Raw genomic sequence first — 72,089 nt, 5'->3', positions numbered from 1 at the left:
GTGGTGTTTTACCATTGGCTGCTTTGCTCTGAAGGCCAAAAACAGAGTTCTGCTCGGTTGAGGCATGGAGGGAAACTGGGGCTGGCAGCTTGATGCCGTGTGTTTTGTATGGCTGTAGTGGATGCCATGCGTTTGGGTGGTTGCAGTTTATGGAAGGGGCTGGTTGTCTACCGGTTGTTTCTTCATGACTCACAGTCGTTGGGCTACGAGAAAGATGATCTGTATGGTGGCTTGAGGTGGTGAAAGCAAGATGTGTGGCTTGCGAAGTTGGATAAGGATGGCTCTGTTTTTGTCCGTGGTGGAGTCTTGCGAGAGAAAATGGCACCGTGGCTAGTGATGGTGGTCTTGCTAGGCAAAAATTTTGAAGTGCAGGTGCTTTGCAGGAATGTGATGATGCTCACGTTAATTTTGTGGAATCAATGATGTGGAAGCATACAATTGGTGGCTGCTATTCCCTTAAAAACAGCCGGACCGCTCCAAAGCAGTTCTATACTAATAATCATTTCCTTAATTAGTAAATAAAAAAAAAACTTGAAAAAAAATTAAATACATAAGTGATTAAATTGAGTGGATAAAATAAGAGGACATACTAATATTATTCTTTTCAATATCCATTCTCGGTGAGATACTTTTATTTTTAAAGGCATCAAAACAAAATATAATAGCATCCTTGCATGTTAGGAAGTTTTCTAATTGAGAAATAATATTTATAAGATTCACATAAAAAATTAATTTTTTTTAATAGTGGATTTTACTATTTTTTAAAATAAGTGCACAGCGCTTGCATAATCCATAATTATATCTAGTATTATTCAAGATATGATATTTATAACTATAGAGTGTACATACATCACACACTTATTAAAAAAAAAAAGTAAGTGAATATATGATCCATATAAAAAAAATTAATTTCTTTATCTCAATTTTATTTTATTATATAGAATATTGTATTTTTCATCTTTATCGAATCATCCTTTGTTTCAAAGAAAGAATTAAAAGTTGATAGTCAATATTAATTCACCATATTAAAATAAAAAAAGGATGGATATAATTTATATAATTTTCCTATTCGAGAAGGATTTAAATGAATCCATAACGATACTGAGAAATTTAGAACTAAACCCTTAAAATATAGTGATAAAAAAAACTTTTAAGATATGTGACATGATGATGTAAAACATATAGTTAAAAGGTGGAATTTCAACCACACTAATTCATAAATTGATAATATCTTTTTTATATCCGTATGTGTTTGGACCAACTTGCTCGCACCTCGATTAATCTCACAAGATCCTGAAGTTAATAGTTAGATAAACTTCCAATAATTTTGAAATGACTCGAATTGATAATCATTGAGAAATAAATCAAATCTCTCACATTGGTGACCATTGATAATTTTGCAACCTCAGAAAAACACAAATATAAAACATGTCTACAAAACAAAAGGATATACAAGCATATGGGTTTCTCAAATGTTGAAATAGAATGTCATTCAGAGGTAGTTGTTAAGTGGGTGTTGAAGAATAGATGTACAGTGTGGTATTTGTGGGATTTTTTAGATCAGTTGAAAGACTTGATTGTGGGATGGATCTTTTCAATTCACCACTTATATAGAGAAAGCAATAAGGTAGCGGATTCGTTAGCTCAAAGAGGATCATTTGGTGAGAAAAAGTTTTATGAGGTAAGTTCTCAACTGCCGCTCCTAACAAAAGAGTTGTTCAGATTGGACAAAATAGGCACGGCATATATTCGAAGATCATTTTTTGTTATAGATTGATCTTTTTTTTTTATCATTTTTTGTTGTTTTTGTAATCATCCCAAAGGTTTGGCTTGTTGTATGGTTTTCGTCCATCATAAATGTAACAGCCCACTAGAAATTTAATTGTGAAATTTCTATTAACTTTAGGAACCTCGTGAAAACTCCATAAGTTTTCACGAATCCATTAATCGTATAGGTTTTTGTCTAACTATATAGTTAGTGTTATTATTTACTATGGTATCAGAAGTGTGTTTTTGATTATTGGAGATAGTTAGAAGTGTCAAAATGTATTATGGTTTGTGCCATTAGACTCGGAGGGTTATTTAAAATCTTATGGCGCAATAACATTTTTTCATATTTTCGGTCAAAACGTCTGTTCAAAACTGTAGATATTATTGGATAAAAAGAAATATCTTGAGGTAATTTTCATGAATATTATTGGATAAAAATATTTTGAGTTGATTTTTATAGATATTATTAGATAAAAATATCTTAAGTTGATTTTTTGTAGATACTATTGGATAGAATATTATGAGATAATCTTTTATAGATATTTTGGGTAGGAGAAAACTACACTCAACTCTCAACTCCAGCCTCATCTCTTCCATATCTCATCCATAAGTATCTCCAGCCACCTCTCCCCACGAAATTATCTTCATTTACACTTTCCATTGAAAGAATATCAAACACTCTCTCTCAGACAGCTTTTAGGAGGTCTTTTGCACGCCCATTTCGAAGCTGTTGTAAGTGTTTTATCATAAAGTCTCCTTCATATAAGTTGTTCCTTTTTTAGTCTAGTTTATATTGATATCTTATTTTCCCCATTTGAAGATCATTTGGTCAATCAAATATTGTGTAAACTATAGAAAGGTCATTCTGGGAGATAAACTGGAGAATATGTTATAGTTTGGAGTTTTTGACCAAGCTAATGGATAGATATTGGTCCGAAATTTTTATGGAGTATTGTTAACATGTATATGTGACTATTTGTTGAGGATTTTTGCATGATTAAAGGTTTTGATGAAAGATTTTCTTAAATTTAGAAACTTAGAAACTGGAAGAAGAAAAACAGTTTCTGTTTTGAGAAAGTTTAACTCTTTGGTGGTCTAAACCTATTCTAATGACTTTAATAATTTTATTGGAGGATCCTAAGTACCTTATATACATGTTATATTATTATTTTGAAGATATTTGATATTAGTTTCAAAGATATGAAATTTTATGCAAAAAGATATTCAAATAAGCCAAAGTGTGGATATTCTTGGCTAAATTTATGTTTTGGTTAATTTCTAACCATATGATCTTGAATTAGAAGCTTATAGATGTTTTAGGACATCTTTTTAAACCATGTGATGGTTTGGTTTGAAGATCATATATTTATAAGTCATAGATCAAGAGATTTATCAAAACTAGTTGAGGAAAAAGTTTCTGTTTTTGGACTAAGTGTAAAACTAAAAACTCCAAATATTATTTTGTGATTTTTGTGACTTTAGTTTGATGATTTAAAGCATGGTTGATGTTAGGATGATATTATGAATATGTTAGAAGTAAGATTTGATTTTTGAAATTCTTGGAGATGTTTTGATTTAAAGTCAAAACTTGTAATTCAAGTGCTTGGATCTTTTTACAAAAAAGTTTGGTGTTGATTATTAGCTTTTTCTAAATGGATGTTTTAAGTATGGTTTTGAATTTAGGATTGGAAGATATTTGTTGTAAAATTTTGGTTTAGGCATGAGTTTTGAAGTTGGAAGGAATTGCAATAAAAATCAAGGGAAATGGCCTATGGATGTTTCGGTCATAGTGTGTTTTTCATAATTGTGTTTTGTTTTAAATTTTTCTAAGTTGATATTTAAGTTTAGGACAAAATTTACATGAGAAATGTAAATTTTGGAAACTTTTGGAATTAGTATGGAAAATCCTTAAGTTATGGGTAAAACGGTCATTTTCCCACATGTAGAGAGTAAAATGAAAATTTTACTCTTTAAGTTAGCATTTTCCATATTTCAAATTATCAGTGATTTATTTCTAACTTTTAGAATCACTAATTACAATTCCTCGTAGTCGCACTTGAAGTTTTATAAGAAATGCGGAGATCGAGGTAAGTTAGCTTTTAACTTACTAGCAGTCTACTGTGTATGTGTGCTAAGTAAAGGAACTACAGTGTATGTATGTGTGTTATCATATATGTTATGCCATGCCAAGTTATCACGTAATTGTCTATTATACAGAATTTATTCTGTCATCAATTTTTATTTGTTACATAATATATTCTGTCATGTATTACTGTACCTTACAAGTACGTCATGCTAAGTATGCCATTTATTACATGTATGTCAAGTCATGTAATATTCACTGTTGCAAGTATGTCATGTTAAATATGTTGTCTATTATATGTTATGCCATGTTACGAGATATTTCTATCTCAAGTTGGTCATGTATTTCAAGTTATGTTCAAGTCACGTTATGCTACGTTAGAGCTTCAGTCCTTTCGTATTCCAGTCATATTTCATCTTGATTACTTATGTATGGGGTCACAGCAATTGTGATGCATACACTACATGACACACAGCAATTGTGACACGTAGAATACATGGGGCCACAACAATTGTGGAGTATGTATTTAACTGCATTGTGATGTGTAGAATACATGGGGCTACAACAACTGTGGAGTATGTATTTACACGTAGAATACATGGAGCCACAACAACTGTGGAGTATGTATTTTTCATGTTAAGTCAAGTTTGCGTAGAATACATGGGGCCACAACAACTGTGGAGTATGTATTTACACGTAGAATACATGGGGCCACAACAACTGTGCAGTATGTATTTATATGTAGAATACATGGGGCCACAACAACTGTGCAGTATGTATTTTTCATGTTAAGTCAAGTTTCAGATCAAGTTCATGTCAAGTCAAGTTCAGTTCATGTTTCAATTTAAGTTATGTCAATTATGCTATGTTGTACGCCAAGTTATGCTTTAATTACTTATGAATTTGATTATGCATTTATGTTTTTACTGTCATGCATGCATCATTAGCTTGTGTGGAAGTTTTTTGTTAACTTACTGAGATTTGTAATCAAATCTCACTTTGGTAGTCCCAACTACCATTCTCCCTGAATGGTAGATCTTGTTACAGGACCTGAAGGAGAATCAGGAGCTGATCAACTAGACACAGTTGACTAAGCGACGGTGCGACGTCAATGTTAATATGGTAGTTAACGTAAATTACTACTTGTACAATGGAGTTGCATCTTTAGTATTTTTTGGATCATAACCATTTTGGACTAGTGTTGTGATCTACTGAATGGGTCTTTATGTATGAAGTATGTTTTAAGCATTTGGGATATTTTCAATTTGGTGCATAATATTGCTAAAGAAAAAAATTATCCGCTGCGAATATTGCATAATGTTAGATGCATGTTAGGAACATTGCATCTTATATGTTGTGACACCCCATTTTTTACGTGTATTTTCACTGAAGGAATATTTTAATTTAATTAATATAATAGTTCTTTTATTTTAAATTATCGGATTTTAATTGGATTTTAATTGCTGTTGAATTTAAATTGCTGTTTAATTTATTTTAGCTTGTCTTTGGATTTAAAATTAAATAGTTTGTTTTTACTAGTTAATTATTATATTTTAGCTTTACGTTGTGTTTAAAATATTTTCTTAGTTTTATTGCTTTTAAACTTATTTTCGTTGGATCAGTTGTTAGACTCCAAAGGTGAGGATTGTACCTCATTTCTTTTCTTTTCTTTTTCTTTTTCCCTTTTTCCTTTTCTTTTCTTCTTTTCTTTCTTTTCTTCTTTCTTTTCTTCTTCTTCTTCTTCCCGTTTTCCTCCTCTCCCACGTACGCACATCTGCCCTTTTTTCTCATTCCCGTCGCCGCCACTTTGACCGGCCAGTTCTTCGCCGTCCGGCCACCGTTTAGTGCACCGTCACCACCATTCTCTTCCCTTTCCACCAGAGATCATCCCCACCAATTTTCAGAGCCATCGGACCAGCCGTTAGCCTTCGAGAGCCGCCGGAAGTCGCTGCACCTGCTCTGTTTTTACCCCTGTCGCCGGTTGCTTTCGCAGCCCAGAACCGCCACTCGCCGGTGGCGTGGCCTACACCACCCACCCAGGTTTCTTCCCGTCTCACCGGTGAACATCCCCACCAAATTTCACCTCCATCCAAGCCACCGTTAGCCGCCACGAGCTCCTCCAAGCCATACGGTTTTTCACCGTTTCCGGCGCCGTCGCACCACCTCTGGCCACCATCTTTTCACAGCTTCTTCCCCTACCTCTTGCCGACCTAAACCACCCATTTCCGGCCTCGATCCGTTGCCGGAGCAGCTCCCACGAGCTCAACTCTGTTCAGCCCCTTTTTGGCCTTCGACCGCCATTTCCACCACCACCCACGGCCAAAACTCGTTTCCTTTAGCTTCATAAATATCTCAAGACCATTCCCTATCAATTTCGTGCCTTGATTTGTCCCCGTTCGAAAATGGGTAATTTATTACCCACGGCAACAGTGTAAATTACACTGTTACGTTGCTCTTCCTCCGCCGTTTGCAACGCCGCGAGCTTTCTAAAAATACCGTATAGCGCCGTAAGTATTTTTCAAACCCTATTTTCAGATTTAAATATATATTGCTCTTTCAATAATTTATCTGCTGGTTGGTTGATTTCGGACTGAGTCCGAGGAGTTCGGGGGTCGGATGGATGGAGGACGGAGTTACTTGTTTTATTGATTTATGTTGGTTGGTTATTTTTGTGCATTGATATGGCATTACATGGTGCATGCACGTGTGTTTTTGTTTAAGTGTGAAAAGCCTGTTTATTGGCATAAGTGGACTTACGAGTGCGTGTGTATCACGACCCCAAGCCGGGATGGGTATTATCTTGGTGGAGCTCCTCTGGTCACTCGGGAGCGGAATAAACTGAGTGACATCCCCTGGGTTGTCGCTGGGCGACGACGGGAGCAGGGCTAGGGGATGCTTGGCTACGAATGCGCCAGGCGCGGAACTGGGCATTGCTCTACTCACCGACTCCGTGGCCCTTCGCTGGCGAGGGCTAGAGGATGCTTGGCTACGAACACGCGGGGCGTGGAACTGGGCATCGCTCGTTAGGTGTCACATGCGTGGTGGTACTCTGCGGTGTGGCACTGGAGCCAGGGTGTGCGGATGACCCCTAGGGGAGGTCATGGTGCATACGGATAAAATGGATAATGGTTTGAGATGGATAAAGGCCAAATGTGACTTTTGGAGTGATATTTGGAAAAGATATGTTTTTGGGCCAAATGGGATTTTTGGCGTGTGTGGAAAGTTATGTTTTATGGATTTTGCGCATAGGCATCACTTCATGCATGTTGTTTGAGTTCTATGTGTTTTTATCTGGTGATGTTTAGGTTTTACTTACCTGCGGTACCATTTTTGGTTCCGTAGCTTTTGGTGCAGGTTTTGAGGATGAGGAGGAGGAGGAGGCTGAGCCTGAGGATGCGGCTCCGCCGGGTTGCTGATGTTATGCTTTATATTTGATTTTAAAACTATGTTCGTGTTTTGTAATATTTTATTTAGGTATGTTTTAAACAACTTGTATTACGTTAAGAAAAGATTCTGGTACTTAGTTATGGCTTTCGTTATCCGCTGCGTGTTTCTTCGTGCACATATCTTGCTTTTGCACATACTTGGCACCCGTCGTTAGGGTGATGACCCGGGTTGTCACCATCCAGACGTCTCAATTTTCCCGTGTCCGTGCGTGGGGATTTGGGGGCGTCACATATGTCATGAACGGGGGCAGGTAACCTTGTGTTGCATGTCTCGACGCTTCAAATGTCCGTCCGATCCCAAACGGAATTTGGGAGCGTCACAATAAGTGAGTCCTTTTCAATATATAAGAAATGGGATCTCCTTTACGAGGCTTTCGGCTCTTCAAAAAAATAAAAATAAAAACACGTATAAGTGTTTTAAACTAATTAATGTAATTGTGTCATTTTATTGAAAAATAATTTTAATTTTACTTAACTACTGTTCATTTTAAGTAAAATAGTTATAAATTAATTATTTTTTCTCGTAAGTTTCCTTAAATACGTGTAAGTAGGTGGTAGTTGCGCATTAGTACCCAATAAAACCGATTTGGACTGGCTTTTTTCGTATCGAATCCATGAAGCGTCGATTTCAACCCGAGCAACTCAACTCACGTTTAAACTAGCTTGCAGCAGTCAAATTTTAAAAATCGAGATATAGGTTATCAGCTTTCACTAAATTATTATATGAATTTCAAAAAAACTCAAAATAAATAACTTTGTCAATATCTGATTAGAAAATAATGGAGAATTGACACTTAACGTACTAATGTCATGCCATTTTAATTAATCACAGACTAACACATGACATACTAATATTATATAGTAATTTTTTTATTAATTTTCTAATTGGAGATCGATGAAAGTACCAAATTTCAAATTTCTTGGTATCAATTTTACGAAAGTGAAAAACCTTTACCTCAATCTATAGAAGGAAAAAGCTCACAACCGGTCGAGTGAGTTCACCATTTTTATATGAGCCACTAAGGATCTCCCTCCCCCACCCCAGTCGCCTACAAGCCCCCCTCTTCACTCTCTCGCTCTAAAGCATGCTCTCTCTCTCTCTCTCTCTCTCTCTCTCTCTCTCTCTCTCAAAGTAAATACTCTCGTTCTTTCTCCTCTCCCATCTTTCCCTTTCACTGTCTAAACTAGATGTTCAGGAATTAGAATGCTGGAGGAATTGCATGCATTACTGAGCTTATACAGTACTTTCTCTTATATGTTATAAATGTGTCATAAATACATTCTGTAGATCCATGTGCTTTTCAATAAGTTATAAATTATAATCTACTCTCTTCTCTGAATTTGATGATCATTGTGGACTGCATTTTAGTTCAGTATGTTCAATACGTATATATTATGTGTATTATGTATGTGCGTGTATATATATATAGAGAAATGATATTTATAATTGTGAGTGTGTACAATCACTTTAAAAAAATAATATTTTATAGTATTCTAGCATGCATGGCTCACATATTTTATATTATATATGAGCCCCCTAACTAGAGTAATTGTTCAACAGGAAAAAAAAAGGTAGCATTATTGAAAAATTTAATCTGTAAATGCATTCGTTTTTCTTGTCTGTCTTGTTAAGAGATTGTAGAATAGTAATGGATGATCAAGAGGCATTGATTATTCGTCAAAAGATGAGAAAAGAAAATGATAGACTATATGACATTTTTTTGTACTAATCCTCAGCTTCCACGGTTCGACCTACTCTCCATATACGTGTTGATCTATGTCTACGATGACTGATGTTGTCAATCAGTCTCTTATTATCTCGTGATGTGATATTAAATAATTAAATATTTTAAATCTATTGTTGAAAGGATTCAAAAGCAACAAGTTGATGATACTTGTTGTGGCATGTTTATAGTAGAAATCATAGAGAATTTGGCAGTTTTTTATCAATGGTCAGTGAACCATATTGGGAGAGATTGTAACAAGTCTGCTCATGCCTTAAGCGAAGATGATTTGAGGGTCTTAAATGTAAAGAATATTGATATTCATGAGATTCCTCAATGTATTATTCATTTTTGTTGATGATTATGAATAAAGTTCTATTTTTCTCCTGACGTGCTTTAATTCTTTACAACTTGAAAGTTTTATTTTATTTTTTTCTTTTGGTGGAGTTTTTCAACCATTATTTTGAGATATTGGTTGTAATGGTTCGTGTAAGGTAACGAAACCGAAGAGAAGAAGAGCCTGGAATGGCAGAGAAGCACACTGTGTGGATGCTGGGTATAATCCTGTAAATTAGAATTGAAGTTTTCTGTATAGTGCCATGATCTATTTATACACATTTTCTCTAACAAACTAAATCATCTAAAAATAGAAAATACAGTTTATTGAGGAAAATTACACAAATAATAAAAATGCATCTAAAACAAAATAAGTTAACAAGCTATCCTTTTTCATATTTGGTATCTTCACTCGAGTAGGAAGTGGAAGCTTGGGCTTGTTTCTGGGCTGCATTATCTTGAACTTGGGCTGGACGTATACTATGTAATAGCCCCCTGCAAGATGGAGAATAGAGATTCACTATTCCCATCTTGGATAAATGAAAATTAAGGAGATGTGCAGGCAAAGCTTTTGTGAACATATCAACCAACTAAAGTTGAGATGGAATGTGAGAGGTGGTGATGCTGCCATCTTGGATCTTGTCACGAATGAGGTGACAATCTAACTCTATATGCTTCGTTCTTTGGTGAAAAACAGGATTTGCAGCAATGTGAAGGGCTGCCTGATTGTCACAATAGAGCAAGGCAGGTTGTGGATGAGATACCCGCAGGTCAGCAAGGAGATATTTGAGCCAAGTGATTTCAGAACAAGTTGTTGCCATAAAACATTACTTAGCTTCAGCTGAAGATCGAGATACCACTGATTGTTTCTTTGACTTCCAAGAAATGAGAGAATTACCAAGCAAAATGCAATAGCCCGTTCTAGATCGATGGGTGTTCGGACACGAAGCCCAATCAGAATCACAATATGCTTGAAGTTGTAGCTAGGATGTGGATGATAATAAAATGCCTTGACCAGGAGAATTTTTCAGATATCTTAACACTTTGTGAGCTGTTGAAAAATGAGAGGTGGTGGGATGATCCATGAACTGAGAAAGTAGCGGGACAGCGTAAGAAATATTTGGCCGTGTAATTGTGAGATACAACAACCGGCCAATGAGTCTTCTATATGTACTAGGGTCAGGCAGGGGCTGTCCAGATGATTTGTTCAACTTGAAATTCTGTTCAATGGGCAGTTTGAGTGGCTTACAGCCAAGAGTTCCCGAGTCTGAAAGTATATCCAAAGTATACTTTCTTTGGGATAAATGTATCCCTTTTGAGGATCTAGCAACTTCCAAACCCAAAAAATAACGCAAACATCCAAGATCCTTTATTTTAAATTGGGTATGCAAAAAGTTTTTGAGAGAGTCAATGGAAGTTGAGCAATTGCCAGCCACAATAATATCATCAACATATACTAATAGGACAGTAAAAGCAGTGCCATCAAGCTTAGTAAAGAGACTGTAATCTGCTTTTGATTGGTGGAAACCAAAAGCAATGAGGGAAGTAGAGAACTTAGAATACCATTGTCTTGAGACCTATTTGAGGCCATAAAGACTCTTGACCAGTTTGCATACCTGATGAGGAGCACCCTTGTTGTAGCCAGGAGGTTTCTTCATATAAATTTCTTCATCCAAGTCACCATGAAGAAAAGCATTGTGGACGTCAAATTGATGCAAGAACCAGCCTTTAACTGCTGCTACAGAAAGCAGCATACGCGTTTGGCCATTGGAGAAAAAGTTTCGATGTAGTCTACACCTTTCTTTTGGGTAAAACCCTTGGCAACCAGCCTTGCCTTCAGTCTTTCAATGGAGCCATCAGAATTAAACTTGACTTTGTAAACATATTTACAATCAATAGGTTGTTTACCAGGAGGTAAGTCAGTGATAACCCAAGTTTTGTTTTGTTCTAAGGCACTTAATTCAAGTTCCATGGCTCTTAATTCAAGTTCAATGGCTTTACACCAGCCAGGGTGCTTTAAAGCTTGCTTATATGTAGAAGGTTCAGAAATGGTAGATATGGAAGTGGAAAAAGCTTTGAAGAGGGACTAAATTTCTAGTAATTTAAAAAGTGAGTGAGAGAGTGAGAAGTGGAGGAATTACCTTGATGAGTCTCGGGCAGGAACTGGTTGGAGTTAGTGAGGGAGGCCTGTTGACAGTGAAAATCTTTCAAAAATTGTGGTGCTTTCCTTTGTCTAGAAGACCTTCGAAGAGGAGGCTGGGGAGAAGGGTTAGAATGTGGTACAGTGGTGGGAGAAGGGATTGGTGAAGCTGTGGAGTCAGAGGTGGAAGTTTGAGGAGGTAGGGGAGGAGAATATATGGGAGATGAAGGATTGTTATGAGTGGGAAAAGTTGGAAACTGCCATAGGTCAGGTAAAGCTTTAGTGTAAACCAGATTTGGATTTTCAGTTGAAGATTTTAGGGAATGAAAAGGAAAAATAGACTCATGAAACACAACATCCCTAGAAATGAAAATGGTTTTGGTTTCAAGGTCAAGAAGCTTGTAACCTTTGATACCAAAAGGATAGCCTAGAAGAATGCACATGCGACCCCTAGGATCAAATTTTGTTCTACTAGCAGCAATAGTTGATGCAAAACACAAAGATCCAAATATTTTTTAATGAGAGTAAGATGGTGGTGAGTGGAACAATATTTCATATGGGGTTTTGTTTTGTAATAGGGGCTGGGGGTTCTATTAATGAGGTAGGTGGCTGTAAGGATACAATCACTCCAATATGTGAGTGGAAGACCAGCTTGAAACTTTAGAGCCCGAGCCATATTTAATATATGTTGGTGTTTTCGTTCTACAATGCCATTTTGTTGGGGTATGGCAACACAAGATTTCTGGTGTATAATGCCTTTGGAGTTGAAGAAATCAATCATATGAAATTCATTTCCATTGTCACTCCTTATAATTTTAATGGCAAAGTTGAATTGATTTTGAACCAGATTAGTGAATGATTCAATACATTTTCTGGTTTCAGATTTATTTTTAAGAAGATAAAGTCATGTGGTTCGGGTGAAGTCATCAACAATGGTTAAGAAAAATCTGGATCCATCATATGCAGTGATAGAACAAGGACCCCAGAGATCACAATGTATCAATTCAAAAGGATGAGAAGTTTTGTGTTCACTAGTGGGAAAAGGAAGACGATGTAGTTTAGCTAAGGGACAGATGCAACAAGGACCAGAATTAATAGATTTGATGCTATTTTTTACAATAGGATCAATAATTAAACTAAGACATGGAAAAGAAGGATGGCCTAGGCGATAATGCCAAAGGTCATTGACAACATTGATACTAAAAACAGAAGCTGAAAATTTTGACATCCTAGAAGAAAACTGTGAAATTTTAACAGATAAACTGGAAGGGGAGACCGGTTGTAGTTGAAGATGATATAGGCCATCCCTCACGTTACCCTTCCCAATCGTTGTCCAAGAGGCAAGGTCATGAATGAAACAAACATCATCAAAGAAAACAAGGCAACAAGTGAGGGAAGCAGTAAGTTTCTTGGCAGAAATCAGGTTAAAATTAAAAGAGGGACACAAAGTACCTCAGTCAAACAAATAGAATTATTAAATTGAACAGTGCCCAAATGTGTGGTTGGAACATCAACTCCATTGGGTAGTTTGACAGAGTGTGAAATGTGTTTGGTGATGGAAGTGAGCAAGAAAGGGCAGCAGACCATGTGGTCTGTTGCACCTGTGTCGATTATCCATGGAAAGTGTGATATAGTTGGTGTAGTGTGTGTGTGAGTGGATAAACAAAGAGAAATACCAGAGAAATTAAAGGCGGATGGAATGGTGGAATTGGACTGAATCTGGTTAGCTAAATGCTGAGCAGCAATGGAAGCATCCATTGGCTGGAGAAGAGCCATTAGTTGTTGATATTGTGCCTTAGTTAAACTAACTTTTTCATCACTGTGTGTCTCAAGGTGGGTGGAAGGAGGAGTGGTGGATTGGATAGTGAGGGCAGTGGATGGTGGAGATTTGTTGAAAAACTTATGGCCGGGTGGATAACCATGTAGTTTGTAGCACTTTCCAACAGTGTGGCTACTCATATGGCAGTGACTACAAACAGGGGCTTCAACATTCCCAATTTTGAAACAAGATTCAAGAGTATGGCTAGTAATTTTGCAGTGAGTGCAATATGGCCAGTCTTTCTTGGTGTTGGGTCGGGAGGAGTTGAACATTTTTGGTGATGGAAAGGGTCGGTTAATGGCGAAGGCCGTGGTGTCTGGGGATGGGTTATGTTGGATGAGGGAATGCTAACGTTCTTGCTGCTGGATCAGAGAAAAAATTCTAGTAACAGAGGGTAGTGGGTCTAACAACATGATTTGATCGCAAACATTGGAGTAAATATCATGTAAACCCATTAAAAATTGAAAAACAGTCTCTTTGATATCTGTCAACAAGAGTCTTCATAGTACCACAAGTACAAACAGGAGTGGGATCGTAGATGGAAAGCTCATCCCATAGGGTTTTGAGTTTTCCATAGTAAACACTCACCGAATCATTTTCCTGGAGAATGCTGGCAAGGGATTTCTTGAGCTGGAAGATGCGGGATGCGTTTTGTTGGGAAAAACGATCTTGCAAGTCAGACCAGATTTCATGGGCATCATCCACAAAGGCGACACTCGACTTGATAGAGGCACTGATGGAATTCTATAACCACAACACCACCATGTTGTTACAGCGTTCCCATAGGTCGATAAGAGGGTCATTGGGATTTTTGGGTTTAGGGATTTCGTTTGTGATGAACCCTAATTTGTTCTTGGCACGCAAGGCACGACGCATAGCCCTTGACCAAGTAGGGTAATTATCAACAGTAAGGAGGTCGGTGATAAGAATCACGGCTGGATTATCACTGTGATCAAGTCGAAATGGGTTATTCGGGTCGTTGAGGTTCAAATACTGGTTGGGACGAAGAGTGTTTGGGGAATGGGGTGGATGAACAGAGGAAGCAATGAAGCGGGTTGGGGAAGAATCAGATGAATTGTCGGCATGGTCATCCATGGAGATGCTTCCCTGGCTCACAATACCATGTAAGGTAACGAAACCGAAGAGAAGAAGAACCTGGATGGCAGAGAAGCACACCGTGTGGATGCAGGGTATAATCTTGTATATTAGAATTGAAGTTTTCTGTACAGTGCCATGATCTATTTATACACATTTTCTCTAACAAACTAAATCATCTAAAAATAGAAAATACAGTTTATTGAGGAAAATTACACAAATAATAAAAATGCATCTAAGACAAGATATCTTTTTTCATATATGGTATCTTCACTCGAGTAGGAAGTGGAAGCTTGGGCTTGTTTCTGGGCTGCATTTTTTTGAACTTGGGCTGGACGTATACTACGTAATAGTACGGCCACTTACTTTTGTACTTATTAATGATAAAGTTTATCTGATTGGAAGAATATTATGTTAATTTAAGTATGTTTCTTGAATACGTGCTCAAGGACTAGATGGATGAAACTTGAGGAAACGATTTGCTCACTTTTGATTTGGAGCTATATTTGCCTGACGTTGTATGTTGGAAACTCTTAGCGTTTGATATATATGACCGATGTCTTTATCATGGAAATTAATTTATATGGTTATTTTCTATTTTTGGGGAAATAATGCCATACTCTTTGACCAATTTTTTTTTTCTTCTTGTGTTGGGTCATATTTGAAAACAAAGGATTTTTTTTTTTTTTTAATTTCTTCCTATCAATTAAAACAACATTCCTTAATTTTCACAATAAAATTCAGAATTCAAAATTCAAAAAATTTTCTCAAAAAAATTTTCTTCCAAAACATATTATGAATGGGTCTCACAATTTTTTCAAAATTCAACCACAACAACTCAATCTACATAAGCTTTCCAATAGGGAATTATTTTAGACAGATAAATTTCAGATAAATAAATTTATAAACGAACGTATATAACTTGATATGATACGTTAAAGTAAAAAATTATTTTTATTATAAAATATATATAATATATCACGTAAAATCACATGTGATTTTATTTTTGTAAAAAGATTTTGTGGTTATAGCATTATTCTTCCCAATATACAATTTTATTGATCACACCATTTTTTGTAAGAATCACCAAATGGGTAATAATAAAATAACATACGGTATTTAAAGGGAGAGAAATCACCTCCAAGGGCACAGTAGATTCGAGCCTTAAACTCGAAGAGAGCAAATGTTGAGCTTCTACCATTTTTTTGGTTTTTTTTGGAGGGGGGGGGGGGGAGGAGAAAATAAAAATGTATAATCTACTAAATTTGAGTGTAAAATATAATTTGCTAAGTCTCTTACGTGTTAAATTCTTATAAATGGCTAGTATAAAAATGGTGAACTCATCCGACCGGCTGACAGTTTTTTTCATAAATAAACAAAGTTAAAAAAATTAAAAACATGGGGATAAAGAAAGAAAGAGAGAAAATTTGGTCACTATTTGAAATGAAGGTATTAATTTATGATAAATGTTTTAGTTACAAAATATATATATCATAAAAATAAACTCACAAATTAATATAATTTAATGTGGTATGTTAAATTATAAAATTAATTTTATTATAAAATAAATCTAACATATCGTATGAATCTCAGCATACGATTTTAATTTTACGAGATATTTATGTGACAGTTCATCTCTTCTTGTTGAAATGCATATATGGTGTTTTTGGCCAAGAAAATCCCTCAATTCTCTAACACAAACATGATCTCATAATTATGAAGTCACTAAATTAATCAAACACAAACAAAACAGGGCAAAAAGTTGGTGCCACAGAATCCTTTATCATTCTTTCATTGTCTGTGTTATTCCCAATGCTGCAGCTAGCTAGCTATGGAACATTACTACTTGGAGGTAGGGTTCTGGGCAGTCATTTTCTCCCTAACTGATTTTATATAGACCAACAATTTGGTGTAGTCAGGAAGGTTGTCTTTGATTACAGAAACTTGTTTGAAATTCTCAGCCCATGCATGCAAGCGAGGTAAGGTGCTGGGTTCTAGCAGCTTCACCCCTCTCATTTCTTCCATGCCTTTGAAAAAGTAACTAAGCCATCCATACGCTATGTCTACCATTCCTATTTTGTCTCCACCGAAAAACTTGTTGTCCCCAAGAGCTTGCTCTTCCAAGATTTTCAGAAACTCCAACACTTCGTTCATTCCTGCATCCCCCAGATCTTTTTCTTCTGAAACTGGGAAAAATGCTGAGAAAATATTGTAACCCTATATGATCAGAGAAGTAAGTTATAATTAGTTAATTAGCATTTTAATAACTAGCCAATTTAAATTAATATTAAAACTACCTAATTAATAACAAGCTAGCCAATTTAAATTAATATTAAAATTACCAAAACAAATCCTAACATCTTACTCAAAGTACAAGCAAATCAAACTTGATGGCCCGACGGATGGAATTCATGAACAAGCAAGTTCATATATATATAAACAGTAATAATTAGAAAGATCGATGATGATGATGATAGAGTAATTGTGCAAGTCAAAACTACCTTATCTTCCCCGAATTTAATCCAGAACCGAGCTAAAGCCCTCTCGTGGGCATCCTTCGGCAGCAAAGGGTAAGTATGAGGCCAAGTGTCTTCGATGTATTGAAGGATGACGGCGGACTCGGCTATAGGTCTGCCGCCATGAACAAGCACAGGAATCTTCTTGTGAACAGGGTTGTACTGCAGCAGCATATGGCTCTTGTTACCGATGTCTTCTTCTATGTACTCATACTTCAGACCCTTCAGCTTCAGAGCCCATATCACTCTGTGGCAGTAGAAGCTAGGCCAAAATCCCAAAAGCTTCACTTCTTCCATTGCGCTCTGATGATCGATCTGTAACCAAAGATCTAGCACCGTAGTATATATAGGATGGGTGGGGCGGCAGGGGTGGGGCTACTCTGCCGCCCCACCTGTAAGCCCAGCGCAATTTTTTTTTTTTTATAATTTTTTAATCATTTTCTTAATCATTAAATAAAAAATATATATCAATAAATTTAAAATCACTTTCTTAATTATTAACTAAAAATAAAATATAAATTTTTTTTTTCCTAAACAATACAATTGAACAGTACCGTCGGACGTCAAAATAACATTTTCCATACAACATATATACTAAACTCATTGCAATAATGTACCCTCTTTGAATTTTCTTTGATTGTGTTTAGATATTTTTAGATTGCGTTCAGAAGATTTTAGATATTTTGTTAATATTAATAAATAAATAATAATAAAATATCAAAAAATAATATAAAATAATAATTAATAATTAAATATTTTTAAAATATTCAAATTATTACTTACACTATTCAATAGCTGTCTTGGAAAAAAAATTATTCTCAGAACATTCACATCTGGTGCTTCAAGTATCAGATTTCTTATAATTTGAAATTTATTATACAGTTTTGATCAAAATATTTCCTATATTTGGATTCCTATTTTAGAGAAAATATTTAGGAAATGAACAGTGATTCTCGATATTTAGAAAACCACTATTTATTCCTTAAATTATTTTTAATTAATATTTTATTCAAATACATAAATAAATTATTCTTTCAATTATTTACACTTTCTATCATGCTCATATTTGTTATAATTTTAAATAATAATTTTAAAAATAATTTAAATAATTTCAAAAGTAGGAAAAAATAATTTTAAAAATATTATCATACCCACAAAAAAATAATTTAAATTTTTGTTTAAAATATTTACTAGAGTAATAGTTCAAAACATAACAAAAAAATATTGAGTAGTTAAATTTGTAAATAAAAGTGAGAAAAAAGTAATAAAGAAATAATAGAGAAATATTATTTTAATAGAATAGAGAAAGTATAGGGAATTAGATGTATGAGATTTTTGAAATATGAGTAAAATTTAGGAAAAAATTTTAGAGAATGTCATTTTTAACTAAATTATAGGAAATTTTATTGAAAATTCAATGTGAATGTTCTTAGTAGTTTTCCTTTTTGTTTCCAAATGTGTAGTGCAGTCAACCCAGAACCCACCTCAAAGCTTCCTTTCGAGGATCTCACTCAGTTTTCAACAACCTCCCCTCCTTAAACCTTTTCGTAAATCACCACGGTCAACTACCTAAGTCTCACCTTAATAGCCCCGCATATCTTTTTGAGGAGCCAGTTAACCCCACCTCAAAGTTTCCTTTTAAGGATCTAGTCAACTTTAACAAGCCTTATACACTAAGCCTCCCGTAAATCATCACTGTTAGCCATTCCTTTACCACCACAGACAGTCAACCGCAATGTCTACAAATTAAGAAGAAATCGATAATCTCATCAACAAAGCAAAAGCATTATCCTGGAAGGACCTGCAACTTGAGCTAGAATCAATTGTAGCAAAGCATTACTCCAACCTGACTTTGATAGGTAAACTCCTATCTACCTCGCCTCTTAATAGAAATACTTTTCATGTTACGATTAAAGCAATCTAGAGTTTTGTGATGGGCTTAATGATTGAAGATGTAGAAACAAACACGTTTATATTTACTTTTCCAACACGACAAGTTAAGGATAGGGTCTTTGAAAATAAACCATGGAACTTTAAAGGATTTCATATGGTGTTGAAAACTTGGCCCCCAGGTTTGAGTATCCATGAGGTAAGTCTTAAAACCTCAATTTTCTCGGTGCAAGTGCATGGTCTCCCACTGGAAATGTTCACTATTCCAAATGCGGCAAAAATAGGAAATATCTTGGGAAAGCTAATGGGCAGCTATATTCATTGTTGCATTGAGAGATATATGTGAATAAGGGTTGAAATCAACATTGAAAATCCACTGCCTGAAGGTTTTGATCTCAATAGGCCAGGTAGAATGCCAAAAAAAAAAATTCTCCTCAAGTATGAAAGGCTTTCCAACTTATGCTATGGATGTGGTTGTTTAGGACATGATGTTCAAGAATATCCACTGCATGCATTCGTACCAGAAAACTCAAGATTTGGTCCATGGATGCATGTGGAAAACTCAAACTATAGGCACACTCCAAGGAAAATTCAAGAGCTGTTTCACCCAAATCCTGGTATGATTCCATTGTTGGCGTTACAACCAGAGGAAGTGAATCATAACCCACCACTAAACCCAATGCTATGGGCGGCACTCTTTTAACCAAGGGAATCAGTGGTCAAATGAAGTGCAGGGAGTTCACTGCTCGGAAATGAAGTATAATGCATCCCAGACTAGAAGAGCCCTTCCACCAGTTAGAATCAGGGAGTCAGCTGCAAGTAACTCTTAGGCGAGGGCGTCTATAGAGAAAAAAGTTTTTAGCAAGGGGAAAGGGAAAATCTTTGTTGACAAGGTGAATTGTTTTTCAAAGCTTGAAAATAGTGGCAATACAATTAACATTTTTGCTGAAATGTCCACTGTGGGAAACTGACATGATAAAGCTGGAAGAAGTACTACAATGGTTACCAAGAACAAAGGAAAATTTCATGACGAAGAAGGTGAACAGTTGGCCAAGCTTGTCAATCCATTAATTCCCACTAGCCCATACTTTATTTCTCCTAACACTAAGCATTTCTCGAGCCATCCCCCCGCATTAACCCATGAGCCAGATGGACTCTTGAAGCAAAGTAGCGGCTATCAGTTCCTTCATGACTTAACTCCAGACAACGGGTCAACTCCCCCCAAGTTGATGGGCCCACTCTCCTTAGTGAGATCAAACAAGCCTAGCCCAAGCCCAACAATCCTCAACAGCCCAATAACCAGGTCATATCAGGTCCATCAGTTTACAACACCATATTGCAGAGTTTTGATTTCCTTAAGGGACCAACATTAGGGGCTCATCAATTCCCTGTAACCAGGACTAGTACCCAGACTACTTTCTTACAAGGGAAAGCCAATGCAAACACTCCACTGGCCCTTACCCTGCAAGATTCACTAAAGAATAATCCTAAAGCTAGTCTCGGATCAGCCTCAAAACTCACACCATCATAGAGTACTGATTTGTTCGAAGAAGTCGATCATGCAGTCATCACGAAAGCTACCATCCTGAAACCTCCACCTCTGGAACCAAACACTTATGGAATCATCTTGAAACCATCACTTCTGGAACCATTCACTTCTGTAACCATCATCCCCTCTGAAACCATCATCTCGAAGCCAACTGTAATCCCCCCTGACCTTCAAGAACCAAATCTAAACTTTACCCAAACCAAGCACTCAAAGGAAACAAAACAGAGAACTAGTAAGAGGAACTTGACTCATGTAGAGACAGAGATTCCACCCAAAAAGAGAGCAATTGTGCAGCACCCATTTGTATCCTACCCTCCACTCCAAACTGCAATCGGTGACAACTAAGATGTGGGAGAGGCTCTCATTGCGATGGCAAAAGGGCGTGGACTAAGGAAAGTAATAAAAAAGGAGAAGATGGAACAACAATTGGAAACTAAAATCTCATAATTTTATCCTGAAGCTGGTAACGAAATTTCCTTTTCTCAGAAAGCATTGGTTGTAAATGAAGTGGCTGAGGTGGCGGGCCCTAACCTGCCACCAACCCAGATATGAGGATTATAGCCTAGAATTGTAAGGGCATTGCCCGGCCTCCTGCAATGCGTAGTATGAGGGCACAAATCAAGACTTACCATCCTGATTTAATTTTCATTTCTGGAACTTTGCTATTAGATGATAATACTGTTGGTGTTGTAAATAAGCTTGGTTTTCACTTGTATTTACATACCCCTCCTTTGTGAAAATGGGAAGGTCTGTTATGTATGTGGCTTCTTGGTGTTAAAGTGGAACCTGTTTATGTTAATAGTAATATTATGGCTTTGTTAATGTATTCGGACCCTATGCATACTCCTTGGTTGCTTTTATTAGTATACTACCCTGCTCAATTGCATTAGAAGCATCAATTCGAGACTCACATTAGTTCCATAGCAACTGCTTACTCTAGACCTATTCTAGGACTTGGTGATTTTGACTCTGTCTTAAACCAATCTGAAAAATTTGGTGGTAGGGCCTTTGCATCCTCTTCAAACTCCACTGGTCTTAACCTGTTCATAAATTAGTACGACTTGGGTGACTTAGGACATGAAGGTTCCAAATATGATTGGACCAACAACAGAACTGGATTGGGTCTTATACGGGAGAGATTAGATAGAGGAATTGCTAACTCTAATTGGACCTGTTATTCCCTGACACAAAAATCTTACATTTACCCATTCATTTCTCAAATCATGCTCTGATCCTTCTCAGTACTTCAGCTTATAAGAAAACCTGTTACTCTTTTAAGTTTGAAGAATTTTGGGCTCGGGATTCGAGCTGTTTTCAAGTCATCAAGAGGAGTTGGGATAGCAGTATTTCTGGTTCTCCATCCTTCATCCTCTCTCAAAAACTCAAAAATGTTAGAAGAGCTCTTAAAGTCTGGAACAGATCAAGTTTTGGTCATATCCAATCCTCAATAAAAAAATTTGAATAGTAGACTATCTCAAATTCAATCTGAAGATCCATCTGACTATTCCATTCAGTTAGAGGAGAACTTAAAAGTCTATCTCTCAGAGCAATTGAGAAGGGAAGAAATCTTATGGAGGCAAAAATCAAGGCTCCAGTGGCTAACAACCACTAATCTTAACACAAAGTTCTTCCATATGACCTCTACAATGCGTAGAAGAAGAAACAACATTTCACATATTAAGAGTTCCACGAATCAGTATAAGAAGAAACAACATTTCACATATTAAGAATTCCACGAATCAATGGATCAATGACCCCAGAGTCATCAAATCAATGTTTCTGGATCACTTCAATCAAATTTATCAATCCTCTCATCCAATCTTTCCGCCTAAGCTCAAAAATCTGTTTCCTGGGAAGATCTCCACTGAAGACAATGCTAATCTCTGTGAGGTCCCCTCTGATGAGGAAATCTTGTAGACCATCAAGTAAATCCCTTCCTCTAAATCTCCTGGTGCAGATGGTTTTACTGGTTTCTTTTACAAACACTTATGGGAAATTATAAAAGAGGATCTTCATAAGGTTATCAAGTATTTCTTTGTAAATGGACATTTTTTGCAAGAACTAAACCACACTCACATAGCCTTAATTCCAAAAACTAACTCCCCCAACACTGTTCATTAGTTTGGGCCAATTAGCCTCTCCAATGTGTGTTATAAAATTATTGCAAAAATACTGGCTAATAGGCTCAAAAAGGTTCTCAATTCCCTCATTTCGCCCATCAATCCGCCTTTATTCCAGGCAAAATCATTCAAGAAAACACTATAATAGCTCAAGAAATTTTCCATCTCATGAAAAAACCTAGAAGAAAGAAAGGTTTGATGGCCATTAAAATTGACATGGAGAAAGCCTTTGATTTTATGGAGTGGGATTTTCTTCTTCAAGTTCTCTATTGCATAGGATTTCATGCAAAATGGACCAACTGGATTAGAACTTGCATCACCACTGTTTCCTTTTCTGTTCTTATAAATGGTGAGTCTTGTGGTTTTATTAAACCCAAGAGAGGCTTAAGACAAGGTGATTCCCTCTCCCCCTTCCTTTTTATCATTGGGAGTGAGGTTCTTACTCAGCTTATCAATAGGGAGGAAAACCAAGAAAATTTAAGAAGAATTCAAATGGGTAGGGGAGGGCCTCAAATATCCCATCTTCTTTTGCCGATGATCTCATTTTATTTGGATTGGCATTGGCTATAACTGCCTATTCCTTTCTCAAGTGCCCAGATAAGTACTCAGATTGGTCCGACCAAATGATCAATAAGAGTAAATCCTCTATCTACTTCAGTACTCGCACTTCTCCAGCCATCACTAGAGAAATTCGATCTATTCTAGGTTTGGGATCTCATTCAAGAAACCTCAAGTATTTAGACCTCCATTTAGTCCAAAGCAGGAATAATCGAACTTTTTTTGAAGAGGTCAAAGAAAATATTCAAGGAAAATTAATGAGTTGGAAAGCAAAACTCTTATCCCAAGCTGGTAGAACAACTTTGATAAGAACTATAGATAGAAGTGTTGACAAATCATTAATGAGATTCTGGTGGGATTTTGACACTAAAAAGTCTCACAACTTCACTCCTAAATCTTGGAATTCCATTTATAAACCAAAATCCATGAGAGGTCTGGGAGTGAGGCTTACCTATAATTTCAATAGAGCACTTCTAAGCAAACTTGGATGGAGCCTTCTCCAACCCGCCTTAGGTCTTTGGAAAACAATTCTTTCAAGCATTTACTTGAAAACTCATTCTTGGTGAAATGTTCCTATAAAAAAAATGACTCAAGGTCTTGGAAGGATTTGGCCAAACAAAGAGATTTTCTTGGAAATAGCTATTGCCACCTGATTAACAACGGGACCAACACATTTGTTTGGAAAGATCTTTGGATTCCCTCAACTCTTTCTAGGCTCCCCACTCCCTCATCTGATGACATCTTCCAGGACCCAAATATGAAAGTCTCGGAGCTTACACTAGAGGAACCAAGGAGGTGGAATATACTCCTTTTACAAGCCCTCTTTTCTGACTCTCAGGTAAGAGAGATCACCAAAATCCCCCTCATGTAGTATAATTTCCACAATCTAAGAGATAGCCTTAAATGACTCCATCACTCAAGCAGAGTTTCTCAGTCAAGCCAGCATATGCAACCATTATCTCTGTCTCTTTTAGTCAGGTTAATGAGTTTCCCCCTCATACTTGGAAAAAGCTTTGGCCTCTCCATATTCAGGATCGTATCAAACTCCTTCTCTGGAAAATTCTAAATAACATTCTCCCCACAAGATCAATATTGAAACATTGTCTAACTCTTAGTAATGATTAGATAGTCTGCCCCATTTGTCATTCTGCAGAAAAAACAATCTCCCGTCCGTTTTTAAACTGTCCATATTCTAGAATCCTTTGGAGGCAATCTCCTTGGTCTTTAAACATTGAAGCCATTTCGGGTAATGACATCACTAATTGGATTCAAGTTATTCTGGAACCTGTTGTTAATTTGAACTTCCAATTGCATGAAACTCAAAGCTTTCAATTGTTTGCAATCCTAACTATGGACTGTGTTTGGTTTTATAGGACTCAAATAACACATGGCTCTCAACCAATTCCTTTAGATCGGTTCATTAATAGTACTTTGAAATTCTACCAGGAGCATGGTCATGCTAGGACTTACAATCTTTCTCAGATATTCCCCAGTTGGAACCCTCCATCTGTAGGAATAGTTTCCATAGCCTTTGATGTTGTAATAAGAAAGAATGGTAGCACAACTGCAGCAGTGTGTAGGGATCACTTGGGCAATATTATAGGTTGTGTTACAGAATTCTCTCATATTAGTAACCCAAATGGTGGTAAAGCTCTTGCAGCTTTCATTGGTCTCAATATGGCACCTGGTAGGCAATGGAAGAATGTAATCATTGAAGGGTACTCATATGTGGTAATTTCAACTCTCAATAATCCTCAACAAATTTCAGACTGGACTATTGAAACCAAGATCAGGGATTCAAGAACCATTCTCAATGGCTTTGACAAATGGGAGGCAATCAAAATACACCGGACTCAGAATTGGTGCACGCATACCTTGGCACAATGAGCTTCTTCAAATAATTCTTTTGGAGATATACCCTTCATTAAACTTCCAAACTACATGTTGTAGTTTCATAGTGGAAAGGATCCACCCTAGTTCTCTTTCTTTCTTTCTCCTGTAAATATTTTCAGCTTCAGTCTTTGTATTCTGTCTCTTGTAATGAACTTTATTTAGTAATGAATGTATTACCTTTTGGAAGGATAAAAAAAAGAAAAAGAAATAGCCGTCTTGTTTGAAAGAAGTATTAACTCTCCTTTGCTACCTGGACACGTGGTGCAAGCAAGGTAGTCAGAGGCACACGTGGGTCAGCTTAGGCCTTCTACAACCAAAGCCTTGGGCCCAGCTGGTATTGGCACCAAACCTTCACCTAGGCATGGGCAGGACTTGCCATTGGAGAGTGGTATCCAAATACTGAAAATCCCACCAATTCTAAGGATGTTTCCATGCCTCTCTCGTCGGTGTAACAATGTTTTCAAACTAGTTTTCACAATACAAAGGAAACTAACGTAACATCCGTGACCCGTGACCTATGACTCACACATATAATTATTTTCTCAATCGGATCCACTCTTTCTTCACCGTGTTTCACACAGAAATTCCTTGTTTTCTTCCTCAGCAATTTTTAAGATAATAATAATATTATTATTTATTTATTTTCCTTCTTAGATTTTTCTCTGGATTAGATTGATGTTTTGGAAGTTTAGACCACTAAAATAGCATTTTTTCTATCAAATCTTAAAATCTTTGAATTTTTCCCCTGACGGTCCTCACTTGCTCTCATCAAACCTCACCCAGCAGCCCATTCAATTAATTTCTTTTTGGAGTCTTTCCGGACCGTATTTCTATCAATCTCACCAAATCTTAAAATCTTTGAATTTTTCCCCGACGATCCTCACTTGCTCTCACCAAACCTCACCCAGCAGCCCAAGCAATTAATTTATTTTTGGAGTCTTTCCTTACCGTATTTATATCAACAGTTCTTTTGGGTACAGTCAGATCATAACCACAAATGAGTTGGCTTACTTGGTATAATTCCACGTCAGCTGTTGTATTAAAAAAAATATACAACAACGATGGTGTTGGTGCTCTCTCTTCAGTGGTCTTTTCTTCTCTTCGGCTTTGTGGTCTTCATCTCAAACTCATCTTCGACTTTATGGTCTTCAAGTGGACCTGTGCTCTCTCTTCAAGTGGATGAGTCTATAAGGAGCCACTAAATTGGATCTTCAAGTGGTCATCTTTTTCGTGGAAGGGTCGTCGTCTTGGTCATTTCTACTAGGTCATGAAGTGGTCTTGTTCGTGGTCTACCAGGTCATCTTCGTGTGGGTCATTTCTACTGGGTGATTTCTACGACATTTATGGTAAAGCACTTTTTTTTTTACTTGCTTTTGTTTCATGATTTCTTGATTGGGTGATTTTATACTTTACTATTTCTTGAATGCGGTGGGGAAGATGATGCCTATGGCCATGTGCAACAAGCGGTGGAATAGTGATTGTTGGTGACTTTTCTGCAATTTTTCAATCCTTCTAATACACTGAAGCTACATGAACCTATTTAAGAACCAACGGAATTGACTTGATCAACCATAGCACCAACGACAGTAATAGTAAGATTCATTGTATAGGTCTTCAAACTAGAAAGAAACTGCCTTTTAGAAATTTTATAGGTTCTCAATTTGTTTATTTGCCAAGCCTTATATTCTGGAAAACCAAAAGATCATTTGAAAGAATCTGGGTTTTTAGATTTTTCATATTCAATTATGGAAAATTTCCAACATAACAATAGTCATAATAGGCATTTCAATACAATTACAATAATATTCAACAAAATTTCGATTTGGCAAGGTAGAGGCAGATCTGTGAACTTCGTGCTTTGTGGTCTTCGAAGCGACGAAGGGAAGGGGAGAGTCTAGTCTAGGTCTTCGAAGCTTGTGATCAATGATGGGAGGGGCAGAGTTTGAAGGAAGAGAGTGGGAGAGTTCAAAGGGGTTGAGACCAAAACGGCAGTGTTTTATTTTCTACATGGACACAGGTTTTGCAGCGATTATGCATACCGACTACCTTTAACTTTTTTCTTATATCAATCTCACCAACTCTCCCACTCATTCTCAACCACTCCCATCTCCCTCTTTCTCTCTCTCTTGTCTATCTCCTTAGGGACGTGTTACATCCACCGCTTTGTTAAGGACCTAGGTCTAGTCCTTAAACATTAGGCTCCTCAAGCTTGCCTTGGAGAGGTGGTGACCAAATATGCCTAGCTCACATGCTTGGCCTTGCTCTTGGATGGCAATTGAGGGCACCTAGGGTTAAGATGGTATAGTGTTTGGGAGGGAGAAGTGAATATGCAGATGATATTGGGTTGTCTAAGTTTTTAATGAATGCAATATGTGGGAACTCAAGGCACAGTTTGTGCTTGTTTTTAGAGGTGGTGCCGAAGAGATGGGACTAGGGAGGTGGACGGAAGTGAGGTTTGAGTGTTTGGCTAGCGTTTCCCAAAGTGGTAAGGGGACATCTTGGCTTTTGGAAAGGCAAGTTGTCTGGATGCCTTTTTGGGGTGGCGGCTAGGGTTGGTGACCTAGGGTTGCCTGATTTGGATGGGGCAATTTGGCCTTAGGAAAGAAGAATGTTTAGGCTAGGAAAAGGGAAAGAGAATGGACGGCTAGGGTTTATGAGGGTCGAAAAGCTTTAAAAATGGAAATGGTGTTAGGGAAAGTTTGGGGTTGGCTGTGTATGGTGTAGGGTTATTTGGTAGTCTTTGGGAAGTGTGAAAGTTCAAGAAAAGCTATGAGCAATGCAAGAACATGATGGACAAAGTAATAAGATGATGAACAATGCAATGCAATGAAGATAATAATGGAATATAGCTTAGACGAATTGGAAATGGAAAGCAATGCAAATTAAATGAAAGAACACACGGATTGGATAAAATGAACATCTTCTATTCACGGATTGCAAGAAGAGCTTCTCTCTATAGGATTCACGTATTGCACCCTTAGAGCCCAAGTGCTTGGCACCGATAGTCCTTAAGAACACACAAGAGTTCAATGATAAAAATGGCAAAAAGTCCCTCTTACAAGTCTAAATGTTGCATATATAGTGAAACCCTAGATGACATTCAATGGCTTGGATGAGCTCCACATGGCCCTTGGCATGGTTGGGTCCGTGTGGCTTGAGCTGGTTTTGAAGTTGGCAGAGTTGGTATTGCATGTCATGGTCAGGGCTAGTTGGGTGGCCTGGCTGGTGTGGTGCCGTGGACAAGGCCTGCTGCTGCGTGACATGGCCCAAGCATGGGCTTGGGTGCTAACCGGTGCTATGCAGGTGCAGGGCCTGTGTGTAGGCACGCACATGGCTTAGTCTGGGCAATGGCATGTTGGTCGTGCAGCTGCCTGGCTTGGTCTAGGTGTGCAGTTGCTTGGCTTGGTCTAGGCGTGTATGCTAGCCGTGCAAGTCCACGAACCTCGCTGGGCATGCGCATGGGCTTGCGCATGCTGGCCTGTGGCTGGGCGTGTGCATGGCCTGTGCGTACTGGGCAAGCACACTGTGCTTGCTGGCCGAGCCATGGCATGACCTTGGCTTGCTTGGGGGGTGGTTGCAAGGTGTGTGGGCACCATGGCCAGCACATGGGCAGCTTGGCCGTGATCAAGCCCCCTCGGGGCCTTAACATGCTTTCAACTATCGCTGGGAGTTACCGTTAATAAAAAAGTGTATTTTTTATTTTTTTTACATGTATTTTTCAACACTTTTAAATATATATTTTTTAAAAAAATTTACAACATTATTTAAAAATATTTTCTTAATCACAAAACAAAAAATAATTAATTAAAAAATTAAAAATAGAGAGTGGTAGCTTGAGCAGGAACTTTAGCATTTTCCATCTCCTTATTGCCATTCACAAATCAACAACACCTTCAGTAACGTACAGCCTCACCTAAGCTTTCCCATCTGAGTCTCAGCTCTATCTACCTCTCTCGCCTTTCTCTCAAGATAGCTATCCTCCGAAACCAAGGTACGGGAAATCACGGGAGTCATCACTGATTTCTTTAAAGCTTGTTTGGGATTGTGATGGAAAGTCTAAAAAGTGTTGTAAAATGGTTTAAAGTGTTTAAATGACAAAATTTACCTATTTGGTAATTTGATATTAAATTACTTTTAAATAATAATAAAAAGTAAAAAAGCACGTTTCAACAAAACTATCGAAGTGATACTTTTTGTTAGAAGCACTTTGCAAAAAGTAATTCTGATTTTACCGTGCTATGTACATTACAAAATTACCCTCATTATTTTAACACAATGACAACTTTGTCCATCTCTCTCTCTCTCTCTCTCTCTCTCTCTCTCTCTCTCTCTCTCTCTCTCTCTCTCTCTCTCTCTCTCTCTCTCTCTCTCTCTCTCTCTCACACACACACACACACACACAGCCTCCAAAAACCTTCAAGAAATATTACGCTTGCTTGGGTGGTCGGTGACCTTGACGCTAGAACTCCTTACCAATTTCACGTACGGCTTCTTTTTAGACTTCTTCAAAAGGTGCACCTTCGACTTTATCGACTCCACCAGGTTCTCTAACTGGTTCGTCATCATCATTATCTAAGAGAAGAACAAATGGTAATGGATCTGAGTGAATTATCCTGTAATTTAGAGCTTTTTTTTTTCTTTTTTGGGGAATTTGAGCTTACTAAAGCCTTCAACTTGGCAAAAGTAGCTCTATCACTTTTGATTTATGCCATTACCCTTGCTGAGAAAAGGCTTTGAATCAACATTCTTTGGAGATTTCGCATACAAAAAATCTCAATTTGCTCTCTATCAAATTTTAGTGGAGCCAAAATAGAGTTATCAGAGCTCAGGGGGGAGAAATCCTTAAACTCCACTGGATTACCAAATCTTTTTCTCAAGGTTTGGGACTGACGTGGCTTCTTTTCCTTGGCGGTACACTTCATTGGTACTCCAGAAGAAGGCTTTGTGTTTTCTTTCCTAAAATCTGAGAAGTTCGGAACCTGATTGCCCAAGAAGATTTTCTACCTGACTACACAAGAAGATTTTCTTTCTAAGTGTCCAGATTTATTGTGTTAGCTAACTACTCAAAGATTTGATTTTAGAAACAAATAAGTTTGTTATGGAGATTCTAAATGGTCATCATGATAGATATCATCAACAATTTAGGATAGAAAAAGATGCATTTCATACTTTATGCAAATAGTTGAATGGAAAATATAACTTAACTAGTGCTCGAAATATAACTATCGAAGAAATGGTTGAAATTTTCTTGATTATATTAGGTCATGGGTTCGAGAATAGAATGACACAAGAAAGATTTCAACATTCAGGAGAGACTATTAGTAGGCATTTTAATAGTGTATTAATGGTTGTTTCACGAATGACGGTTGACATAATCAGTCCCATTGATAGGGAATTTAAGGATGTTCCAAAAATAATTCATGAAGATGAGTGATATTGGTCATACTTTAAAGATTGTATTGGAGTTATTGATGGAACCCATGTACCAGTTACTATATCTCCAATAAAACAAATTCCATTTATTGGTAGAAAAGGCATACCTACTCATAATATTATAGCAGTTTATGATTTTCATATGCGTTTCCCTTTTGTTTGGGTTGGGTGGGAAGGTACTGTGCATGACAAACGTATTTTTATGAAAGCTATTCGGAAGGAGGAATTTCACTTTCCAAATCCACCTAGAGGTTTGAATTTAATAAGAATGACATTAATAAACTTTAATAAGATAATAAATGATTTTTATATTACTTTTGATTTATTATCGTAAATTGTATGCAGGTAAATATTACTTGGTAGATGCTGGATATCCTCATATGAACGGATACATGGGACCATACAGAAGGGAACGATATCATCTACCAGATTTTTGTTGTGGTCCTCGACCAATGGGTATGCGTGAAATATTTAATCATGCACATTTGTCGCTCAGATGCACTATTGAGAGAACATTTAGAGTTTGGAAAAATAGATGGAAGATATTAGATCATATACCAAATTTTCCTTATCATAAGCAAGTTAAAATTATCGTGGTATCTATGGCTATTCATAATTTTATTAGAACTCATGCATTAAAGGATATTGAGTTCAAGTCATATGATGATTACGAGTATTATCTATCTCCTGGAACCATGGAGGACGGAAAAGTAGAAGATTGCTCAAGCATGCAACAATCAGAGATATCCAGTGAGATGTTATTAATATTGAGCGTGATTATATTGCTCTTCCACTTATGCATAGTTGAAGATATTTTCTTTCCATTATAATTACTGAAAAATCTATTAGACTATTTTTATTGTTATTTTATTATAATATTTTATTTCTATTAAGAATATACCCTTTGTGTCATTTCTATCTCAAAAAGTGCATTTTAAATTCATTTCCAAACAAATCTAATATAGTTGAAAGTACTTTAAACATACGGATCCCAAATAGTAAATAGCTTTTTAATAATAAAGTTTATTACGTTAAGCTCTAAGCTATAAGTCTTAAACTAAAAGTAATATTTTCTACCACAATTCCAAACATGCACTTACTGTATAGTCACCATCTCCACAGACTCTCTCAGCCAAAGTCTCATCGAAAGCCAATCTCACAAACCCAACCGCTAAGATCAAACCGAGAAATGCACGGCATTATGCCATCGCCAAACGTCATGCACCGTGACCAGTTGAGAAACTTAGTTTAGCACCAAGAAACCCGCATCTTTACCATGACAACGATGCCATGAAGCCCACGTTCAGAGCACCACCTCCGAAAACTCAAACCGAGAACCACAGCACAGATCTTAGCCACGCCACCATCACATCCTCCTTTCTCCACTATATGAAGCTATGCACCGTGCCTAACCAGCGAGAGTATAAAGCCACCTTGAGCTTCCACCTTCAGTACTGACCTGGTAACACTCAGCACAGCAGGGAAACCAGCCTTGCGCCACCAGAAGCCACCTCGTTATCTCCGTTTATGTAATGCCCCAATGGAAGACTCAAACCACATGACCTATACTCTAAAAGGACTAATCAATAAAGGTGTAAAAAAAACTGGTGAACCAGTAAACCAAATCGGACCAGACCAAACTAGTAGGATCGGTTCAGCACCAGTATGGTCCAGTTTTGAGTTTGGTTCGGTCCGGTATTGATTTTATTTTTCTTAAAACTGGTCAAAATCGGTCTAGTTTCGATTTTTCTTTTTCTAAAATTGGACCGAACCAGACCGGTTCATATAATATTTTTTAATTTTTTATATTGTATAGAATTTATATATATATAATATATAATATATAATATTTTGTATTATATGATAAATTACTAATTAATATAATATTAAATTTTAAAATCTTATATCATTTTGTTTATTGTATTAATAATTATACTAATATTATATAGTACATATTAATAGTTATACTAATACTATATCACTATATATTATAATATACTATAATATATCACTATATTATATATTATAAAATATCATTATAGTCTATAATACAATTATAATATATATTATAATATACTACAATATATTATTACTATAGTATTATATACTACAATATATTATATTATATATTATATTATATAATATATAATAGAGTACATTAAAACCAAAAAACTGGTAAAACTGGAGTACCGGTTTAGGAGGGTAACCGGTACGTAATTAGTTTTGAAAAATATAAAATCGGTGCATACCGGTTCGGTCCTATATTTTGTCCAAAACCGAACCGGACCAGTTATACTCCTAATAGTCAATGATATAATTGGAACCCTATTGGAACATTATAAAGAGCAAGAACTTCTTATTCTCAAGCAATGTGAGATTTCATACACCACCTACCCTTATTTTTATCATATGAGGTATTACAATTTATGCTCTTAAATTTTCGACGTCCTCGTCGGGCCTGTCCGTTGTAAATGACACGACTCAAGTCTCACATTTCTGGTTGGGATAAGCTCTGATACCATTTGTAATGTTCCAATGGAAAGTCAAAATCACATGTCCTATACTCTAAAAGGACTAGTCAATGATCCAATTGGAGCCCCGTTAAAACCTTTTAAAAAGAATGAACTTCTCATTCTCAAACAATGTGGGATCTCATACACTACCGATCCCTATCCTTATCATATGGGGTATCACAGTCTCACTCCAAGTCAGCTCCACACATGGCGAGTTTTCTCTCGCTCAATTCTCCGATCTCTCCCTCTCTCGGTTTGCTATCTCTCTAATCTCTCCCTCTGTTTTCAGCCCCGTGATCCTCGTTCCTCACTCAGCCTTGCACCAGCCTAGCTCCATCGCCTTCTCCTCCTTTGGTTACAGCTGTCACACGCCACCCTCTGTCCAGTCGTGTCCCTCGTCAGCCATTCAGCAGGTGCACTTCCACATCCAACTGTAAATCACCGAGTAGCCCCTCCACACATAGACAACCACCTGCAAGAAGAAGCAATCCACTGTTTTACTGCTAGAAAATAGAGCAGTCAAAGGAAAGCACCACCCAGTCCACGGTAATTGCATAATAGCCGACCATGCCACCTTAGTCCATCATGATTCTCTCGCCAATGCCAGCTTCTTCGCGTCGTTCCCTTGGAATCACTGTGTTAGGGGGGAAAACTCTCCCCCCCTCGAGGTACGGCCCAATCTACGAGCATGGCACCTGGCCCAAGGCCAGATCTAAACTCGTCCAGCTCCGGGCTGTCTAATCGCTGGCACCCCGTCCCAAAAGGATGCGGGTCAAGCAGATAGGTTGGATGGACAGTGACCCATAAGGCACTCGGCACCCCTACTGCCATGGAAGAAGCAACACGCCACTATAATGGGACAGCACGATCTGAAGCCTTCCTCAAATCTAACCGCATTAATTGGGCTCTGGCAGGTGCCACTCACGGAGGCAGAGCATGGAGCTCCATACTCTAGAGACAAGTATAAGTATCCCCCTGGAACACCATAGAAAGGTAATATGAAAATTTTCCCATCTAGCAAGAGTTCTCTTCTACACGAGACTGACTTAAGCATTGGAGGCTCCATGCAGTGATGCACCGGGCTGCTGGAACTAGGAGTGGTTTTGTGAATGCAGGTAAAGTGAAGACCCAGGCCCTTGAGAAGTCAGGCCCAAATGTGTACGAAACACGATGTTAACATTTGGCACCGTTTTTGGGATTTGACTGATTTTACAATTGAACGTGTCCTTCCCACGCCGACAGGAGCCCACTCTCAGAGGGCCCGGAGGCTCAACCGAACAATGGAGGAGGGTGACGACCAAGAAGCCACAAGGGAAAGAACCCGACAGAAAGTCAGGATGACCATCTTGTAGAATGAAGTGGGCACTGAGCTGGGGGTGCTGAAAGGGGAGTTCGGGTCACCTCATCAATCAAGGAGGTATACTCGACCCTGCTACCGGCCCCCAAATGTCCCCCGCTGAGGGTGCCACGAGAGACAAGTTCACATTAAGAAAGGCAGAGGTGAATGAGCCATTGGAAGTGATCATACTTGACTGGAACCAAATCGAAGCGATCATCAAGGTCGGGACAAGGATCCATGTTGAGACAAGAGAGGCACTATAGCGACTGCTCATCGAACATCGGGACATCTTTGCATGGACCCATGAGGACATGCCAGGAATCGATCCAGCCGTCATGCAACATCATCTTAGTGTGGATCCCAAAGCCAAAGATGTGAGGCAGAAGTGCAGAAGCTTCAGTGTGGATAAGAATGCCTCCATTGCCCTCGAGGTAGACCGCTTGCTGACATAGTGGATTCGAGGCCTTAAACTCAAAGAGAAAGCAAATGTTGAGCTTATAACAGATTTTTAGGGAGGGGGGGTTTGCAGCAAAAGGGGTGGGGGTAGGGAGAGAGAGAGAAAGAGGGGAGAAAATTAAAAAAGTGTAATCTACTAAATGTGGGTGTAAAATATAATTTGCTAAGTCTCTTACGTGGTAAATCTTTATAAATGGCTAGTGTAAAAATGGTGAACTGACCGGACCGGCTGACAGCTTCTTCCATAAATAAACAAAGCTAAAAAAAAGACATGGGGATAAAGAAAGAAAGAGAGAAAGTCTGGTCACAATTTGGAATGAAGGTATTAATTTATGATAAATGTTTTAGTCACCAAATATATATATATCATAAAAATAAACTCACAAATTAACATAATTTAATGTGATATGTTAGATTGTAAAGTTAATTTTATTATAAAATAGATCTAATATATCATATAAAGTCACGTTAGTTTACGATTTTAATTTTATGAGATATTTATGTGACTGTAGCAGTTGATCTCTTCTTATTGAAATGCATATATGGTGTTTTTTTTTGTCAAGAAAAACCCTCAATTCTCTAACACAAACATGATATCATAATTATGAAGTCACTTAATTAATCAAGTAACAATTAACAAACAGGGCAAAACGTTGGTGCCACAGAATCCTTTATCATACTTTAATTGTCTGTTATTCCCAACGAAGCAAGCTGGAGCTAGTTAGCTATGGAACATTACTTCTTGGAGGTAGGGTTCTGGGCAGTCATTTTCTCCCTAACTGATTTTAAATGGACCAACAATTTGGTGTAGTCAGGAAGGTTGTCTTTGATTACAGAAACTTGTTTGAAATTCTCAGCCCATGCATGCAAGCGAGGTAAGGTGCTGGGTTCTAGCAGCTTCACCCCTCTCATTTCTTCCATGCCTTTGAAAAAGTAACTAAGCCATCCATACGCTATGTCTACCATTCCTATTTTGTCTCCACCGAAAAACTTTTTGTCCCCAAGAGCGTGCTCTTCCAAGATTTTCAGAAACTCCAACACTTCTTTCATTCCTGCATCCCCCAGATCTTTCTCTTCTGAAACTAGGAAAAATGCTGAGAAAATAATGTAACCCTATATGATCAGAGAAGTAAGTTATAATTAGTTAATTAGCATTTTAATAACTAGCCCATTTAAATTAATATTAAAACTACCTAATTAATAACTAGCTAGCCAATTTAAATTAATATTAAAACTACCAAAACAAATCCTAACATCTTACTCAAAGTACAAGCAAATCAAACTTGATGGCCCGACGGATGGAATTCATGAACAAGCAAGTTCATATATATATAAACAGTAATAATTAGAAAGATCGACGATGATGATGATGATAGAGTAATTGTGCAAGTCAAAACTACCTTATCTTCCCCGAATTTAATCCAGAACCGAGCTAAAGCCCTCTCGTGGGCATTCTTCGGCAGCAAAGGGTAAGTATGAGGCCAAGTGTCTTCGATGTATTGCAGGATGACGAAGGACTCGGCTATAGGTCTGCCGCCATGAACAAGCACAGGAATCTTCTTGTAAACAGGGTTGTACTGCAGTAGCATATCGCTCTTGTTGCCGAGGTCTTCTTCTATGTACTCATACTTCACACCCTTCAGCTTCAGAGCCCATATCACTCTGTGGCTATAGGGGCTAGGCCAAAATCCCAGAAGCGTCACTTCTTCCATTGCGCTCTGATGATCGATCTGTAATCAAAGATCTAGCACCAAAGTATATAGGATAAGTCAACTAATTGCAATGATGTTCGTTCTGTTTGTTTTCTTTAGACTAGTGAATATCCGTCTTGTTTGAGAAAGTACCAAACTCTCCTTTTCTAGCTGGACACGTGGTGCAGGCGAGGCACTCGGAGGCACACTTGGGTCTTGGACCTTCTAAAGCCGAACCCTCGGGCCCAGTTGGTATTGGCTACAAGCCTTCACCTTGGCTGGCATGGGCAGGACTTGCCATTGGAGAGTGGTATCCAAATATTGAAAAGCCCACCAATTCTAAGGATCTTTCCACACCTTTCTCGTTGGACTCCTAACAATGTTTTCAAACCAGTTTTCACGATACAAAGGAAACAAACTTCCAAAAGGAGAGGGAGAAGGAAAAAGTCTGATTCAATAGTATTTGGAAATCAGTCCCGCTTGGTTAATTAAAATAAAAATTATCATATCAATTCATTATTATAATTTATTATTATAATTTTTTTAAATTTTTATATAAAATATAATAAATAATTTAATTTTTTTAAATTTAAATACAAAAAAAATTATATTATAATAATATTTTATTTATTACTATTTAAAATATTCCATCTTATCTCGTATTATTTATGTAACCAAATAAAATCTAAAGCGAGTTAGGAACCGATTGGGCATCAATTTGTTCCACCTGTACTGTTTAATGAAGCGGTGAGTTTTAATTTGTTTTGAGTGAATTAGGTTTTGGGCGGGAACCTGATTAAATGTGCAGTAGGCGATTTACACGGGAAGCACAAGGAAATCTGCATCCGACGGATCTGAGCTGAGGCAACGTCAACAGCAGATGCTTCTGCGCGCAATCGGGGAGCTGAGAGAGAGAGAGAGTTCACTAAGAGAGCAAGGCTGGGTGCAACGGCGTTGGGCTCAGGTGGTGCGCGCAACGGCGAAACTTCGAGCTAAAGGAGATCGCAACAGTTGCTGGTTGGCTTCCTCTATGCGTGGGGGTGGACTTCGAACGAGGAGTAACGCAGCAGTTGCTGCCACGGAGGTATGGCAGTGCCTTCAAGGGATCGTGAGGTGGGGCTGGGCTACGGCGTTGTCGATGGCGGCACGAGCTGGGTCGATGGTGATAGAATGGGTTCTGCCGTTAGGAAAGAAACGATGGTTTCTTTTTAGCATTGATGGTGGTTGTAGGGAGGATTTGACAGTGCTCTGTTTTAGCGAAGAGAGAAACAATGTCTTTATAGTGCAAGGTGGTGGTTGTAGGGAGGAGTTTTGGCATGGAGGAGAGAACCTATGGCAGTGCTCTGTTGTGGCGTAGAGAGAAACAGGGACTTCACGGTACAGGGTGGTGGCAGCATGTAGGAGGCTCACGGTGTGGAACTGACCGTGGAGGTGGCTGCGTGGTGGGTTGGTTTGGTGGTTTCTGGTTTCTTATGGTGGTATAATCTGTCAATTAGCCATGTCTGGTAAAGGAGTTGGTTTTTGCTATTAAAAGAAATAGTATTATTTTATTTTATAAAAGAGAAATGATATTTGTAGTCATGTTTGTACAAGCGGCGTGTAGTTGCTTTGAAAAAAATGAATTAATATACGATTTATGTAAAAAAAATTAATTTTTTAATCGTGAACCACACTTTTTTTAAAGCGATTGCACGGCGTTTGTAATTCTATAATTGTATGTAATATTACTCTTTATAAAAACTGCTCTGCCATGTCATCTTGGTGCGCTAATGGCTACGCTAACTGCTTGTAGCTAGAAGAACTGACTACTAGGCAAAATGCAACACTGCATTTTATGAAGGGAGAGGTGCCACATGGGACAAATCCATAGCACGAAGAAATGGTGCGTTTCATTAATGGAAAACCCAACCCTTGCATTTTCTTCTTCCTCGGCTTGACGATTGGAACTTGTTTTAATGGCCCGTGTTCTTATTTCTTCTATGAGGGAGAAATGTGCCGGGTGAGAAATCACCATTCCATAGGAACTTTTCTTTCTTTTTTTGTTTTTTTTTTTTGTTTTGTTTTGTTTTTTGTTTTTTGTTTACTATATGAAATCCACACACAACCCCAACGAGAAGCAACTGAATGCTGGTATTCAATCAATGGTTAAAAATACAACTCTAACAACTTTAAGCCGTTTGAACTTTACCAGGGGCGCAACAATTGAAAAAGAACTCTTACCTGTGTTGAGAAAGAAAATAAAAAGCTTGTAACTTGCAAAGTACTTGTACCTGGTTCTACGCCGAGGAGTGGGTAGCGGCCGAGCTCAGTCACTCCATCCAAACAACGGTTTGAGAGAGAGGAAGAGAACTGAGAAGATATTTCTCAAATCCGAGAGAGATGAAGAGATCTAAGAGATGCACGAGATCTTCATGAGAGGAAGGATTTGTCGTCTGCCTTTTCTTCTTCGGATGAAGCTTGACTGTTCTTCTTCAGTTCTTATTCTAGGCTACTTTTTCTCGTCCTTTTTTTTTTTTAATTTAATTTTTTAATGTAAAAATTCTATATATATATATATATAGTCATTTTCGTATATTTTTTTTTCTATTTTTTAATATAAAAATTCTATATACAATTATTTTTATGTATTTTTTTGCACACTTTATTAATGTGATTAATTATATATTAAAAAAATTGATACAGCTAATTACATTAATGAAATATATAAAAAATACACAAAATAATTGTATATAGCATTATTCTTTTTAATAATATAAACTCTGACATGTTTGCAAGGTGCGCATGCAGGCATAAGTTATGCCTTTAAGAACATTAGTAATGGCCTCAACAAATTTTAGTTAAAATTTAATTAGAAAATTTATTTTTACAAATTTTAACTAGTCACTTTTTATAACATCAAATAATAGGCTCAACAAATCTTTCATTATTCTATTAAAATATTGATTTTGAACTTTTTATTATTTTAATTCTAATGGTAATTTGAATATGATTATATTAAAATTTATGGTTGTATTAAAATTTATTGTTGTATTAAAGTTTATGGTTATATTATTATTGTATTAAAATTTATGATTGTATTATTGTTGTGATATATATAATAAATATTTATTCATGCGACATCACTCCGTAATGATCAATTTGAAGTGATTAATTCAAAAAACATAAATATAACATTACTCCATAATGGTCAATCTGAAGCAATTAGAGTTCAAAAAGCCAACAAAGATAAATATAACATCACATAAATGTGACTCCATAAGATCAAAATAGAACAAACCACAAATATAACAATACTCCATAAAATTGCCCTACAGCTGGTTTTTCCTAGCACGACTTGCAAGTATTTCTATTTGTCGTTAGAGATGGTATTGTTGTAGTATTGGAGGCATGACACTTGTATTTAATATCATAATTCTTTTATCTTCTTTCTTTTCTTCATTCCGTGCTTTCTCTTGCTGAAGTAACACATTCTCTTTCTGAATACGCACTTTGTCTTGCCTAAGACTCATTTCCTCATGCCTAAGACAACATTTTATTGTCATGATCAGGTCTTTCTTGCATAAGCACAAGTTTACTCTTTCTAATTTCTGCCATCTCATTTAGTACCACAAGAGAATCGGAGTTAGTCATTTCTTTTCTCTTTTTCTACTTTAAACCCATTGGTTGTTCCAAATTTGAAGATGCAACATGAAAATCCTCATCTTCGCCTAGATTTGTTGAATTTGGTGTCGAACCATTTGAACTTAGTTTCTTCTTCGGCTTCACTATTTCCATATGTTCCACCCACTTTAGATTGAATCTTAACACCCGCCAACAATAATCAATAAAAGACTTATTCTCTAACCCCAAGAACATGACCTTTACCTTGCCAATCTACATACATAAAGCACCATGGTTCTAAATAAGTATGATGTTAAAAAAAAAAAAAAATAGCATGTTAAAAAATAAGTTTAAACAGTGCAAAATAAGTAGCATGTTGAAAAAATAAGTTTAAAAGATGCAAAACATACCTTGTCTTGCTCGTTAAACCCACTTGAATGCATTCTTTCGACTTGGGCCAAGTAACCACAAAAACTTATTTATAACTTGTTGAATCGTCAACTACCGATTCTTTAGAGATGTGTAATTACATAAAGAGTCAAATTTCTTGTTTTCCTCAAAATATTTATGAATTATTTTCCATAACATTATGTACTTTTGATCTTTTTCTTATACCGCATCTAAGGAAGTTTCAAGCTATCCCTCCACAAGCAACAAATCTTCCTCATTACTAAAATTATTACCTTGTTGTATTTTTCGTCACTCGGTTCAACTTCAATAATCTCAACTTGGGGTGGAGAGAGTTTTTGTTCATTAATCTCATTTGTGGCATTTATAAAAAAGTCATTGTTATTTAAAAGATTTGTGAAGTAGGCATCACAGTGAGTGGATAGATCCATTCCTAACAAGAGATATGGGACAAGGAATCGGATATCATCCATCTGAAGTGTATCCATGTCTGAATTATATCATCCATCCAAAATGTATCCATATCTAAATTGCATTCAAGAGCTAAGACTAAATTTAACCAAGGAACCAAATGCATGATAGCTAAGACTAAATGTAACCATGTCTGAATTATATACAAAAACTAAATAAAAAATGAGGACAGAATCTATATATGCAACATGGGACAGAAATATATTCAATACAAGATGAGATTATTGCTAATGGCGTGATGGATATTCTGAGAAAGAAACCCTTGGATACCCACCAAAATAATTTTTGCTTTCTCAATAAAATCTAGTAAAGGTAAAGCTTCTCAACAGATCTCAAGTTACTTTCTCATTTTGTGCCTAAAATTCTATCATATTTCTTGCCACAATATGAAAGGCATAGCATTAAGAACACCCACGGCCAAATGCACCGTTGGATCAGAATCAACTTAAAATGGGGCCACTCTAAGAGCATTTCTACAAGAATTATTTCTGATGGGATGTTGACTCATTATATTAAAAAATATCACTAGCCAATGAATTAAAATTTATTACGCTATTCACAGACTTAGAAACTGAAGTCCCAACATTTCAACACTTCAAATTCAAATTAAGGGTGTTCAAATTCATCCTCAACTTCGTTACTCTGCTTTGAATATCATAACATGCTCAAGAAGGCAGGGTCTTAAATCTGGCAAAAAACAAGTGCTCATGAATCAGACTTTCTTTCATCTCCTACACTTTCTTACCCAGCATCCAGAAATTCAATCAAAGGTTGAAAAATCCAGAAAATTGCATCACCTAGGCAGAGAAGAATCAGACAGAGAAGAAAAATTGTAATAATCCACTCATTCTTTCTTCTTTAATTACGAGTTTCGATCTACGTGTCGTACCTCGATGGCATGTTTTAAAATATATCAAGTGGATTTTAAAGCAATCTAATTATTTTAAAAATTTACGAATATTTTAAATATTTAGGAAATAATTAAATGTGGTATTTCCAATGTTATTGGACTAAATTTGTTTTTAAATAACACAATTATAATATTTTTTAAGAGCTCCAAAAATATTATAATTATGAAAAATTATTTAAATAAATATTTTGATCATTTAAAAATATTACGAGATTTAAATTTATGTTAAAAATTCTAAATTAATTTAAATAATTTTATTCTCTTCAAGTGATTAACGAGACTTCATCATTTTAATTAATGATAAAAGAATATTATTTTATAAAGTTTAGTTTATAAACTAATATTCTATTTTAATTCATCTCAGTGTTTTAATTTAAATAAAATATTTACGCATTTTTAAATCAATATTTAAACTCATCGTTAAATCGTTTTGAAGATCCCAAAACGAAGGGTCTGGATTAAATACTCAAGCGGCTACCTCTCTCTCTCTCTCTCTCTCAGCCCGATGTGCACGACTTCTCCCTCACCATGCTCTTCCTTCCTCCAGCCCACCTCCACCATCGGCCATTCAACTTCACCTTCACCACTGGCAACTTCCCTCCCCGCCAACGAGTCCCTCCTCCCACAGGTGAGCTCCACAGCAGCCTCTTCCTCCTCCCATGGCAGCTTAGCTAAAATGGGTTTTAAGCCCATTTCTCCTCCTAGAGCCTCCCTACACGGCCAACTTGGCCTCCGACCACCACCAATGGCACCACTACTCCATGGGCTTCATTTCCTTGGTCTTCTTTCCCCCTACCTCCCTCTCTCTTCGATGGGTCATTACACACACACGCATGGTTTCTCCATCATGCACCACCGTGTACGGCTACCCACGCCACCTTACCACCACCACCACGATCTTCCCTAACTATTTTCATACCCAACCGAAATTCCTACAGCTCTCACTCTTCCCCACTCTCTCATGCATGATTTGCAACACTCATGGCCAAATCCACCGTTATGAGCCACCTTCCAACCACCACCTGCCACCAAACACTTCCACCAACCTCCCTCTTCCTCCCCCTAGCTCCTCATGAAATTCCATAGTCCCCACCTCTCTCACGCACCCTCACACTCTCGGATGCACTGTTCACGGTGAGATACTGCTGTGTTCTGCCACCCAGACCACCATGAGGCCAACTTGAGCCTTTCCAAGACCACGCCTAGCTATCCCTAAGGCCAAACCACCACTTTACGTGGTGGACAGCCACTGTATGAAAGGATTCACCACCGTACGCTATGTAAACCGCCATGTACGACTCCTTCGACGCCTTTGATTGTGACAGGCAGCAAGCAATGCACGGGTTATCCATCAATGGTATAACCCTCTATCTCTCATTATTTATGATATATGTTAGTTAATAGGTTATGGATTGTGTTGTTGGTGTTGTGGAGTTCGATGTGAAGTGTGGTTGTGTAACGAAGTGTTGGGCATAACTGTGTAATGTTGTGGACTGTGTTGTGAATATGGGCATGAGGTGTATGCCTAGTTGTGATGCGGCGTGGTGTGCGAAAGGAGTACATGTGGAGTGTACTCCATGTAGTGTAGCGACGCACGGTGTGATGTGCGTCGTAGTGATGTGTGGCGTAGTGTGAGTGTAAGAGAGTTTACGTAAAGTGTACTTTGTGCAGTGTTGTGATACACCTGACGGCGTGTCAAGAAGATTTGGACTGCATAGTCAAGGAGCGTAAAGTGTATTGTGTAGCGTCAAAAACTGTATAATAGTGTCCCAAAGTAGATGTGATGTGGCTTGTAGTTTGAGGTGACGGGTGTCACCTTGTGGTTGACTTATGGCTGAGAGTATATGTGAAGTGGTGGAAAAGTGTGAGAATAGTGCATCGGAAGCATGACGGACGTCGTGACGTGACTCGGGATTTGTCTCGAGCTACATGACGTGATAGAGGTGCATTTGTGGATGCAGTCCTCTTATTAAGTGTCAGGATGAACTTATATAAGGCCGAGAAGTAGGAAGAGTTCTATCAACCGAGTCTGAGTAAGTTAGTATCGGAATATGATGCTTGTTCATATAAGCACGCTACCAGTGGACTGTGTGTAGTCTTAAGCGATAAAGGGATAAGATACCTGTGCCTTTGACGAAACACGTGCGCCAGACCAGTTCACCATATATAATAGGTAATCTGTCCTTAGCATGGTTGCACGATGTTTAAGCCTTAGAGTTGGTTTAAGGTCATGTGACCTGTATAGATAGGAATGAGATTTGAGTATGGGCTTGGATATATGAAAATAGTAATGGGTAAGTTGTCTAGGACTAGGATGAGTGACTTAGTCAGTCTGAGTCATGCGTCGATATGTGGTTGATAGAAGAATAAGACGAAAGTCTTAGTGTCTTAACCCTAAGGTGAATCATAGAAGTTCACTTTAAGGAATAAAACTCCGAAGGTTTTAGCATAGTAAATGGCACGTAAGAGCTCATGGATGGATGTAGAATGTTCCAAGTGAAGCATAGTTTTATTTCTAATATAATTGCTTATGCATTAAATAGAGAATGACGTAACGTTATGTGTATGCATATAGGTTGTCATCTGACACGCACACAAATGGACTGCATGGAATGAATAGGGCATGAAGTCCAAGTAAGTATTGCGTTCATACTCTTCTAGAGTGTTATAAATAAAATAATATGAAAATGAAATGTTTTTCTTTACAAAACATGCTTTACGAAAGAACGCTAAATATAAGTTTTCAAGTATATGTATGTAACAACCCTCTTTGACAGTCTTTTTTCACGCACCCAAAATATGTAAGTGTATACATGTGGATGGACGCTATAAGTGGTACGTATTGTATGTATGTTCATGAAATGAAACGAGAGGCCTCGGCCCCATTCTTTAAAAGATGCAAAGAAAGAGTTTTAAAATGTCCCTATGAATTGATACTTTAAATAATGCACGAACTAACGTTTTAAATGATGTCATGAAAGATGTTTAAACTCATGCTTTTAAAATAACTTTTACGAATGAACTAAAAGAAAAGACTGTAAGAACTGCAAAGAATTGAAAGAAAGGAATGTAAAGAACTGTAAATGACTGAGTGGACTGAAAAGAAACGAAATGACTGAAATGAATGAATGGATTAAATGTTTTAATGTATGAAAATACGTAATGGCCACATGAATAAAAAGGAAAAGGTACCAAAGGACTGGACTGGGCAGATTGCAATGCTGGATAAATAGTACTGATAGTGCACCCAGTGTTGCACCTTGATAGAATGGATTCTCAACCCGTGGCCATGGGCAGAATCAAGTCCAAAAGACTGTTAACCCCAACACAGGTGGGGCAATAGTGTGCAACGGCTAATGAAAGTGATAAGAAAAAATGTATGTATATTAAGAAAGAATATATGTATGTATGAAAAGATGTATGCACGAATAGACTCCTTAAAAAATGAAGGCTACGAGGCGTGAGGAACTGTTTTACGAGAAGAAAACATTTTTAAACAAAAACTCCACCTCGCAACGTTTTAAAATTAATCGAATGTCTATGTATGATATGTATAGAGTGATGAGTACATGACTGAAAACTTATATTGTTATGTTTTAATTGTATGAAGTAATACTTACGAGTCATTGACTCATTTTAGTTTTAATGTGTGACCTCCCAAAGACAAGATGAGCATGACACGTCAGAACGGGCACAGTCCAAGGGGAAGAGCACGAAAGCCTAGGTATGTTATTTTATACGAGATATTTTAATTATGAAATATAATATTTTTCGCTGTAACCTTTTAATTAAGAAAACAAGTTTTATTTATAAACATAAAGTCTTTTGTATCCTGGCATGAAAGGAAAAAAAATTTCAAAACAGAACCGTAATTTCCGTCTAGTTTCTTAAAATCATTTTTTAAAGGACGGGCCTTACAAAAATGCATCAAGAAAAAAAATCAGAAGAATCCACAAATCAAACAACAATCCAACTAAAGCCTATAATCCCAAAAAAACAAAACAAACAGAGAGAAAAATGGAGTTTGGCATGGCATACGGTGGCGATAGTTGGAGTCGATGGTGTTGGCGTTCAGTGCGACGGTGGGAGATGATGGTTTTGGTGTTCAATGCGTGAGTTTTGTTCAAAGTGAGGGAGAGGAAAGGTAGGCAACATTTCGTGGGTCTTTCTTTGGTTTTTTCTTTTTGCGCGGGAGAGAAGTAGATAGCGAGAAGTCAATTTTTTAGTCCAAAAATAATTTGGCCAACCATATAGTTTGAGGTTAAATTTACTATTTATTTATTGAGCCCACTGTTGCACTTTATTTTGCACTTCATTTATATTTTGGCTCAAAATTAACTTTGTTGAGCCCACTACTAGTGCTGTCTTGTATAAAGTGTATAAGATATAGATATATTAAATTGATTTTAAATCTCAACCGTTACTATAAGTTTTTTGATAATATTTAATAAACACTTCATGCGTTAATCTTGCTATAAGGGTTTTAATTGAAAACATAAAGGATGTGTTATTGTCATAAAGATATTTCATAAAAATATATTTATAAACTGACATAATTTTATATGATATATTAGATTTACTTTACAATAAAAATATCTTTACAATATAATATACCACATGAAGTCATACCATTTTATGATTTAATTTTTGTAAAATTTGTTTGTATTTAATGTATTTATTGAAAATCTTAAATTCTAAAGAAAAATTTTATTTATCATTCTTACACTACACACTAGTTAAGACTATTCAACCGAGTTTCGACTTAAGAATCCAAGTATACTTGGAGATTTTAAATCCAAACTAGAACCTAAATGAATCTAAAAATACGAATTCCGGGTTGAACCTTTTTTTTTTAAAACATAAAAGCTTATAAGAGAGTGTCAGTCTTAATACTAAAATTTCCTCTCTTCTTTAACATTTTCCCAGCAACCAAAGTACAAATTGAGATAACGCTGGGAAGCCAACAAAAATATCAACCCAGTGACAAAATCTAGAAAAAATGTTTGCAAAACAAATACTTAGAGCTCATGATCATAATTATCAAGACGATCGAGACCACCCTCATAACATTGACGCTAACTCTTAGGTCCATAAAGGTATAAAGAGCTCCTAACTTTCGTGAAATCAATACCCTAGTTGCAGAAAGGAAAGAAAGAGTGATTTTTTTTTTTTTTTTTAAGTCCAAATTCACTAACTGAAAACTTTAAGCATATGATTGTACAATGGACTAAAGAATGGGAGTTAGCTTAATACTTAAAAGAGAATCCACACTCATGCAATACATTATATGCACTGGCCTCGTCCCTTCAAGCTCCTTCACTTAACCAAAACCTCACTTTCCTAAATCTTTCATTGTCCTCACAGCTATGTGCTTCGAGAATGCCGTCAAAATTGCCAATGTTATGTCAGGATCGAATCTCCAACTGCATCCCATATCCTCTTCCTATTAGTCTACCTACAAAAAATGAAAGCTTTTGATGAGAAATGACTTTCATTCTGTTTGGTTGCTAGGAAAAACCGTGGGAGGTTTTAGATTATGAAATTGTAAAAACATATTTCTCTAACTTGGGACTGAGTTTTCTCAACCGAGACACAGCTCCTCCGGGGGGAGAGAGAGAGAGAGAGAGAGAGAGAGAGAGAGACAATTATATTTTTTTATAACAAAATAAAAAAAATTAATAGTAAAATCAATCCCATGGTCAAGCCATCCACAATCAGACTAATACTCTCTATTGCAGTCACTTGTGCATTGCTCTTGAGACAACTTAATATTCAAAATGCTAACCTGCATGGCTCCTTAATTAATGAAGTATATATGCAGGAATCTTAGGGTTTTGTGGATCAGATCACCCAACTTTTATATGCAAATTGCACAAAGTAATATACGGCCTCAAGCAGGCTCCAAGAGCATGGTTTGCTCAACTTAACACTTGGTTGCTTGATAATGGTTTCAGCTCTCCAAAGGCCAATCATTCTCTTTTTATTCTCAATCACAATGGCATTCAAATTTACTTTCTAGTCAATGTTAATGACATAGTACTCACTTCTTCAAATCAATCTGCAATTGATACACTTATTCAAGACTTGGGCAATGCTTTCCCAATTAAAGATCTTGGCACCTTTTTTTTTTTTTTTTCTTGGCCTTGAGGTTGATCATATGCCTACTGGTTTGATGTTGTCTCAGAGAAAATACATTAAGACTCTGCTCATACAAAGCAAAATGCTTCTTGCTAAACTAATTTCATCACCTATAGCAACCTCACTTAAGCTGTCCAAATTTAATTATCTCGACTTTGAAGATGCTACTCTATATCGAAGCATTGTTGGTGAGCTTCAATATTTATCTTTAACCAGATCTGATATTTCTTTTGCAGTGAACAAGGTATGCCAATTTATGCATACCCACAAAAACTTCTCACTGGAGTGCTATCAAGCGTATCCTAAAATATCTCAAAGCTACAATTAATTTAGGCTGATTTTCAAATCTTAGTCAAGCCTTCAGCCTCATGCAAACTCTGATGTCGATTGAGGGGGCTATCCTGATGATCGACGATCAACTGGAGGGTACTGTATTATCTACTTGGGCCATCACCTTATCTCATGGAGCTCCAAAAAGCAGAGCACTGTGGCTTGCTCGTCAACTAAGGCAAAGTATAAATCCCTTTCATCTCCTGCAACTGAAACCATTTAGCTACAAAATGTCATTCATGACTTAGGAATTCCTTTATCTAAAGCTTCTAACTTGTGGTGTGACAACATTGAGGCCACTTACCTTTCGGTGAAGCCAGTGTATCATGCCAAGACCAAGCTTATGGTATAGACTTCCATTTCATTGGAGATCAAGTTACTGCCAAAGCTTTACAAGTCTCCTTCTGTAGCTCCAAGGATTAAATAGCTGACGTGCTTACCAAACTAATTGTTATACAGAAGTTTCATCACTTCCGAACGAGTCTCAATGTGGTTGACATCCCACTGGAGTCGAATGGGCGTATTAGAATAAGTGACCCACTAATAGAGCATTTCGACAAACAGCAGGAGTGTATGCATTGTACCTCAGCATGCAACAATAGAGAAGCAGAGTCATGTATCACGCCATATACAGCAGCAGCACAATATTCCTTCTAGATAGTACAGTAGACAAAGTCGTTAGTAGTTCTCTCCTAGTTATTGTACCAAACAATATTCTTTTTATTTCCTTTACTCAGTGTATAAATACTACTACCATTCAATGAGAAATGTGAAGAAGATTTCGTATATTTGCTTTTTGTTGACGCAGCACACTCCAATATTACCAAAAACGAAAAGAAAATGCCAAAGAAAACTAAAACTTTAATCCCAAAAATTTCTCTGAAAACCAAAAGAGACATTAAGGTGCGGTTTGGATAGCGACATGAGATTAATGATTTTAGATGAAAATTAAAAGTTAAATAAAATATTATTAAAATATAATTTTTTAATATTATTATTATTTTAAAATTTTAAAAAAATTAAAATTTTTATTATATTTTATGTGTGAATTTAGAAAAATTATAAAGATGAGATGAAATAATTTTCCTATCCAATAGGATGTTCAGAATGCTAGAGGAACTCCATGCATTACTGAGCTGATACAGTACTTTCTCTTATGCGTTGTATGGTAGATGTGTCATAAATACATTTCATATATCCATGTGCTTTTTAATAAATTATAAATTACAATCTACTCTCCCCTCCGAATCCGACAGTCATTGTGGACTGCATTTCAGTTTAGTATGTTCAATACATATATATTATATGTACCGTGTGTCTATGTGTGTATGTGTGTGTATATATATATAGAGAGAAATGATACTTGCAGTCGTAAGTGTACAAGCGCTGCCGAAACATTTTTAAAAAAATAAATAAATATAAAATCCATATAAAAATAAAATTAATTTTTTAATAGTAGACCTCACTCTTTTTCAAAATAATTACATAATACTTACACACTTCGTAATTATATGTAGCATGACTCATATGTATTAGTATGGATTTTTTTATTTTCTTCCATCTGTATGTCCTTCGTACTTCTTTATATTTTATAGTATTCTAGCATTCATGCATGTGAGCCCCCTAACTAGAGTAATTGTTCAACGGGAAAAAAAAAAAGGCAGCGTTACTGAAATTTAAATTCATAGATTATAGAATAGTAACCGATGATCAAGAGGCATTGATTACTGGTCAAAAGATAAGAAAAGAAAAAGGATAGACTATATGACATTTTTTTATACTGATCCTTAGTTTTTACAGTTCGACCTACTCTTTATATACGTGTTGATCTGTGTCTGCGATGACTGATATTGTATATCAGTCTTTTTTTTATTTTATGATGTGATATTAAATAATTAAATATTTTTTATATTTTATTTATTTATCTATCGTTTGAAATGATTTTAATAATTAATATTAAAAGAATGATTAATACTATTCTTCTATAAAATCATAGCATCATCTAGCTGTTTTCTACCGAAGGTTACGTATATTTTTTGTCTTTGAACAACCCTGGCCTTGACAGCATCCTATCAATGCATCTCGAGTACATGCTTTAATTCTTTACAACTTTAAATTTTTCTTCTATTTTTTTCATTTTGTGGAGTTTTTCAACCATTATTTTGAGGTGGTTGTAATGGTACCACTTACTTCTGTACTTATTAATGATAAGGTTTAGCTGATTGAAAGAATATGTTAAATTTACGTATGTTCCATGAATACGTGCTCAAGGACTAGATGGATGAATTTGGAGTTGCATGTTGGAAACTCTGATATGACCGATGTCTTTATCATGGAAATTGATGTATATGGTTATTTTCTATTTTTGGGGAAATAATACCATATACTCTTTGACCTTTTTTTTTCGTGTTGGGTCATATTTGAAAACAATGGATTTTTTTTTTTTTTAATTTCTTCCTATCAATTAAAACAACATACCTTAATTTTCACAATAAAATTCAGAATTCAAAATTCAAAAAAATTTCTTCCAAAACATATTATGAATGATCAGTCTCACAATTTTTTCAAACTTCAATGAGATCAGCTCTAATAGAGAAATATTTTAGGTACGGAGATTTCACGTAAATAAATTTACAAATGAAAATGACTTGATATAATACATTAAAGTGTAAAGTTGTTTTTATTGTAAAATAGATATAATATATCACATGAAAACACGCCAGTTTGTGACTTTAATTTTATAAAAAGGATTTTGCGGCTATAGCATTACACTTCCCAATATACATAGTTTTATTGATCACACCATTTTTTTTTTTTTTATGAATCACTTAATGGGTAATAATAAGAATAACATACGGTATTCAAAGGGAGAGAAATCACCTCCAAGGGTACAGTGGATTCAGGGCCTTGAACTCGAAGAGAGAGCGAATGTTGAGCATCTAGTGGATTTTAGAGAGAGAAAGAGAGGATCAGGGACTTGCAGGCAACAGGGGTGGGGGGAGGGAGAGAGAGAAAGAGGGAGGGAAAAATTGAAAAGTGTAATGAACTAAATGTGGGTGTAAAATATAGTTTGCTAAGTCCCTTACGTTGTAGATCATTAATGGGTGGTGTAAAAGAGAAATTATATTTGTAATTTCTATGTACAGACCCTTTATTAAAGGAGAAAATACCTCATTTTAAGAATGGTATTTTAATCATTTTAAAAAAAAATTTAAAAACAATTACCTAAACCTGCATTGCAGTCCCTAACTAGGGACTGTACATAGCATTACTCAATGTAAAAATGGTTAACTCACTCGAATGGCGGGGAGCTTTTCTCATAAATAAACAAAGTTAGAAAAAAAAAAAAAAAAAAGACATGGGGATAAAGAAAGAAAGAGAGAAAATCCGGTCACTATTTGGAATTAGGGTATTAATTTATGAGAAATATTTTAGTCATAAAATATAAATTATAAAAATAAACTCATAAATTAAAGTGGCTCAATATTGTATGTTAGATTGTAAAATTACTTTTATTATAAAATAGATCAATTGTATCATATGAATTTACGTCAGTTTACAAGTTTAATTCTATGAGATATTTATGTACGTGCATGACTATAGCAGTTTATCTCCTGATCTTGTTGACATGCATATATATGGTGTTTTTGGCAAGAAAATCCCTCAATTCTCTAACACAAACATGATCTCGTAATTATGAAGTCACTAAATTAATCAAGTACCAATTAACCACAAACAAAATGGGGCAAAAAGTTGGTGCCACAGAATCCTTTATCATTCTTTCATTGTCTGTGTTATTCCCAATGAAGCAAGCTGCAGCTAGCTAGCTATGGAACATTACTACTTGGAGGTAGGGTTCTGGGCAGTCATTTTCTCCCTAACTGATTTTATATAGACCAACAATTTGGTGTAGTCAGGAAGGTTGTCTTTGATTACAGAAACTTGTTTGAAATTCTCAGCCCATGCATGCAAGCGAGGTAAGGTGCTGGGTTCTAGCAGCTTCACCCCCCCTCTCATTTCTTCCATGCCTTCGAAAAAGTAACTAAGCCATCCATACGCGATGTCTACCATTCCTATTTTGTCTCCACCGAAAAACTTTTTGTCCCCAAGAGCTTGCTCTTCCAAGATTTTCAGAAACTCCAACACTTCTTTTCTTCCATCCTGATCTTTCTCTTCTTCTTGATTTGGAGCTTGGAAAAATATTGAAAATATAGGAATCTATATGCATGGTCGATCAGAGAAGTAAGTCATTAGCACGATGATCACACCATTCAATACAATTCTATTATCTTTATATTGTCTCACTCCCTCTCTTAAATTCAACTGTTTTAACTTTTTTATAAGTATAAAGAATGTCATAGTAAGCCTACGCGCGTCCTGAACTTACAAGTAGCAAGATTTATGTTCAATAAAGTCTTATAATAGGAACCCAGACAATAACAGGGTAGAAATTGATCACCATTGACTAGGGTGAGAAATTAAAGGCATGCAGCAAACCCCACACGGGACATGGGAGAAAGACCACAATTTCAATAGACAATTCTTGACACTTTTAATAACATAATTAAAATAGGGTAAAAAATAACCAACCAAATTCAAATACTAAAACAACTTAAAACTAGCCAATTAATTTAAAATATCATTACAACTACCAAAACAAATCCAGGATATATCTTACTCAAAGTATACATACAAGCAAATCAAACTTGATGGCCGGATGGAATTCATGAACGAGCAAGTACTAAATATATATAAACAGTAATACGAAAGAGATGATAGAGTTCATGTGCAAGTCAAAACTACTTACGTACCTTATCTTCCCCGAATGTAATCCAGAACCTAGCTAAAGCCCTTTCGTGGGCATCCTTCGGCAGCAAAGGGTAAGTATGAGGCCAAGTGTCTTCGATGTATTGAAGGATGACGAAGGACTCGGCTATAGGTCTGCCGCCATGAACAAGTACAGGAGTCTTCTTGTGAACAGGGTTGTACTGCAGTAGCATATGGCTCTTGTTGCCGATGTCTTCTTCTATGTACTCATACTTCACACCCTTCAGCTTCAGAGCCCATATCACTCTGTGGCTATAGGGGCTAGGCCAAAACCCCAAAAGCTTCACTTCTTCCATAATTCCATTGCGCTCTGATGATCGATCTGTAATCAAAGATCTAGCACCAAAGTATAGGATTAGTCAACTCATTGCAATATCCGTCTTGTTAGAAGAAAATACCAAACTCTCCTTTGCTAGCTGGACTCGTGGTGCAGGCAAGGCACTCGGAGGCACACGCGCGTGGGTCTTGGACCTTCTACTTTCTAGAACCAAACCCTCGGGCCCAGTTGCCATCTAGATATATAAATTGACCTTGAAATTTCAACCGTTAATTTAAGTTTTTTAATAATAATTAATAAACACTTAATGCCACTTCATGTATTAATCTCTTTGTAAGAGTTTAATCGAAAACATAAAGAATTTAAAGTGTTGCTGTCATAATATGAGTTACTACTCCTTATCACTTATACTACTCTAAACATCTTACTATATTTTCTAACTAAAATAAAAAATGACTACTGAAATTGCATTGTACATCTAGAATAGCCCTAAAGAGACATGAACCCGAATTGATACTTGGCATGTCTCCCCTCTTTCAGGTCCATCACAAGGGAAATGAAAATCAAGATTTTCTTTATCTGATATCAAACGCTAGATACAAGCAAATAGAACTTCTTTCAAGATTATCAATACTATTACATGAATTGTAAATGCATGAATGTGATGTATCAAAAAATTCACACCCAACTTCTCATAGACAAACTTGAGATTTGTGATCCTATATAAGATTGGTTGATGATCATAGGATCTTTTTTGTTATAAAGAAGTCACTACAAAGAATATGGCTTTTTACATCGATTTTTTATTTATGGCAAAAGAATTGGATGCAAATGCGTTGTAATTGCTTCGAGTTCCGAATGGATGCACATTAACAGCGTGAGATTTCTAAAACCGTGTGAGATGTTTTCGCTCGACCCTCGCTCAATAGGGCGCTTGAGCGAACTCAAACAGAGTTGAATGCTCGACCCTCACTCGACAGGGTGCTCGAGCGAACTTAGACAGAGTTGAACGCTCGACCCTCGCTCGACACTGCGCTTGAGCGAACTCAGGCAGATTAGAACGCTCGACGTTCGCTCGACACTGAACTCGAGCGAACTCAGGCAAAATGTGCCGCTCGACCCTCGTTCGACATTTCGCTCGAGCTAATGTTCCAGATCACTTAAAATTTAGGGTACGCGTACATCACTAACATCTCACTTCTGAACCCCTCCCTCTTGTCCTATGCCCTAACCCCTCCCCCTTCGAAGCTCTCTGCCCTTGAGGCCCCCTCTGTCTCAGTCCCGCACCCTTCCCCCTCCATCTCAGGAACCACCCACATGGTCACTTCCTCTCCCTGTCTTTGATGGTATTTCATGTTCTTCAAGAAAACAGAACCTAACCCCCCCTTTCTCTCTCTTTCTCTCAGATGGTACTCGACAACAATTATGTAAATCGATCTCCACCAAATCGTTCAGAAAACTGAGGTATGTTCCTTTATCATAGTTTGTGATGAGTGGTTTTTTTCGAATCTGACTTAGGCTGAAGTGTGGTTTCTGGGTTTCTTTCTTTCTACCGTTTTTCTGAATAACCAAACAGGGGACTTCTGTTTCAATGATTTTAAACATAGTTTGGGTTAGTTGATGCACAATGGCGTTGGTGTTAATTACTATATGGTCACTAAAAATAGATCCGATTGTTTCGCTAGAACCTATTTCCATTTCTCTGTTTGCTCCCCAAGAAAGTAAAAGATAATTAAAGTTCAAGTTTTTATGGGGTCTGATGTTGCAGTCTCGACTCAACCTAACCCAATACAATGGCTGAGTTTTAAGTAAACTGCTTTTTCATTTTTTTTTTGCCGTTTCCATCACTATCTCTAGTTCTCAACTATCAAACATGGACAAGGGACATTTTACTTGTGCCATTAAGGAAATCAAAATTGCAGACTTTGTATGTTCGGCTGACCCTGAAAGTTATTCCCTTAAATATGTTTCGTCTTCAGAGGAGCAAGGCATCTCAGCTTTTGTTGGTCATTTTGCAAATTGCTTGTGGTGAAGCCGTAGGATAGAATGATGTTCTATTGAAAAGCACGACCAAACACTTGAGAAAACTTGTAGTTTTTTATTTCATTCCATACCTTGAAATCGAGACCACTGCTTGTTCTATTAAAATTTCGGTATTGAATTCTATCTTTTTTAGGAAAGAAAGATGCTTTTGGTGCTAAAAAAAATATATACCTATATATGGTCGCTAAAATTTTACTGCAAAGAAATATGGCTGAAATGGGGAACATCTATTATTATGAAGTGGCATTTAATTAACTCTCTGAAAAGAATTTATAAATGGGTTCAGTGAATTAGACCACAAGGAATAGACTAGTATGAGATGTTCATTGCTCTGCCCAAAAACAGTTTCAACCATGCTTTCTTCTCCATTATTATAATTGACCTGCTTTATCTCAGTTTGGATAGTTAGTTTGTATTTTTTTGAATATGCACACCATCATGCAAGAACATCTCTTTAATTGGGTGTTCTTTTTTCATATATATCAGTAAATATGTAATTCCTGCTTTGTGTTTCTCATTTATTGCAAACGGGCATTTCTAGATGAATGCATTCATAGGTGCGTCATTTGAAATCCATGCACCCTAATATCTTTCATAATACTGAAGGTTCTAACTTATAATAACAAGTTACATGCTCCAACATCGCATTTCTCTTTTTTGTGGACCATTTGTATTTCTCTTTCTCTTTTTAATCACATTCTCACATTTAGTAGTGCAGTTCCTTTAATGAAAGTCTGATGCTTTTATAGTCAGAATGTCACTAAGTTGACCTTTGCTATCCTATATCATGCTAGGACATTTATGTTTCAAAGGTGGCCATGCTGCTGGCTTTATCTATGTCTTTAATTTGTTCTCAATGCCAAATATTATGGAAGTACTGAGAATATTATGTCAGGACCATAATATAAAAGTTGATCAAATTCTACAAGTATACGGTGATCTGAATATATATGGTTCGACTCGAGGTTGGATGTTAAAGATGGGAGTTCATAAATAGGTAATGTAATTTCAGATCATTTTTGCTTCTTGACATAACTGTGCAGTTATTGGTGGCTGTTTACAGACACAATAATGAATTAACCCTATGATTATGCTGGTAGGTCATATTGAAAAGCATGGTAATTATATATTTGTTAGTATTGAACAATGTCAGTAAATGTGTTGTTGTGATTTGTGATTACAAGGAGTGGTGCATTCACTTTTATTGAGTTAGAAATATGTGTATGGTCCAGTCATTCTGGTTTAGTTAGTTGCTTTATTGTGTGGCTGCTATTAGGTGAATTAAACATGGGTTGGGTATACAAAGAAAGCTATATCGAATCCCCTTCACACGTAGTTGCAATTAAAATCAGTCAATAATAAATATATAGCCTAGGGCTTTATACCTTTGATGATTATATTCTATCTATGGTTGATGATTAATTTTAACTCCACAAAATGGATACTGTTGAACCCAAGGTTTCAAGTTTCATGCGATTATAAATCTACACATGGATTTTGATGATAACAAATGAATTCAAAAAATAAAGGAGTTTCAAACTCAAGTTGTCCACACAATAGAGTCAAGCACATCAAAGAACCAAGCATGAGCAAGAAGGAAACAAGTTCACATTAAAGTCATAGAGTAATATTGTAAATCTCTTAAAATTTGAAATTAAGATTAATGCTCAAAATTAATATTTTATCATAAAGCATTAAAATACATTTTCCACATGTGCATGAATATTTTTGAAAATTAAATTTGAAAATTTTGAAAGATGATTGATTGTCATCTTTTACATGTGCATGTCTTGATTAAAGGGTTGAACTTTGAAAATATTAAAGTCATCTTTTACATGTGCATGCCTTGATTAAAGGGTTGAATTTTGAAAATATTAAAGATGATTGATTGTCATCTTTTACATGTGCATGCCTTGATTAAAGGGATACTTTGAAATTATTTCAAGTATTCAAAGTGATAGGGGAAAAGAGTTTGTTAATAAATATATTGAAACATTTTGTGATGAAAATGGTTTTGTGCATAATTTTTCTGCTCCTCGAACTCCTCAACAAAATGGGGTAGTAGAGAGGAAAAATAGATCTCTTCAAGAGATGGCAAGAACAATGCTTAATGAGAACAACTTGCCTAGTTATTTTTGGGCCGAAGCAGTAAGTACTGCATATTATGTTATAAATAGAGTTATGCTAAGGTCGAAATTAGATAAAACCCCCTATGAGCTTTGGAATGAGAAAAAGCCCAACATTTGTTACTTTCATGTATTTGGATGCAAATGTTTTATTTTGAATGATAGAGATAATTTAGGCAAGTTTGATGCAAAATCTGATGAATGTATCTTTCTCGGGTATTCTACTAATAGTAAAGCTTATAGAGTATTCAATAAAAAGACTTTAACTGTACAAGAATCTATGCATGTAGTATTTGATGAATCTAATTCTCCACTCTCCAAGAAATCTATTGATGAAGAAACAGGAGGTATAAATAACACGGAAAGTCTCAATCTCAACAAAGAGAAAACAATAGAGGAAGTTCAACATGGAGCTATCATGAAAGATCATCAAAATTTAATACAAGATGCAACCAAACAGTGGAAATTTGTGAAAGATCATCCAGTGGAACAAATTTTGGGAGAACCTTCATGAGGTGTAAGTACTCGATCATCTCTTAGAAATATTTGCAATCATACTACTTTTCTATCTCAGATTGAACCCAAAAATATTGATAACGCACTTCTTGATGAATCTTGGATTCTAGCTATGCAAGAAGAGTTGAATCAATTTGAAAGAAATGATGTTTGGACACTTGTTCCTAGACCCAAAAATCATACTATTATTGGAACAAAATGGGTTTTTAGAAACAAGAAAGATGAGTCCGGAGTCATAACTAGAAATAAGGCTCGACTTGTAGCCCAAGGTTTTAATCAAGAAGAAGGAATCGATTATGATGAGACATATGCACTAGTCGCAAGATTAGAAACTGTTCGAATGCTACTTGCATATGCTTGTTATAAAGATTTCAAACTTTTTCAAATGGATGTTAAAAGTACTTTCTTAAATGATTTTATAAATGAAGAGGTATATGTTGAGCAACCTCCAGGTTTTGAAAATCATATTTCCCCAAATCATATTTTCAAACTCACAAAAGCACTATATGAACTTAAACAAGCTCCTAGAAATTGGTACGAGAGATTCAGTGGTTTCTTGATTGAAAAAGGTTTTTCAAGAGGAAAAATCGACACAACTCTTTTCATTAAATATGAAAATGATGATATTCTTTTGATTCAGATTTATGTTGATAATATAATATTCGGTGCTACTAATGAAAATATGTGTCAAGTTTTTGCTAAGACTATGCAGGAAGAATTTGAGATGAGCATGATGGGAGAACTTACATTCTTTCTCGGATTGCAAATTAAGCAAGCAAAAAGTGGAACATTCATCAATCAATCAAAATATATTAAGGAATTACTGAAGAAGTTTGGGATGGAAAATGCTAAGGAAATTGGAACACCAATGAGCCCATCAACTAAACTTGATAAAGATGAATCCGATAAGCCCGTTGACTCGAAGATATATCGAGGTATGATTGGTAGCTTATTATATTTAACAGCTAGTAGACCAGATATTATGTTTAGTGTATGCTTATGTGCACGCTTTCAATCATCTCCAAAACAATCACATTTAATTGCAGTTAAGCGCATTATTAGATATCTTAGTAGTACAATTAACCTAGGGTTATGGTACCTTAAGCACACATCTTTCGATCTAATCAGCTACACAGATGCAGATTATGCTGGCTATAAAATAGATCGAAAAAGCACTAGTGGAGCATGCCATTTCTTAGGTCATGCAATAGTTTCCTGGTTTAGTAAAAAATAAAATTCTGTTGCACTATCTACTGCTGAGGCAGAATATGTTGCTGCGGGTAGTTGTTGTGCTCAACTTCTCTACATGAAGCAACAACTTGAAGATTTTAAACTCATGTATAATCACATTTCAATCAAATGTGATAATACAAGTGCTATAAATCTTTCAAAGAACCCAATATAACATTCTAGAACTAAGCATATTGAAATAAGATATCTTTTTCTTCGAGATCGTGTGCAGAAAGGCGATATAGTACTAGAGTTCACAAACACACACGATCAGTTAGCAGATATTTTCACAAAGTCTTTATCAGAAGATAGATTATGTATGATCAGAAGAGAAATAGGTATGATGCATGCTATGAATATCTCTTAAAAGATAGACCAGAGTCAATAAAAATAGAGATAGATTTTTTAAATACTTTTACATAAACTTGAGATTCTTAGTCTCATGTTTGAGACGCTCATTCTCTTCATACAATATCATGTCATTCTTATCCATGGAAACCGGCAAGCGGAATGAAAAATCTAATAAAGATTTTAACTGTTTATTCTTCTGCCGAATGATTCATTCCCTTGTGTGAGACTCTTAAACAATTCGTTGAAGTACAACAATTTGTTCTTTGAGCTTTTCAACTTTATGATTTTTGGCTTGTAGCCGCTGAGAAAAAGCAACAATAGAGGAAGAGTAGCGAGTCCCAAGACTCACCAAGTCATAAATAGCATCAGAATCTGACTTATTAGTCAGATTATTATTTTCCTGCTGCAACATGGCACCAATGGCAGCTACAGAAAGGACAGGAGGTTGAGATGCAGAATGCCTCATGGATGGATCTAGAGAAATGTTAGAAGAATGAGCCATTGAGAAAAGAATAGAAGGCTTAAAACGAAAATGTTGAAGGAATGTAGATGAGTTATAGAGATGAGAAGAAAACTTGATGCAGATTGGATGAACTTCAGGACTGATTTTATAGATATAGCATAAAGAATAAGACAAACTATTGTCTCTTCAAATCTTATTTAGTCAAAAGAAATACAAGATATGCTGGACACATATTGTCAAAAGTTTTCTTACTAAGCCAGCTAGATTAACAGTAGATTGTCCCTATTTTTCTAGTAAACGATGAACCTCTGCTGTTATCTGCCGATATTGACCTTGTATCTGAACCCTTTCTCGTTCCAGCTTCTCTATTCGTGGTTGCAGATCATGAGCATACCAATCTGTAAATTTTTTCAACTCTTGGTTTTCTTGCTTTAGCCTTTTATTCTCACTATCCTTATTAGCAAGTTTCTGTCGTAACTCAGATATTTGCATGTTAAGATGATCAATCTCACTCACTCTCGCCATTAACCTTTGAGACATGATCGTAACAGAGGCAGCATATTGACTACTGAGCATTCTTGATTCTGCAATAATCTCAGAATCAGCCTTATTAGAAAAACGGTTCTCTGCTCCTATCATGGTATTGACGGCCTCAGGAGAGAAGATTGATGATTGATGCGTCAAGGGTTCCTGATTCAAGTCTGGAACATTAGTGGAAGAGAATTGCTCAGCCATTCTATCGTTGTGGAAAAACAGAACTCAGGTCAATAAGCGATGTATTTTTTTAGCATCCGATAGATGAAAATGCTCATTTTTTTTATAGAAACTCAGAGCCTTCAATCACGTTTGTCAACAACATCAGGCGATTGTTTAAATCTCCAGCCGCACTAAATTCACAGAGTTAGGCCTTGAGACTTTGCAGCATTTGTCTGGTCACGAGCGGCTCATTTTTCAACTATCTACAGTGACTATTAAACGCATCGTTTTCTTCAGTCCATTTACTTGCTGCCGATCCTTTTTAATGATGCCAAAAGGGGGAGAAGTTTTAGACTAGAACATTAACATTGTTTAAATTGCTAAACTTGTTATATATGCTTGGAATTATATTTATACTTTTACTTGAAAAACTAACGCATATTTTCAGGGGGAGCTTAAGTATTAATACAGGTTTCAAGTTCTATCAAGTATTTGTCATCATCAAAAAGGGGAAGATTGTTGAACCCAAGGTTTCAAGTTTCATGTGATTATAAATCTACACATGGATTTTGATGATAACAAATGAATTCAAAGAATAAAGGAGTTTCAAGCTCAAGTTGTCCACACAATGGAGTCAAGCACATCAAAGAACCAAACATGAGAAAGAAGGAAACAAGTTCACATTAAAGTCATAGAGTAATGTTGTAAATCTCTTAAAATTCGAAATTAGGATTAATGTTCAAAATTAATATTTTATCATAAAGTATTAAAATACATTTTCCACATGTGCATGAATATTTTTGAAAATTAAATTTAAAAATTTTGAAAGATGATTGATTGTCATCTTTTACATGTGCATGCCTTGATTAAAGGGTTGAATTTTGAAAATATTAAAGATGATTGATTGTCATCTTTTACATGTGCATGCCTTGATTAAAGGGTTGAACTTTGAAAATATTAAAAATAATTGATTGTCATCTTTCACATGTGCATGTTTTATTTGAATATTTTCAAAAGTGATTGATACTTTTTTAGACTTATACAAAAGGTAGATGATTTTGTTTGAAAAATTTGAAAAGCAAAGTGTGCTCCTTTTGTCATATGCAAAAAGTAAAAGATTAGGTTTGAATTTTTTGAAAAGGAAAATGTGCTCCTTTTGTCATATGCCAAAAGTAAAATATTAGGTTTGATTTTTTTGAAAAAGTGAATGATGTTGTCTTTGACAATTGAAAAAGAAGAACCTTTTATTTGAATTTTTTGAAAAAGTGAATGATGTTGTTTTTGACATATGAATATTTTTAAATTTGAATATGAAGTCTCATATGCCTATAAATAGATCATTTGAGAGCTTCACATTTACAACACCAAGAGCATACAACATTCATTCAAAGCTTTCATTCTCTCTTCTCTAAGTATTGAGTCTTAATCCTTGTTCATTTTGAGAGATATAGTTTGCGCTGTATTGTTCTTATTTCACTCATTGATGAGTGTTTTCTAATAACCTACCCACTATCAGCTCTTGTATCAATAAAAGGGTGTGTATAACCCTTGTGCGTGTAGAAAGTGTTCTACACAGGGAATAGTTAAATCACCACGTGTAAGGTGATTGCAAGTGTAGAGGGTGTTCTACACGGATCCTTTGTAGCGGTGTTGTTCAAAGGTGTAATAGGTTTCTATCTCCACCTGAAGGAGGTTGAATAGTGAATTTGAGAATCCTCAAGGGGTAGCTTGAGGCAAGAACGTAGGCAGTGGGGCCGAACCTCGTTAACATACTGAGTTTGCTTCTCTCTTACCTTACTCTTTATATTTATTACTGTTTCGTATTTTATTTATATTTTATATTGTATATTTGATTTATAATTGTTATTTTTTTTAAATACAACTCAATTCACCCCCCCTCTTGTGTTAGTCATCTGGGCAACAGATACAAAATGTGTGCATGGTATTTATAAACTATTAGGAAAAATAAGTGTAAACAATGTTAGTTGATGCTAAAATGGTTGACCAGTTGGTTGAATTAAGACAGAGCGTAGTTGTGAAGATGTGGCTGCTTATATATATGTGTGTATATTGGCTGTTGCCCTAAAAGAAGCATGGCTGTAAGTTGATGGTAAAGATGGCCTGAAATGTTGCGCCTTAGTTTGGTGGAACCAAGGATGATAGAGAGATGCTGAAAGTGGAAACAATTTACATCAAGAAATTTGACTCACACCTACTTCCCCAACATTCATTTTGAAGTTAAAGAGGAACCTCCACTAATTCAGTACATGACAAATGTTTATATTATTTTGATTAACATTTGATGGAATGTAATATGATGTTATTTATGTAATTTGCATGATTGGATGATTGCAGCAGTTTAATATATTGAAATTTGGTTATTTATGTACATGTAGTTATTATCTAAACTGGTACTTGTAATGGCAAATGGGCAACTAGCTAAGTATATAGATGGTTGCTGCCCATGACATGTAACATGTTAATATATATATATATATATATATACATCCTCAGTAATTATCATGTGGAGTATGTCTTGGCTGGATGAAAGAGCAGAACATGTAGAGCATGTCTTAACAATTTGTAGATATTTGGTGATCGGAATCTTGTTCATTATCTTGATGATTTTTATTAATGAGGATGGTGTCTATTCCACTTATTGGTTGCAAAAATGGTGTCTAATATTGATGAGGATGTGAGCTTCACTAATAAATGGCAGCACCGATTGCATCCAAATCAAGTTATTTTTGCATCGAGTTATTGTGGATACAAATGTCCATTCGCATCCAAACCTTTTTTTTTTTTTTTGCATCGAGTTATTATGGATGCGAATGGACAAACATGATAAACTGTTTGCAACAATTGCATCCAAATAAATTTATTTTGCATCGAGTTATTATGGATGCAAATATCCATTCGCATCCAAACAAATTAGTGGTTGGGATGACTAATTCCAACCAATTTTAGATTTTTTGCAGCAGATAAAAATCGATACAAAAGGTAAGGAATTAGCAACAATTTCATAAAATGGATGTTGAAACTCAAAAATAACTAAATAATTGCATCTAATTATCGACGATCAAAAATCGATGCAAAAAAATATTTGCATCGATTTTTTTCTTATTTTTGCAACCAAAACAAGCGACGCAAATGATTATATTTCTTATAGTGAGTTTTACAATAGTAAATTTATAAAATGGTATTATTTTATATAATACTTTAAATTTATTTTTCAGTATAATATATTAAATAAAACCGTATCATTTTGATGATATTATTTTAATTAAAGCATTTATAAAAATCTTAAATTCTCAAAATAGTCAATGAATGCATTGAATGGGACATGTTTAACACGTGCATTATAAATCAATCAAATTATGGGCAGGTCCCTTCTTAAAACCTTCCTTTCACGCTCCTCCTCTTTGACTCGATGTGGGAGTCAATCATTACGTGGATTGGCTAAATATTGACCGTCCACGTCACCAAATGCGGGGCCCTCGTAAGATGGACGATCCAAATGCAGCTTGATCCTCCCCCATTAAAAAAACTGAAAAATAAAAAACAGAATAAATAATAGTACTGGCAAAAGTCCGTTGGCTGTTTTTGGTGAATAGAGAAGCGGAGACAGACAGAGAGAGAGAGAGATTGCAAAATCCTCCGCACGTTATCTCTATATGCCGTTTCTCTGCAATTCCCAATGGATTCCAATGGCCCAGCGTCCGGTTCGTATTGCTCTCTATTCTCGGGACTCTACTTCTTATCTCTTTTAGTTATTGATTTATTTTTGTGTTGACGTTTTTTTGGTTTGGCGATTTATTACTTTGGGAGATCCGATCGGTTACTCTGATCCTGGGATTTACGTTCAATTGGCTTTATTTCTTGAGTCCACGTGACCCAAATTTTCAGTTTGCGGGCAGGTGGTTGTTTTTGGTTGCCGATATCCGAAAACGAAAGAAAATTTTGGAGTTTTGAATGATCGAGTTTTCGGCTTTTTCATCTTATATTATATAGGAAATGACGTCTTTTGGTTTCCGTTTTTTTCCGTTTATAATTTTCCTGATAAAGGTGGGTATTTGACGATATTGACTTTTATTACCTTATTTGAATAAAAATGAGAAGGGACTTCTTCTGCTTGCTGTTGACCTTTGCTTTGATTAGCTTTCTTCCTGGGACAATATGTTTAGCATTCAAGTTTCAAATAATTCCGGTCGGATTAGGTGTAGAGATGAGATTTGATGCACCTCGGTTCTATTCGATATTTGATGTTTGTTCCTCTTATTAAGTGCTGTGGGTAGTTTTATTACCCCGCTCGTTTCCATGGTAAATTTTCTTTATAGAAAACCTTTTCAATGAGGAAAATAAAATTCTCTATGCAGGAAATATTTTTTATTGAATTTTGGGGTTGGCTTCTCTTTCAATTCGTGTCTTATTTCGGCAAACAATGCTAACCGACGTGGATGTTACAAGTGCCAATTTGTTTGCTAGAACTTATTATCGATTGTCCTTTCTTTGCTGTCTATTCACATTCTTTGCACCTCCCTCTCATCCTTCGTACTTGAGCGCTAGCTCAATTTGGCATCTCCTCTCCGTAGAAGAATAGATCAGCTGTGGAAAAGATCCACCTCCATATCTTCCGTACCCATAAACCTCTTATGATCTCTATTTGCTTATCAAAATAAATAAATTACTAATAAAAAGGTGACTGAAAGAACCTCTACTAATCAATGGCATTATAAATGGTACTTCCAAAACAAGGGTACCCAATTCTCTTCCCCTCCGGGAAAAAAAAATAAAAATAAAAAAAATAAAATAAAATCATAAAAGGTAGACTTAACAAGTGTACTCAAACACGATCATGATCTTTATTATTATTATTATGGTATCTCATAGCCCGGTGGAAATAAGGTACACTGCATCACGGAATGTATGACCTTGAGAAGTCAGGTGTAAAACAGTTGGATGGATTCTTGATGTGGAATCTGAGTATATAAATTCAGTAGGTTTAGTTTTACCCTTTTTTTTTTCTTTTTTTTTATTTTTTTTTTTTTTTTATTTCCTGGAACCTATGCCATTGATGAACATATTGTCCTTCATTTATTTATTTTTTCTGCGGTGAGTACTGTATTGCCTATAATATTCTTTTGACATGGCTGTCCAGAGTATGCTTTGCTACTGGGCTCAGTGCTCGTAGTCTCGTGTCATTATCAGTCATTTGAGATATGAGGGTTTTGGACTTGAAACATTATTGCACACAAGAAAAATATTTCTATCTGCAGTCCATGGTCAATCAAATGTTTTAAAACTGGAGAGCGTGACATTTATATTCTTACATTTTTAAGAATCAGTGGAGTCACATGATTGTCAAGTACTTTATTCCATAATCTGAGTACATGCTGCACTTTCCAGATAGCGTGTGGTCACATCGATTTTCATTTGGTATGTTGGAGATATCATGTCATTTAAAATATAGCAGGAATTCTTTTTAATGCCCTGATGTTGAGGTTGTTGTTGAATGATAGTAAAGTTTTTTACTATCAGAAGGTACTCAAAAATTATGTTTAGTTCATTTATTTACTTTATCAGTTGGCTCAGTCAAGATGAAGTCATCTGCCAACCTTTTAATACTTTTGGAAGTTGAAGTGTGATACAATATTTTGCAGCTAATAGCCCTCCACCAAAACCCTGGGAGCGGGCAGGTTCCTCATCCAGCCCTGCACCTTTTAAACCCCCATCAGCTGGCAGCACGAGTGATGTAGTTGAGGCTTCAGGAACTGCAAAACCTGGAGAAATAGTTCCTAGTACTGGTCAAAATGCGGCTATTAACAGGAATGCCCTTGGCAGGCCTGTTCCCACGAGGCCTTGGGAGCAGAGTTATGGGAACAGCAATTATGGAGGTAATTACTGATCTTTAATGGAAAACTTTTCCCTTTTCTCTGCCTTTCCCTTTCTTATGGTTGTTTCTGAATCTTTTGAAAAATCACCCCCTGATTTACAGGTTATGGCTCTGCAATGGGCGGCTACAACTCTAGCTATGGTTCTGGAATGTATGGTTCATATGGTAGTGCGGGGGGGATGTATGGTGGGGGGATGTATGGTAATAACATGTATAGGGGAGGTTATGGTGGGCTTTATGGATCTTCTGGCATGTATGGAGGTGGAATGTATAATAGTGGTCTTGGAGGCTCGATGGGTGGTTATGGAATGGGTATGGGTGGGCCTTATGGAGTTGAAGATCCAAATAATCCTTATGGTGCTCCTCCATCTCCTCCGGGGTTTTGGATTTCGGTTCTTCGGGTGGTAAGGCATATGATGCATTGTCTAGTTTATTTTTTCCTATATTGAATTACAAACGCATTATGCACATAGCATATAAAGGTGCTTTTTTTTTTTCCTTGTTTATGAAGTTTGACATTACTTGCCCTTGCGATTGGCCCTGTTGGTAAGTCTTTGGATGGGGCTCTGTCCACCTCCATGATTAGTAAGGATGCTGTTTACGGACACCAGGTGCCAATCAAGAAAAAAAAAAAAAAAAGTCTTTGGATGGGGCTAGAATAGATCTTGAGTTCAATTCTTACCATCTCCAGTTCTACCAAAAAAGAAAGGACAAGAAAATTGATGTTTCCAGATTACTATTGTGACTAGACATTGGTCAAATCGTGTCTGCTGCTTCAACTTACCATCCATATGTTCAATGTATCTTCATTATCCAAAAAAAAAAAACCATCCGTATGTTCACATTTTTCTAGTGCTGCTTTAACTTATCACTTAAAAAGGGCTATTAGGTTCTGACCATGTTGTTAACTGGTTGCTTCATATTGTCTCTTGCTTCTTTGTTAATTGATTTCCTTTTTCTTTCCTTGTGTGCTTTTGATGAATATGAAGAACCTTTTTGTGGGGAAAATTGTAACTAATGAGTTGTTTTGGCCCATGATAGTTTCAGTCTAGTTTTTCTCTCTTTTCTTTTTTCTTTTTTTTGTGAGAATCTTTCCACTGTGATTTACTTATTATTGCATTTTCTGATATTGCAGATGCAGGGTGTGGTAAACTTTTTTGGTAGGATATCGATTCTCATAGACCAGAATACACAGGCCTTTCACATGTTCATGACTGCAATGCTTCAGGTGCTTTCTCCATATTGTTTCCTTGCATCTGGTTATTTTCTGTATGAACACATAAAAAATGGAAAAAAGAATTGGTATGACACAGTTAGAGTTGCCATCTATATTTTTTTTCTTGATAGCATTCTTTTTGTTTTTAGGAATCTTTAAAACCATGCCATCTTCTTAATGGTAATATAACTGTGATCCATTTTCTTCAATTGAAGTTTGGGTCCAGAAGACTGGTACAGATGATAATTTATTTCAGCTACTGCAGCGTCTTGACTGATATTCCAAGTTCTGATCTATTGTTGATTGGAAAAGTCCAATGCATTTTTATAATAACTTTTTGGCTACCCTACTTCAGTTTATGTTCTGAATTATCAGATGTCTAGATACAATACCTTTTGCGCAAAAGGAAATAGAAAATTTCAAAAATGAAATGTCCTTCTGAAGTCAAAGTGATCAATGTCATCTTTTTGTTTCACTATGCATCTTGGGAACTTATAATTTAACACCTAGAGTATTATCTGTTTAGTTTTATGTAACATGGCTTTTGTTGCAGCTTTTTGATCGCTCTGGTGTATTATACGGAGAGTTAGCTAGATTTGTGTTCAGGATTCTTGGCATTAGAACGAAGCCGAAGAAGATTCACCCGCCAGGCCCCCCCAATGGTCTTCCATTTCCTGGACCTCACAATCCCCATGCAAATCAGAACTACATCGAGGAAGCAAAGGCTGTTCCAAGTGGTTCTTGGGACAATGTGTGGGGAAATGATGCGGGCAACTGATGCAATGTTAGTCTTCTGCGGGCACCAAGTGAATCCTGCTAAAAGAGTTTGAGATGAAGCGACGTCTCTCTGTTCACCTATATGAACTGGAGGAGATGATATACAGTGTTAAGAGTCCTGGAGTCATCGTATCTCCTTGGTATGTTTGGGTTTGTGGTTCATTGGATAGACAGGCTGTTTATAGTAACGAGGCAAGTGATAAGCTGTGTTATCTTTCATTGAAGATTGAAAATTGAAATATTGGCCATAAGTTGTTTCGGATGCATACGGAAATGCCCCTTAACTGTATTCCTGCAGGTCTATCTTGGATTTAAAAAACCTTCAGAGTGGTATTTTCTGAATCAATAAACTAAAAGTGACAAAAGTTTTACAGGGAAATGGTGATCGTTAATTTCTTCGCCTCCCCCTTCTTTTCTCTTATTTAATGTCCAGGACTTTTTGCCCATTTTTGGCATTAAAAAAAATTCACCTCGAGCTCATCAAAATGCCCAAGCTTCCAGTTTTGTATTTCAATTGACCAAAGTGCTTTTAAATTGTTTCTTGAACTGCCGATCGGACAATTTCATCGCATCCAATTTATGCATAAAGAAGCAACGGCTACCGAACGAGTTATTCTACAAGAAAGTTTTACACCAGGCCTTCACCTACTCAGCATGTGATTTATCATTTGAACGCTGTAGTGTTCACATATAAATTCCACTGAAGATGGCTACTGAATAATGTAATTTTTTTTTTTTTTTGCTTTTTTTTATACATTTTTTTTTTATATCTTTAAGTATCTTTTTTTTTTTTAAAAAAAAATAAAAAATCACAATATCATTTAAAAATACTTCCTTAATTAATAAAAAAAAAAAAAAAAGGAAATCAATGGCAGCTTCAGTGGGGTTTATCTGTGGGATACGCATTATCCTTGTCATTTTTCTCCTTCTATTTACACAAATATTTAAGTATTAAAATAGAATAATAAAAATAATAAATCACATATTAATTAAGTGGAGACCATTGGTGTAAAGCTTCCATTTAGAAATTTTATAAATCGAAAGTTCACCTTTAAGCCTTCCACATAAACAACAGGAAATGACCTATAAATTTTTGTAGGTTAAATTACTTTTTCCACCATTAAATAGTAATGAAACAGTAGTCAAAAAATAATAATAAAATATTAAATAGTAGTATAAAATGTTAAAAAATAAATAAATAAATAATGATAAAATAATAAATAAAAATATTCTCAGAATACTCTACTATCCACACACTTCTACCTAAACAATATGTAATTTATCATTTTTATCATTTTATCTATACATATATTTAAGCATTAAAATATAAAGACAAAAATAACAAATTATATATTAATTAGATGGAAACGAATGGCTGTAACGCTTCCTTCCATTTAGAATTTCTATAAATCGAAAGTTCACCTTTTTAATAAGCCTTCCACAGAAACACTGGGAGTTATTACCTATAAATTTTTGTAGGTGAAATTACATCTTTCACCTTTGATCAGCTGCATTTTGGTAAATTTAAGGATCGGTCAAAATCCAACTGTTAATATATCCTATTTACCATTTATCTTAATCTAAACGTTGAGATTAGCATTATGTCGTCTTCTTTATCATTCATCTTGATAACTTACTTTTAATCTAAACGTTGAGACTTCAGTAAAACGTGCATTCTCTCTCATCCACAACAAGTTTCTATCTTTTTCACGTGTCCTAAAGTCTTAACTCGAAACAAGTCATTGACGAGATACGTGGATCACTTTCCCTAATCTCCCAAGAAAGTATTATTAAAGATTTGTTTTCAGTTGTTGTCCTGGAGCGTGCTTATAAGCTGGAAGACAAGATTCCCATGAACTTCTCTAATGTCATACAATTTATTTAGATCATAATTTTGTAGGAAAAATCTAATTACAAGTACAATTGTACACTAATATGTGCATCAATATATTATAATTGGTCAAAAAGTAAATTTTATTAAAAACAAAACTAATTTAAATTTTAAATATAAAGGAAGCAGTATTGGTATGCAGATTAGTACACGACTTTACTTGTTCGTAGCAAAACTCAATTTTATAAGGTCCCTTAACCCTGTATGCTCATGCTTTGATCTCAATGGTGAAAGCGAGAAACCGACGGCCGGAGACAACAGAATAGAAAGACCAGATGGGTGAAGAAGAAAGAAGGAAAGAAAAACAAAACAGCAGCTGCTATACATGGAGGCTAATTCAAGATATACATGCAAAAACAAAACACAACCAATTTCCCAAAGCCCCTAAACTCAAACAGGCTCAACCCCAGCTAAATCTCATCAGTACAATAATAACGCACCGAAAACAAAAAATGAAAAAATGGGTACCAGCAGTTCTAGCTCACCGCCACGACAACCTGCATTATTGCATTTGTGATCAAATGTCGTTTCCTCTTTGGAACAAACAAAGTAAAAGCAAAAAGATATTTTGCTTCACTAGCACTCAGGCTGTCAAGTCACTTTCTAAACATGTTCTCTCACCAATACCACAGAAACCTGACCACACTTAACACGCACGTTGGTTTAAAACACATACTATGCATACGCAAGTTCAAGCTCCACCTGGAATAACTCTTAGGAATGCTCTGATGTTCTGTACCTTTAGATTAAAATATTTGATTACATATCTTCCATATGCTTACCACACATGCAGAATTCCATATTTTTAGAGGAAGATATATATATACGTAAGTATAACAATTTATGATAATTTTATATGCAGTCGTATTTAAGATTCAAACACATAAAAACCAATGAAAAGGGGAAGTCAAGAGAGCTAGAAATTGAACACAACAGAACGCACCAGGATTTTTTAAAGTCTGTGAAGTTGGTAGCGCAGGCAATGACATCTCTGTAAAATTCAATAACAGGAATAAGGACATGGACACCTCAACAAACTCCAAATATGTTAATCACAGAATCTTAACATTCATTATATTGATCTCTTACAACTATGAGGAGAGAAACCAGTTAAAAATGATTTTCTGGGTAAGTTACCAGGTGCACAAAGAGAGACGGATGAAATTGAGGTTGATGTAGGCCATGGTGCTGCAATGTTGTCACTCAGGTCACATATAAAGCTGAAGCCTGTAGTATTGTCAAATATCATATCTGTGGGCAAGCTTCGGAGTAGACACCCTGCATTTGAAATAAAACACAAAATAACCAATAATTACTATGGTATATTTATTTTATTAAATTCATTTATGATGCTAGCTTTTTTATAACTATTTTTTATCACCAACCATTTATACATAAAAGGGAACACAAACACACCCTAAAATCTAGCGTGCACTAGGAAATTTCCCTAAAATATCTTGGATGGTCAACGTTGTCCAACCTACTTGGTTACCATTTTCACATTGTAACAAGAATTTTAATAAAGCAACCACTTAGAAGTCTTTAATGAAAACCC

At 36.1% G+C, this 72,089-nt stretch overlaps 5 protein-coding genes across 6 annotated transcripts in view; 1 reads left to right on the top strand and 4 right to left on the bottom strand.

Annotated features, from left to right (window-relative positions):
- Positions 1–16,100: 16,100 nt before the first annotated feature.
- On the bottom strand, positions 16,101–17,289 carry LOC122300612 (probable glutathione S-transferase). Its single transcript, XM_043111392.1, has 2 exons — positions 16,915–17,289; positions 16,101–16,630 (listed from the first exon to the last, which is right to left on the bottom strand). The coding sequence occupies exons 1-2, from the start codon at positions 17,224–17,226 to the stop codon at positions 16,256–16,258; spliced, it is 687 nt and encodes a 228-aa protein (XP_042967326.1). The 5' UTR covers positions 17,227–17,289; the 3' UTR covers positions 16,101–16,255.
- A 17,985-nt stretch (positions 17,290–35,274) lies between these two features.
- Positions 35,275–36,476, bottom strand: LOC122300611 (probable glutathione S-transferase). The gene is made up of 2 exons (XM_043111391.1): positions 36,081–36,476; positions 35,275–35,793 (listed from the first exon to the last, which is right to left on the bottom strand). The coding sequence occupies exons 1-2, from the start codon at positions 36,390–36,392 to the stop codon at positions 35,416–35,418; spliced, it is 690 nt and encodes a 229-aa protein (XP_042967325.1). The 5' UTR covers positions 36,393–36,476; the 3' UTR covers positions 35,275–35,415.
- Positions 36,477–51,981: 15,505 nt separating this feature from the next.
- On the bottom strand, positions 51,982–53,423 carry LOC122300610 (probable glutathione S-transferase). The gene is made up of 2 exons (XM_043111390.1): positions 53,040–53,423; positions 51,982–52,446 (listed from the first exon to the last, which is right to left on the bottom strand). The coding sequence occupies exons 1-2, from the start codon at positions 53,349–53,351 to the stop codon at positions 52,069–52,071; spliced, it is 690 nt and encodes a 229-aa protein (XP_042967324.1). The 5' UTR covers positions 53,352–53,423; the 3' UTR covers positions 51,982–52,068.
- A 10,896-nt stretch (positions 53,424–64,319) lies between these two features.
- LOC122300609 (peroxisomal membrane protein 13-like) lies at positions 64,320–68,909 on the top strand. The gene is made up of 5 exons (XM_043111389.1): positions 64,320–64,479; positions 66,418–66,651; positions 66,753–67,054; positions 67,786–67,878; positions 68,420–68,909. Exons 1-5 carry the CDS (start codon positions 64,455–64,457, stop codon positions 68,642–68,644), a joined length of 879 nt encoding a protein of 292 aa, XP_042967323.1. The 5' UTR covers positions 64,320–64,454; the 3' UTR covers positions 68,645–68,909.
- Positions 68,910–70,829: 1,920 nt separating this feature from the next.
- LOC122300608 (uncharacterized GPI-anchored protein At1g61900-like) overlaps positions 70,830–72,089 on the bottom strand; it is a 6,274-nt gene continuing 5,014 nt past the window's right edge. For both annotated transcript variants that reach the window (XM_043111388.1, XM_043111387.1), the window contains exons 6-8: positions 71,672–71,812; positions 71,478–71,525; positions 70,830–71,031 (exon numbers count right to left, since the gene is read on the bottom strand). In XM_043111388.1, coding sequence (XP_042967322.1) covers positions 70,955–71,031; positions 71,478–71,525; positions 71,672–71,812 — 266 coding nt within the window. In that variant the 3' untranslated portion in view covers positions 70,830–70,954. The remainder of the gene's footprint in view (positions 71,032–71,477; positions 71,526–71,671; positions 71,813–72,089) is intronic.

The sequence above is a fragment of the Carya illinoinensis genome, chromosome 2 (assembly GCF_018687715.1).
Source record: "Carya illinoinensis cultivar Pawnee chromosome 2, C.illinoinensisPawnee_v1, whole genome shotgun sequence".
In the NCBI taxonomy this organism is placed as follows: domain Eukaryota; kingdom Viridiplantae; phylum Streptophyta; class Magnoliopsida; order Fagales; family Juglandaceae; genus Carya; species Carya illinoinensis.
Note: the sequence above shows the minus strand (reverse complement) of the source record. Positions and strands in the feature narration are given on the sequence as shown.

Bases quoted from the DNA above. Each gene is read 5' to 3' on its own strand.
- LOC122300612 (XM_043111392.1), bottom strand. From the start codon at position 17,226: ATGGAAGAAGTGAAGCTTTTGGGATTTTGGCCTAGCTTCTACTGCCAC. The intron at 16,631-16,914 runs GTAGTTTTGACT...CTGATCATATAG, and splicing joins TTAAATTCGGGGAAGATAAG to GGTTACAATATTTTCTCAGC.
- LOC122300611 (XM_043111391.1), bottom strand. From the start codon at position 36,392: ATGGAAGAAGTGACGCTTCTGGGATTTTGGCCTAGCCCCTATAGCCAC. The intron at 35,794-36,080 runs GTAGTTTTGACT...CTGATCATATAG, and splicing joins TTAAATTCGGGGAAGATAAG to GGTTACATTATTTTCTCAGC.
- LOC122300610 (XM_043111390.1), bottom strand. From the start codon at position 53,351: ATGGAAGAAGTGAAGCTTTTGGGGTTTTGGCCTAGCCCCTATAGCCAC. The intron at 52,447-53,039 runs GTACGTAAGTAG...CCATGCATATAG, and splicing joins TTACATTCGGGGAAGATAAG to ATTCCTATATTTTCAATATT.
- LOC122300609 (XM_043111389.1), top strand. From the start codon at position 64,455: ATGGATTCCAATGGCCCAGCGTCCG. The intron at 64,480-66,417 runs GTTCGTATTGCT...AATATTTTGCAG, and splicing joins TTCCAATGGCCCAGCGTCCG to CTAATAGCCCTCCACCAAAA. The intron at 66,652-66,752 runs GTAATTACTGAT...CCTGATTTACAG, and splicing joins TGGGAACAGCAATTATGGAG to GTTATGGCTCTGCAATGGGC.